This window comes from Manis pentadactyla, chromosome 3 (assembly GCF_030020395.1).
Source record: "Manis pentadactyla isolate mManPen7 chromosome 3, mManPen7.hap1, whole genome shotgun sequence".
NCBI classification, from domain to species: domain Eukaryota; kingdom Metazoa; phylum Chordata; class Mammalia; order Pholidota; family Manidae; genus Manis; species Manis pentadactyla.
In genome coordinates, this window is record NC_080021.1 from 46384331 (window position 1) to 46456419 (window position 72089).

A 72089-nucleotide genomic window follows, 5' to 3' on the forward strand; every position below is an offset into this window, starting at 1 on the left:
GGTGGCTTCAGTCGTCTAGGAGACCCAGGGGTTCTGAGGAGGGGCCCATTGGGGGATCCGGCCCCCCCGTGAAACTCTGTTGCTGGAGGATGACTCGTCCCAAGGGGGCCCTCCAACTTCCAGTGACCTCTCTGTCTGCAGACAGGGCAGGGCCGAGTCGGTGGCCTGGGGTTGGGGCAATGTTTTGCCCAGTGGCCATCCTGGCCACACTTGAAGCAGGCTCCTGGAGGCAAGTGGGTCTCAGATTGTTTCCTGAGGCAGGGACCCTGAGGCCCCTGTTGTGCTGGCTGCAGGGCAGCGACCAGGGCTTGAGTTTGAAGGGCCACCTTCTGTTTCAGCCTCTGGGCCCAAACGGCCTCGGCTTCCTCCTCTTGGGCATTATAAACCTTAAAGGCCATCTTTACCAGGTTTCAGAGGGGGGTCTGGGGGCTCTCTTCCACCTTTTTTAGTTTATGGTGGATGTCTGGGGCAGACTGGGTGATAAAGTGGGTAACTAGGACCGTGGACCCTGGCAGTGAGGAAGGATCTAAATGGGTGTGGAGGGTAAGAGCCTCTGTTAAGCGATTAAGGAAAGAGGCTGGGTTTTCATTAGTCTCTTGAGTGACTTCCCTCAGTTTGTCGTAGTTAACAATTTTTTGAGCTGCCTTATCCATACCTGAAATAAGACAGTGGACCATCTGATCCCTCCTAGTGCTACCTGTGGCATTATCCTGATAGTTTCATTGTGGGTCTTCGGTGGGCACTTCCATGGCTCTGACTGGTAGTGACTGGTCGGAGTTATGTACCTGGTCGGCGTAGTCTTGAGCTGCTGAGGTGACACAATCACGCTCCTCAGGGATTACGTGGAGGTCTTGCTATGTGAGTTCATATGCTTGAGTGAGGTACCGAAACTCTTTGGTATAGGCAGTTGGATTGGCAGAGTATGAGCCCAGGTGTTTTTCTATTTGAGACAGGTCTCCCAGGGAGAAGGGGACATGTACTCGAACCAATCCCTTAGCACCAGCTACTTCCCAAAGGGGGGGCCAATAATTGGGCCCTGGATCTAGTGACTGGAGGGCTGGCCCAGTTAGGAGGCAGTGTGGGAATATATGATGGTGGCGGGGTGGGGGTAGGAGGTGATGTAGGAGAAGGACAAGATGGTGGTGGAGCGGATGAGGGAGGTATAACTTGTGGGTGGTGGGAGTAAGGCTGGAAATAGAGGAGTTAGATGTGACGTCAGTAGGACCGTAGGTGGGTGGTTGTGGCCCCCTGGCAGGAACAGAAGCAAATGGGTAAAGGGAATTGACTGAACTTGGCAGGACTGAAGTGGAAGACAAAGGAGGAATTAAAGATGGTGGTTTGGGGTGGGGAGCCGGATAGGGGAGAGGTGAGACAGGAGATGACACAGGGGTAGGCACAGAAGAGGCCTGAATGGAAGAGGCTTGGGCACTGGAGGGTGAATAAGGAGGAGGTTGGAAAGTGGCAGACGGTTGAGGAGAAGGAGACAGAGAGACGGGGAAGGAGGGATAGGGGCTGGAAGGGGGAGGCCAAAGTCTTCTGGGGGATCTGTAAAGGAAGATTCTGGTGCAGTGAGAGGTTGGTTGCCTCTACCAGGGGACTTGGCCAGGAGGACCTGGGCCAAGGAACTCTTGACACAGAGGCCTAGGCGGGAGCGCAATGCCTAAAAGGCCTGGACATAGGGAACCTCGGACCATTTCCCAGTTCAGTGACAATAGTTGCTGAGATCGGTGTGAAGGCCGTAATCAAAAGTTTCCTCGGGGGGCCAGCGAGACTGGTTATCCAGAGGATATTGGGGCCAGGCCTGGGAACAAAGGAAGATCAGCTTCCGTTTACGGATATCCTCAGATAAGCCCAGAGTAGTGAGATGGGAAGTAAGACACCTCAGTGGGGTCTGTGCCTCAGGTTTTGAGTGCTGACTTCCCATGACTATCTCCTCCATCCCCGGGTCCCTAAATGAGTAGGTCCAGCATCCTGGATCTACTCTGGTTAGGGATGGGAAAAACAGGTTTGGCGTTCTGAAGATAGGGATGTCTCCACTATACTGGAGCCAAATAGGTACAGGCCAGAGGGGCGTCTGGATCCAGGCGCGATTTTGGACCGGGTGCCCCGCGGAGAGTAGGAGGAGGGAGCAGGGAAGACAAGGACTCACCAAGTTGGCTGAGGCCCTGGGATCAGGTCCTGTTCTTGAGAGGGGTTCCAGGTGGGCAGAGGAGGCTGGAGCCCACTGGCGCCCCACACCATCCTCCCAGGTTTCGGCACCAAATGTAAGGTAAATGAAACCAGACCAGGCAAGTGGCAACAATGGAGCCAAAAAAAAAAATTTATTAGCGCAATCCTGGGCGAGGTTCACTGTGTCCACGCACGGGCCAGGGATGTTTCGCCCAGTAGGAGGGGCGACAGGCTTATCAAGGGCGCTGGGAGAGCTCTGAGGGTATTGTGAACAGAACTAATTGGCCGATGTGGGTGTTGTAATCACCAATGATTGGTCATGCTGGGTTGCTGGGGAGAGAGTACTACCATGCGTGTTCTAGGCGGGATCTGTGGCTAGGGACCTTCCGTTGAATCATTTGAGTGACATTCGCTGTTCTCTTCCTTACTTGGCTCGAGTCGGGTTCCTCCAGTGAGAGCTGTCCCTTCCTCCGGTACCTCCGGTCTTACACAATGCAGTCAAGCACTGGATGGGAGAACACTTCACTTACATAGACAAAAGACAGAGCAGGGTCAGCTACAGTAGTGGGTGTCAGACACCATAGCCAATGGGTCTCTCCTAGCCAGACACAAGCAATTAGTGTAGACACCCACCTTTCTCATGTGGTAGTGGAGGAAACCCTGTTCCTTATCCTCAGAGGACAGATAGAGCAGTGACGTTGGCCAAGTGCCATGCTTTAAGTGCACAGGCTTTAAGGAAAGATGAAAGTGTACTCATTGAGCCTAAAATAAGGTAAGATATTGCCACACGAGGTGAGAAACCAGATACAGTCTGCATGAGCTCTTTAACTCTTGGTAAAGAAGTGTTCCAGACTCAAGGCCTGCTCTTTACATGGTTGAATGGGGGCTTGGGACATTTTCTAACACAAGGTTTTCTAGTTTTGTTTTTTTTCCTCTTATATGCTCTTTTTGGAAATTTTCTCCGAATTCTTAGGTCCTCCTCTTGTTTCTTTTTGTTTTATGCTTCTGGTACTGGATGGAACCCATGGAAAGGAAGCCTAAGTAGAATGAGACATCCTGTTTCATATGTAGTCCTGCCTGTTTACTAAAAATAGGTTCTATCCTGAGATTTGGGAGCCAAAGCTTCAGCACGGAAAAAGAGATTTAATCCAGTATCTTTTCTGCAGGCCTCCTTTGTTAACCATCAACAGAATGTTCAGGATCTCAGTCTCTTCCATCTTCCTACCATGGAGACAGGACTCCCACATACCTCAGGCAAGATGTTATCCAAGTTGGAATGCTGGGGATCCTGTTCGATTCTTATTTACCACACATCGATCATTTGTTGATTCTCTTAAATCTGACATGCAACTGAGCAAGCACCTTTGTTTAGTTAGTAGTGACTAAACAGTTCTCCACTGATTACCAAGAATTTTGTAGATGTGCCTCTGAAGACCACTGCAGGACAGATTAGAGAGGAGAATGCAGGCCATCAGAGCAGTAAGAGTTCATGTTGTATACCTTTCTTGGTGCTTTACTATGTGCTGCATATGTGTGTATGTCCATTTCATCTGTGAATATATGTGTGTGTGTGTTCATCTATGCAACAACCTTACTGTCATTTTCCTTTGATAGGTGGAAAAATAAAGGCACAGAGAAGTTCAGCAACTAAACTGATACAGTGAGCAAGTGGCAGAGTTAGGCTTGGAGCTATGATATTCTGATTTCTGAGCCAGCCTTCTTGATTTCTAAGTTATATTGGGGTTATTGTGTGTTAGGGATTGTGGTGAGTGCTTTACAAACATTATTTCATTTGTACTCATAATGGCCCTGTATGGTGGATACTGTTACCTTCATTCTACAAATGGAGAAATCTAAGGATAAGGAATTTGTAAATTTGTAAATAAATCCCACGCAAAGCTGGATTTACACTTGGATCTGCCTGATCTGAGAGCCTACAGTCTGAAGTCCTATGCTCTACAGATTCTCCTGTTTATAATGACTGCCTGCATGTATGTGCTGTCTTTTTTGCTATCATATGAGCTTCTTCAGGGACGAGGACTGGGAGTTCCTCACCTTTGTCTTTCAGGAGTCTTGGGAAGTACCTGACACACAGTCCATGCTCAATAATGCAAACTGAATTGAATGGAAGGTGTGCTTGAGGGATGAAGGTCCTTGGAGCTGAGAAGAATTGGGAACTCTTGAGACTAAGTGATGTAAGGCTGTTCATGTGGATGCTGAAGAGCAAGGAAGGCTAGCAGAAAACTGTTAGATACCAAAATCATTCAGTAGGGCAGGTGATGCTGTACTTCTGGTAAAATGCTTGGGAAGGCTGACTGATTGCCCAGCCAGAGCCACAGAATGGCTATGGCTCAGTGTGGTTACCATAGTTCAGGTTTCAGTCTTCTGTTTTGCTGTTCCAGAAACTTGGTTTCTCTCTGTTCTCTAAAATGAGCAGGTTTTCATGTTGACACACTGAAGGTTCAAGAAACTATTAAATAACCAGAATACCACATTAAACCAAACTACCTTGACTGGAATTTTCTTTTCTTGACTGTAATGGTCTTCTGATAAAGGCAGAAGGCAGACTAGGAAAGATAGGCATTCACTTTAGTGTCCTGTTTGGAGAAAATCTGCATAACTAGAAGGGGATGGTCATCCCAGAACAATGAAGGAGACCTGGCAATACTGGTGGAAGCTGTATGAGATTGATCTAAGCACACTTGTAAATATGAGCCTTATAGCCTTACAGCAAGTGCTCATTAAATGCTAGCTGCTATTTTTGTTATAGACAAGAATGTTTCAGGGTACCTTTAACTGAGAAACACTTTTTGAGATTAGGTAACTCATGCTCTATTTCGACAGTTAACAACCTGCTGATGATTTCACTTCATATAGAGAACATATGTAGGCCAGGAAAGTGCTGGTTCATTTGATCTCAGGTTCACTTTACTGATGTTTCTTCTTGCGACTAATATTGATGATATTCAATTCTGGAGCATGGGTCTGTGTGCTTGTTTAAAGGGAGTCTGCCTCAGAGGACAGAAATCTCTCCCTGTGCAATACAGAGTAGTGGCCTCTGGAAGCAAACAACCAGGGTTCAATTCCTGGCTTTTATCTTGTATTATTGCAATAACTTTGAGTAAGCTATACAATTCTCTATGCCTCAGTTTGCCTTCTCTGTAAAATAGGAAAAATAATAATTCACAATTCCAAAAGTAGTTGTGAGAACAAAATAAGATAATGCACAGGGCCTGGCGTAAAAGAAGCCCTCAATAAATGTGAGCTTTTAACGTCAGGTTCCTGAGCTTGCCAGGCCTGGACCAAAACCTGGACTGTGGGGAATAATCAAGCTAAGTGCTTTCTAGTCAATGAGCCTAGCTCCCCAAGGTGACATCCTGTATTTGTCTATGGATCAGTACACAAAAAATTGTTGATTTTTGAAACAGATCACTAATACTTATATAGTCTCAGATATTTACATTTATGAACTCATTCAACATTCCTGGCAACCCCAAAAGGTAGGTACTATTATCTCCATTTTACAAATTAGGGAATTGAAGTATAGAGAAGCTAAGTAATTTACCCAAGTGAGTAAATTGTGGCTTTCACTCCAGGAAACACCTTGTATTTATTTTTATTCACAAACTACCTCTTCTTTCTCACAATCACATCATTAAAGAATCGGTATTTCGCAGTGAGAGGGGGATTAAAAACTCATTTTTTCTTTCATCTATACCAATGTTTTAAAGATGTTGTTTCTGCGTTCTTAGTGAGCTTTGAATCCACCCATAAATGCATCATGTGGTTATAAAACGTGGCGGGTTGCTTTGTTATTTGCAAATAATAAAATAAAAGCAAACACAAGGTTGTTCACTAGCTATTACGTAGCAGCCATCACAGAATATGCCTTTAATTGTATTTTTCACTTATTATTTTTCAAGGCTGGCCTGTCACCGTGTTTTAAAAAACCAGAGGTATGAAGAACAAATGTATAAACGCACTTTATCTTCACAAAGTTATGTCTATAAAATCGAATAGGCGTGCATTTATTAACCCCTTGCGTGTTGGCATTGTATTTGGCAAACATGCAAGGCAGTAAAACTAACATTTCTGTGGCCTTTTACAGTTTGCAAAGGAGCCTTCCAGAAGATGCTTACTTACACAGTAACTGCAGTGCTGAAAAGAAAGAAATCGCCAACTTTTATCTGCTTTTGCATATCTCTTTCCTTAACTCCTGGAAATTAGGAACCTTTGTCCAGTGTACTTCGGCAGTTGTTTACCTAAGCTGCTCATTACAGCAACGGTTTGGCCCCCGACTTTGTCTAGAACGCTCTCATTAGCCCAGTGGGGCTCTCGGGTTGGCTAAAATCTGCGCGGGCTAGCGCCGCAGGCGCCTCCTTCCCTCCCCCCGAACAACGGGAAGCGGGTGAGTGTCACGGCGCGTGCGCAAATGTGGCCGGGGAGCTGGGGTGGTGGGTTACGTCTGGAGTGCGCATGAGCAGACAAACTGTACGTCCGTTTGTCCGGAGGAGAGGGGAGAGTGGGCGCCATCTTCTAGGCTCGTTGAGGGCCCTACTTGTTTTGGGAAGGTTGCAGCGACGAGGAGTGCCCCTCGACCTCTCCTTGTGTGTCCGACTCTGCAGCAGTGGTGTGTGTTTATTGCCAAGTGCGAAGCAGTTGCCCTTGGGGTGTCGTGGTTGGGGAGGGGTTGGCGACGGGGATGGAACAGGGAAAGGCGGGGCTGGCGGCCGCGCCAGAAACTAGCGTAGCTTCTGCTGTTATGGCACCTCTTTCCTTGCTGAACATCGACTCTCCCGTCATCCTCCATGTGGTGTGGGGTGTGCGCTTCCCAGTCTTCTTGAGATTGAAGATCTTGTAGGATTTCTTAGGTATTTTTTTCTTTGCTATGTCATCGTAGTCGGTGGTGGCAGAAACGCGCTAAAGGCCCAGCCCGTTAGGCTCGAGAGGGGCCAAAGTGTTTCAGTTAGATGTGGGGGCAGTCATCCCGTGGCGAGTTAGGGTGGAATGTTTGCCCTTGCGTTGGCGTAACGGAAAGGCACGGAGGTTGGGCGGTCCAGGTTAATAAGAAGACTGATTTTGGCTGAAGGTCTGGTGACAGCATCGGATTCCACGTAGCAACTTTGGCCTGACTCTAAAGAAGGAAGCTCTGTCCCCTGGGAGTATGGACAAAGGCTTTGGTCTCTAGAAGCTATACCTTCGGATGTTCCCCGTTTGAGGATGATGGATGTTATGGGAAAACCTACGCCGCGTGGATTCGTCTTCATTTACAGTTCCTGCGGGGGACTATGGCTGTGTCGTCATGCTTTTGGTTTTTATTTTAACCATCTACATTATAAAAGCATTAAGGCAGAGAGCATCAAAGAGTAATTGTGGACTGGGGTAGATTATTTTCTCTAGGGGAAATTTATGCGTTTATAATTTGAATGTGCTTCACCATACCTTTGGGTTTTAAGAAATAGTCGTTTTTCTCCCTCTCCATGTCAGGGAAGTGACTTGTTATTCGCTGTTTAAAATCAAATGGATTTAATAATACCTATTTAAATTTAGTCTCCCCTTTCCCTCTCAGGCTTGAGAGGATTACAAGGTGCACACTTCGTGTTTAGAGATAATGGTGATCAAGTGGGATAAATCGTAGGATGAAATCAGCATTGTTTAAAATGAGCTTATTTCAGGGACTTTACTTTAAATGAGCTTTTAAGAACCCACTTCCTTTCATAGGTTAGAAATTATAACAACACTGTCTTTAAAACAAAAATACTTTTGTTGCGTTCGTTACGTAGAAAAATTTTAAGTACAGAATACTTTCGGGTGTTTTATGCGTTTTTATAATTCTAAGGATAGAATTTCCGGTGAATTTGCTGAAAGAAATAACGGGAACCGCAGGAAAAGTGCTCATTTTAAGAGCTGGTCTCTTATTGGTGGCCTCCTAGGTGTGTTACTGCAGGGGGATAAACCGGCAAAAAAGTCTTAGTTACATTTGTAACTGGCAAGTTAGAACAAATGTTTTATATACAGTCAACTTGAATCGGAATTCATGAGATTGTACTTAGGGAAGTACTTAAAATATTTTTAAGTAAGGGAGAGTAAATTATAGAGGTTTATTGAATTTGACAAAATTTTTTGACACCATTCTAACTTTTCTTGTTAATATACTGATGTTCTCAGGGTAAATCCCTTTTAAATTTAGAAGTAAAGTTTAGGAGAGAGAAAATGATGTGTGTCTTAAAGCTGCTTTCTAAAATATTTTAAAAGTAAAAAGGAATCTAAGTCAGTTTGCCTAGGAAGGAGTCTTGGAACTTTAATGTGGACAGCTATTCCAGAAGCCATTTATACTTTTGTTAAAATGTTGGTGTTGGTATTGATTTGTTGAGGAAACTAGGCTTATGCTCATTTTTTATTTTTGGTATTATGTAGATTTTCTTTCTAAAAGACTTATTTACCGAAGTTTTTTAGGTTTGTACCTTTAGGTACAGAGATTTTCCGTGTAACTTCTGTTCCCCACATGTACCTTGCAAGTATTTTAATAGAAAACCTCATTAATATTTTAAATACCATTTTGGCATTGATAATTCAGCTGTAGAATGTGCAAAGTAATTTCTTGATATGTTTGTTAGTTTAGCTTATAGTTTAAAAAAGTTTTAATGTGTGGATCCTGTTCAAAGGAAAATAAACCTGGCAGACCTACAAAGAATATGTCTTCAGGCTGCACTTTTTGGAAGAGCAGTACTTAGGTATAGGTTCTTAGCTAAAGCAATGTTTATTTGCACATTGCAAACATGAATTTATAATTTAGCAGTACTTCAAAACTTACGGAAAGATTACACTAAATATTGTTTGTGTGTTTCTGAAAAATACTAGATGTAAATTTCCTTAAAGAAATACTAAGTTGAGATTTTTTTCAGTCATAAATACTGATAATGCCCAAACATTCCAAATTAATGTATTTTTATTATATTTTTGCTTTTCTACATTGTTACTTGGGTTTCGTCAGAATGCAGGACACTTGATTGAAATGGAATAAACTTAGTAGCATAATAAGATTCTGTATTTAAACATTTTCTATTTGGCTTAAGATGAATTTTAATAGTAATAGTTTTAGCCATTTAAGATAAGAGTAGTAGTAGTTGAGATTTTTGATTTTTAGGGATATTTTGGTACTTGCCTTATTTATTAGATTGGAGTGAGGAAATTTGGTTCCATGTTTGGAAGTGTTTGCTGTGTAGTAGAACTTAAAATTGTATACAAGTGGCAGCCATTGGTTTGGATTTATTGCTTAAAAAATTGATTTTTAATTTGAAACAGTGTTTTGTTTGTTTATTGCATCACTTTGAATGGTTGCTTTTTTTGATTTGGTCTTATACTTTGAAAGAGAAGAGAATTGCAAAAGAGTTGTGTATAATAAAAAGATAGATGTTTGGTCTTTTCATGGGTGGAAGTGATACAAGTTTTTGGGGGAATTTATGGTGTTCTTAAATTGTTTTACTTGTAGAACAGTTTTTTTTTTTAAGTGGATTTACAATTTATATACAGTTAAATTCACAGACTGGATAGGATTCGTTTAGCCTTGCTAAATGTATACACACATATAAACAACACTCGAGTCAAAATATGTAACATCTTCACTGTCCCTTTACTAGTACCACTCCCAGTCAAGGAGCAGTTATTTTTTAATTTTGAGAAGGTTGTTTTAAAATAATTTGCAGATATTTGTACCTTCATTTTGTTGAGGGATGATTAATTTCCTCTTGGAACAAAGATGACCATTTTGTAGTGCCCATGGTTGTTGTTCCTTAAACTGCTTTACTTTGAATAAGTAATTCTGAAGTGAATATCCTAATCTGGCGCTGTTTAAGTCAATTACAGGGTCTAAGGATTAATTATATTTCATTTTCTTTCCACAGTTAAGTTGCTTTTACAGAATTAACAGGTCTCCAAGAAATAAATAAAAGGTAAGATATCCAGAGCTTAAGGCTTTTCACAGAGGCTTGACAAAAATGTGAAGTACAATAGTACATTTAGGTACACATGGCTTCTGTACTTTATGTCTGGCCAGTGATGTACATATGGTAGGCAATTTATTATCACAAACAAATTATATGCTGACATGGATGGCTTTTCTAAATATGTAAAATTCATTGTGACTGATAAAATTCTTTTACCCACAAATTTCAGTAGAAGATATGCTTCTAAGTGAGTATGAAAATAGTTTGGTCTTGTGAAGCAGCACTTGGCAGAGTTGCAAAGCAGATCTATTATTTGTGGTGCTCGTACTGTATAGGATTGGTGATATGAAATGTTTCTTCAGAGTAGTTGGTTTATTAGTTTAGATGGGAGAAAGTTTATTCTTTGTTTTAACTAGATCAATATTTTTGTAAACTCAAATCTTGTTTTCATTTATAAACACTGAAGAAAAGGGAACCAAGTAATTATTTACTAAGTTTAGTTTGGGATAAGGTGCTTCAAAAATAAGATTTGCTATTATGTGTACCTTTTTATCTGCAGGTCATTATTGCTGTGGTTTGAGCTCAGCATGGCTGTAGTCATCCGTTTACTGGGGCTTCCTTTTATTGCGGGGCCTGTGGATATTCGTCACTTCTTCACGGGATTGACTATTCCTGATGGAGGAGTGCATATAATTGGAGGGGAAACTGGGGAGGCTTTTATTATTTTCGCAACAGATGAAGATGCCAGACGTGCCATAAGTCGTTCAGGAGGGTTTATCAAGGATTCATCTGTAGAGCTCTTTCTTAGTAGTAAGGCAGAAATGCAGAAGACTATACAGATGAAAAGAACTGATCGCATAGGGAGAGAGCGACCAGGATCTGGGGCATCAGGGGTTGGCAGCTTATCTGATTTTGTTGAGGCTGTTAAACAAGAAACAAGTAATTCTGGATATGGCTCTCCAATTAATCAAGATGCTGGGTTTCATACTAATGGTACAGGACATGGTAACTTAAGGCCAAGAAAGACACGGCCATTGAAAGCTGAGAATCCTTACTTGTTTCTACGTGGTTTACCTTATTTAGTAAATGAAGATGATGTACACGTTTTTTTCTCTGGTTTGTGTGTGGATGGAGTAATTTTTTTGAAACGTCATGATGGCCGAAATAATGGTGATGCCATAGTAAAATTTGCTTCATGTATTGATGCTTCAGGAGGTCTTAAATGTCATAGAAATTTTATGGGTTCAAGATTTATAGAAGTAATGCAAGGTTCAGAACAACAGTGGATTGAGTTTGGTGGTAGTGCAGTTAAGGAGGATGACATTCCTGTGAGAACTGAAGAACATTCTCCACCAAGAGGAATTAATGATAGACATTTTCAAAAACATTCTCATTCAAAGTCTCCCAGAAGAACACGTTCCCGTTCCCCTCTCGGATTTTATGTTCACTTAAAAAATCTGTCCCTAAGTATTAACAAAAGAGATTTAAGAAATTTCTTTAGAGATACTGATTTGACTAATGAACAGATTAGGTTTTTATATAAAGATGAAAGGAGAACAAGGTACGCCTTTGTGATGTTCAAGACTCTGAAAGACTATAATACTGCTCTGGGTTTACATAAGACTGTTTTACAATATCGTCCAGTTCATATTGACCCAGTTTCTAGAAAACAGATGCTGAAGTTCATTGAATGTTACGAAAAGAAAAGACCAGCATCAATAGAAAAAGAGAGACTTGAACATAGTTCACAAAAATACTCTCAAGAAGGCTACAGTGGCCAGAAACTGTGTATATATATAAGAAACTTTCCATTTGATATTACAAAAGTTGAAGTGCAGAAGTTCTTTGCAGATTTTTCTCTTGCTGAGGATGACATTTACTTGCTTTTTGATGATAAAGGAGTTGGTTTGGGAGAAGCACTGGTGAGATTCAAATCAGAAGAACAGGCCATGAATGCTGAACGTTTAAACCGGCGAAGATTCTTGGGAACAGAGGTATTACTAAGACTTATATCTGAGGCACAAATGAAGGAGTTTGGTGTAAATTTTTCCTTGATGTCCAGTGAGAGAATGCAAGGTCATTCACAATCATGTGATAGAGATGGCCATGCCCATTCATTTGACTCAAGTGATCCACCAGTATATTCAGTTAGCTCTTCTGAAAACTTCAGGCATCAGCAAGAGGACATGAGGCAACTGGACAGTTTCCGACAGCCTGATAGGTGCCCACCAGAAGACTTTAGGCATTCCCCAGAGGACTTCAGGCGTTCTCCGGAAGATTTCAAATGCCCTAGGGAGGAGTACTTCAGACGGCCTCCTGAAGAGGACTTAAGGCGCCCTTGGGAGGAGGACTTCAGGTATCCTGAAGAGAAGGACTTCAGGTATCCTCGCAAACAGGACTGGAGGCGGCCCCCCAAGGATGACGTGAGGCGACTCCCTGAAGAGGACTGGAGGCTGCCTCCTGAAGGAGACTTTAGGCGGCCACCTGAGGAGGACTTCAGGAGACCCCTTGATGATGATTTTGGGCGACTTCCTGAGAAGGATTTCAGGCGTTCTCCCGAGGAGGACTTCCGGCGGCTGCCCCCGGAACACTTCAGGCGGCCACCCCCAGAACACCTCAGGCGGCTGCCCCAGGAACATTTCCGGCGGCCACCTCAGGAGCACTTCCGGCGGCCACCCCAGGAGCACTTCCGGCGGCCATCTCAGGACCATTTTCGGCGGCCACCCCAGGACCATTTCCGGCGGCCACCCCAGGACCATTTCAGGCGCCCTCGAGAGGAAGATTTCAGGCACCCACCAGATGAAGATTTCAGGGGCCCTCTGGATGAAGACTTCAGGCATCCTCCTGATGAGGACTTCAGGAACTCCCAGGAGGAAGATTTTAGATGCCCTTCTGATGAGGACTTCAGGAGGCTTCCGGAGGAAGACTGCAGGGAAGCCACGGAGGAGGATCCTAGACTTCCTGACAATTTTAGACCACCTGGTGAAGATTTCAGGAGCCCACCTGATGATTTTAGAAGTCATCGCCCTTTTGTGAATTTTGGTCGCCCAGAGGGTGGCAAGTTTGATTTTGGGAAGCGTAATATGGGAAATTTTCCTGAGGGGAGATTTATGCCTGATCCAAAATTAAATTGTAGTTCAGGTAGAGTAACACCTATTAAGATAATGAATCTTCCATTTAAAGCTAATGTTAATGAAATTCTAGACTTTTTCCATGGTTATAGAATCATACCTGATTCAGTCTCAATACAGTATAACGAGCAAGGATTACCTATAGGGGAAGCCATTGTTGCTATGATAAACTATAATGAAGCTGTGGCTGCTATTAAAGATCTAAATGATAGGCCAGTTGGCCCACGCAAAGTTAAATTAATTTTGCTCTAGAGAGCATTTTTACATTGTCACCTCCCCACAGTATTAATGCAGTAAAATGCATTTGTTTTTTAAAGTGTTTATTTTTAATTATCTAATGGAAAGAAGCATTTGAATTTTGACCTGTGAATAGAAAAAATGTAAATAGTAGAATGTGAATCTGGTTTTCTTTTGCTTGTAAATTGCCCTTTTTCTAATTTAAAATCATGCTTTTTTTTGGACAGGGGAGAGAACTAATTCCCTGAGTGCATTAATTTTGTTGTTGTCATGGGTAAGCCTCAAGACTTGTAAAAGTAGAGCTGTATTTGGAGAAGATCTATTTTATATTCACTTTGTTATCATTCTGTAGTCTTCATCCTTTACTCAAACTGTATAAGGAAATGGTCAGTGACTGCTTGTTCAGGTTTAGCATTTTCATTGCTAACTGCCTGCAGAAGTAATGCCCTCTTGTCCAAGAAATTACTGTTAAGCCTCCTGTTAATTATAAATAGTTTAAAATTGACAGACTGTGAAGTTGAAGTTTACTTAATGTACAAAGCTTAGGAGATTCTTAAAATTTCCATGTTCTTCGCAAAGTTTTATAAAAATAAAAAAAAGTGCAACTGATTAGATCAACTAATTCACTTGTATTTGTGTTAAAAAATTATAACTTCCTTTTTGAGGGTTTTTAACAGCTACATTAAGTAATATTTGTGATAGGAGGGACCAAAAACATTGAAAAAGTAATAGTGCAGAGTGGTATGTATAGTTCTGTGGTTTCTCCAATATCAGCCAAACTGGTAAGATTAACTCAAAATACTTAAGAGAAAAAATAAAGTAATTGTAGGTACAAGGGGACTTTTCAGGCTTATGCTGGGATTAATCTAGTAAATGGATATAGTTGTGTTTTTAGGAAGAATTTGCTGATGGTTCATATAACTAGTGTTTTTCTATTAGGTTCTCATTTTTAAATTTCAAGACTTTGTATCCAAAAACTCAATAATTAAATACCAGGCTTGCAGACATTGTGCAAACACTGAAATTGATTTTCTATACCCATAATCATATTAATGGCTAATATTTATTGGGCATTTACTGTGTGCTAGGCAGTATACGTGCTTTACATGCATAATCTCAATCTTAATGTTCTATAAGAAGTATAGAGTATTATCGGCCTCTGTTTCACAAATAAGATAATGAAGTTTGAGGAGGTTAAATAAATTGCGTAAAGTCATAGCTAGTGTATGATGGAGCCAATTTCAACCCAGTCAGACCACTAACTCCAGTTCATGCTCTTAACACTTTTGCCTACCAACTTTGTTAATTGGTGTTAATTTTAGTAAGAACATGCTAAAAGTATTTTCAAGAGTAAACTATTTTATCTCCATTGTTGCTTTAAAAATAGCGTTTAAAAAAGAATTACTATGCTTAAACATTGTTCAGAGAGTAAATTCAAAAGTTTTTAAATATATTTGGGGTTTTTTTTGTATACATTGGCTTCTAATTTAAAATTGTTCATTTTATCAAATTATGATTTGACTTTGCTGGCCTTTTATAGTTTATATAAAACAGTTCATTTTCCTTAGTTCTACTATCCAGAGATTTCTCACATCGAATAAATGAGAATAAAACTTGAATTTATATAGTTTAGTCATCTAATGGAATACTGTAGAAGTAGAATACTTTGTTAGTACTAAACCAGTTACTGCTGTATTTTGAATTAATCTTCAGGGATTTAAAGAAATCTAAGCAAAGGTGATTGAAGTTTCTGTGTTTTTAATTATAGTAAATATTCTGCTTGCTAGTGGAATGAATACACTGGTAAATTTGGTTCAAAACACATCAGTATGGTTCTTTAGACTAGTAAGCTTATTGAAGTAGCTAGGAGAATTGTTAAATGTAGTATCCAAATCAGGCACAATGAACAAAACAGGGAGAAACATTTTTAAATGCTAAAGATTATAAAGACGGTTCATTTGGTCAACCTTTTTGAAGAATGTGGGAATACTTAAAAATGCTTTTTAAATATATATCAGCAAAAGCTAAGATTAAGCTGAGAATGAATTAACTGTGGAACTATTTAAACTAGTCTGGGCTGGGATAGTGGTGGTAGGTAAAAGGCAAACAATAGTGAACAGAAGTTTTGAATTTTGACTGTAAAATAATGAAATGATATGAATAGTTTTACTCCATGATCTTACCAGCTTAATATATTTTTTTAACTTTTAAAAATATAAAGTATATTATAGAAAGCTGGCTTCTACTGGTTGGGAGCCACTTTTGCACATCTCTTCCCAACTCTGCCTTCAGTGATACGTTGATAAATTGGCCATGGTAGAAGTAATTACACCATGGATATTGGCAAATGGAGCAGATCGGGGCATTTTTCATCTCACAGAGCCAGTTTACCACTACATTGCCAGTTTGAAGCAGAGAGAGAATAATGTACTAAATCCTCATATACCCATCACTCAGCTTCAATAATGATCTCAGCCAGTTTCGTTGCCTCCAACTTCTAAATACATTAGGGGGCATATTGGTTTCCTAGTTTAATACCCGGTGACATTTATCTTAAAGCCAAACATTTTTGTCTAGAAGCTATCCAAAATACAGATCACATTTAGAAAGTAACCTTAATCCGATAACCAGAAGATAGGTAATAATAATACTAGGAGTGCACTTTTATCACTTACTGAGAACATTGTCAAGAGCAGTGGCTCTTAGTCCATATATTACCTATTCATAAGCTCACCTCCATCTCAGTATTAAATAACTATCATTTCATTGAGCTGAATTAGATACTGTATACTTAATTATCTATAATTATATATCACTTAGTCCCAATGACCCTAATAAATGTAAACCTATTTTGGAGATAAGAAATGAAGGCCTATAGGCTCAGTAACTGATTGAGTTGGTTGCCTGTTTTTCTTTCTAACAAGGAAGCTAAAGAGGTTTTGACATTTTTAAAGGTCGTTACATTTTAAATGGTTATATGAGTACTATGTAATAGTCTTGGTTTTGTTTCTTGGCCCACAAATTGTAAAAATATTTACCATCTTTAAGAAAAAGTTTGCCAGCCTATGTTTTAGTCTTGGTTTTGTCTCTTGGCCCACAAATTGTAAAAATATTTACCATCTAGCCCTTTAAGAAAAAGTTTGCCAGCCTGTGTCTGGTGTAAAAAAAATTTTTACATCAATGAAATTATCATCATATAAGTATGCCTTTTGTCCTTAGAACATTTCTTTGGACATGTCCTTAAAATACTACATTTTATATCAGAATTACCTGCTGATTGCTTTATGTAGCAGGCACTGTTTTAAACTGTACAGACAGGGCAGCCGCTGATCAAGAGAAGTGAGTTGCTATAGTAAACAAGAAATAAACCATAACCCTGTTTTTTTTCTCCCAACTACAACCATATTTAAATACTGAGAATAAAAATGCAATGATATCCTCAGATAAGACTGTCAATTCATTTAGCGTTTTAAATATTTTAAGTCTTTTAAGTAAAAAGTACTGAGGTAATTGTATCACTTAGGGACTATTCTTAGGAAGCAGTGCTTTGTTAAGAAGAGAACCATGAATAACAAAGTCAAAGTTTTGTAGAAAGTCTTTATTTTTCTGTTATGATTAACTGCTTTAATTTATAAGTTTTAGAAATTTTTATGTGCCTGACTGGGGTCCATGAAATAACAAAAGTACAATTCCCCACCCACATAAAAAAAGTATCAGACACACTGAAGGCTGATTGTTCCATATTTTCAGAAATAAAAGTAACTATATACTCTTACTAGTATAATTAGATGGTAGTTTGGTAAAGTTACTATACAACTGTTAATGATTCATGGTTTCCCATCTTAGGCAACATTCCTCCAAATTAGAGCTTTCCAAAATTGTAGTACCATGTATAATGCTTTATTATGACAGAATTTTCATTTTAAAACCAGAATTGGGCTTAATGTTGAATGTTGCTTTTTTTTTAAAGCTAAAATTTATGTGTTATGTATAGTTGTAAAAAAGTGATATCTTAGTGTTCCATTATCTTTAATCAAGAGTGATTACCCTCTTGTTGAAAAGTAAATTTATTTGTCAAATGAAATTTAAAGTTGTACTAACAGTGGGGAAAAAAAAGGAAAGGAAAAAAACTTTGCTTTTTTGATTAAGGCTTTGTAGAACAGAATTTCTATTTAATCAGAACTATCTAGGACCCTTTCCTGATAAAACATTGTATCTTAACCATGAATGGAATTGCTATTTTTTTTCTTCTTTCTCACCTAATTATATTGTAACCTCCATTAGGCATAGTACATTAACATGAAATACTTTTGAAACATAAATTTTAAAAAAGGAACCTATACAAAAAGATTATATAATGCTAGATAGGATGTTGAAATGACTGGTTTGTAGTATTTTTTAACACCTTCATTTTTGCTCAGAATAAATTGCCTTTAATTATTTTCCATTTTCAGTGGGATTTCATTTATAGGTTTAATGTATCAAGCCAATATAATGTTTTAGAATTTAGTAATTCTGGATTCCAGATCATTTAAGCTGAAAATGGAAATGTGAAGTTTACTTAAGAAAATTAATTTTCTTCTGTAACATCTAAGTCTTCATCCTCTTCATCATCATCTTCTGCTTGATGATCCTTTCTTAGTCGACAGGTGGATACCTGTTAGAAGTTAACACATTTAAAAAAATACTAAAATATATTTTTAACTTGGTTGGTATCTTTAATATGTCCTTACACATAAGGGCACATAGGACAAGTATTTCAGAAAAATCCCTAAATAATCATTTTTAGTAATGAAAATTCCCTATGAATTGTTTTAAGGCTGAAAATAGTCACAATGTTTTTTCATTCACTTATTTTTTTGAATAAAAATGTGAAATTAATGATTTGATTGCAGTTAGATAGCAGTACTTCAGTAACAAAATACTTTCATAGAAAAGTATAGTCTTGGTATATTATAAATGTTAAAAATATTTTAGGCTAAATTCTTGGGTCACAAAAACAGGTATCTGAGAATCATAAAAGGATGGAAAAACAGATATTTCAACTAAGCAGTTGAAACAAACTTTTAAAAAAGTGTGATTTAAATGGAATGAATTGAGAATCTGAATTCACCACTTGGCTTTAAGTCTTGACTGTTGGCTGCTTGGCTCATCTTGCTTCAAACCTTTCTGAGGGTGATTACACCTACCACGGTACATTTGGCAATGTCTGGGGACATTGTTGATTGTCACACCTGGGGGTGTGTATTTGTGTTAGTGGTTACAAGGTCTTTTCAATGGACAAAATACTCCCTCCCCTACCAAATTATCTGGCCCAAAGTGAACAGTGCTGAGGTCCAGAAACTCTAGGATAATGTATTCTAAAGTGATACACGGATGTTAGCTAACTTAGCTCTAAAAAGCCAAAAACTTTGTAATATAATACTAGACTTACAGAATTTACGTATAAGGCACTTAATTCTGAAAAAATAAAAATATAATTTGGTGAGGGGAGAGATGTGTAAGTATAAAACAGCAAAAAATGCTTAGAGAAGAACCAAATGAAAATAGAAAGTATTTGGTCAAATTTGTCTAAAAGTTACATTTTGAAAATACTCAATTTTAAATTCTGAAGGCTAGCTATGAAAAAGGGCAGAGTTCTCTAGATCAGGAGTAGTAGGCAAGCTATGGTCCAGTTTGCCTCTTGCAGTAAATAGAATCTTACTACAACACATCATATTTAGTTGTTTATTGCTTATGGCTGTACTTAGTTGGGACAGAGACCCATATGGCCACAAAACCTGGTATTTGCTCCACAGAGATTATTGACCCCTCCTTGTTCTAGATAGCAGGTACTTAGGCTTTCAGGATAGGAAAGATACAAAAATTGGTTCTTTACCTAAAGATCTGTGTTTCTGGATCTACAATAATGTTCAACAAAAGACATTTTTAGGTATGACTTGCAGTAAGTCATGACAGTGGGACTTAAACCCTAAGTGGATTGTCTTCAGAATTCTGCTTTTCATTTAGCAGAGAACAAATCTAGTTTACCAGTCTCCTGTCCTTTCCCATCTCTGTTCCTAAATGTTCTGCTTTAGAGTGTATATGTGTTAATACAAGATGCTATAAGAAAAAACAGCTATGTCCTTACTAAAAACACCATAATTCTAGTAAGAGAAAGTTGTATGAGGTCATAAGACTTAAGAGAAACAGTTTTAGGACTACACAATTCCAAAGGCAGCAACTCATGTTCCTTTAAATTAGGTTTCTAATTTACCTGTCCTATTCCAGATTCACACTTGGCGGCTGACAGTGATCTCTGAAGAGGTGATTTTGAATTTGCTCTTACGATATCTAAACGAGATGAATAATCTGGTGGATACAGAGAATTTCGGAAAACCTGTTGCAACGATAAAGCAACATTATAAAGTAGATACTAAACAACGGAAATCTAGAAAGCCACATTAAGTTCCCTTAGTTAAGATTTTTTTAAAGCTACCTCTTCCCCTACCCTCATCCAGGACAAAATTTCTCTTATTTATTGTAAACTTAAAGCAGAAGTTTAAAAAAATACAAAAATGTTTTAAGTTGGAAAGACAAAAGCTAAAAATACTGTGTGAATCACAGAAGTTGATGATGGGTTCTGAAACAATCACTTGAGAGCTTTGCTGGGGAAATGTGAAAGTTCTACCTTCAATGATTAGGCAAGCCAGTCGGGAGACTGCAAGGCATACCGAAGGATTTTCTTCAATCGACTCTTTTTATCAATTGAACTTCACTGCAGTACTTTCATAGTATGTCATATCAGAGTAAATTGGAACCATTTAAATTTCTGGATTCCATTCTCCTAAATTCTAGAATGTCACTACAGTTCTTTTTCCATAAAGCAGTGATTGTAAATCTTAACCACTCTTATGCCTCCCTATCTGTATCTTTCCTCTTCCCCCATTTCTCTAACATAGACTAATAGGTAAGGTTATCAAATGTGAATTTCTTTAACTTCCATCGTTTTTTCCTCAGCTCTTCATCCCTTTATATTTTTGAAGCAAATATTCTAATTCTTTCCAAGGTGAATTTTTCCTTTATCTAAAAGTTGAAACCAAAACAACAAAAGCTTGCTTTCTCCACGGATTCCCTCCCCCAGTAAACAATCTCAAGATCAATTTTTTCTCAAAAATTAATTCAAGATAAAACTTTACTCCTTAAAAAACTTGTCAAATATCTACATCACCTCCATTCAGCAACAAACTACAATTACGCTTTCAACTTCCGCTGAAATTGCTCTTGTCAAAAATCACCACAGTGGTCTTTTTGTCTTCGTCTTCACTGACCTTGTCCTGAAGCTTCTTTCCCTGCATTGCCATCACTGAACTTCTGTGTGCTGGTTGCCCTATTTTCTTCACATCTCCTTTTCTACTAACACCTTAAGTATCTTAAAATCTCTTGGGCCGCTTTCCATTTTTGACATTGTTCTCTGATCTTATCTGTACAGTGTTTAATGGCTACCCTTCAACCAATTCTCTGTAGACTCTTCTGAAGGCCATATTTATGTTCCCAGCTACCTTCTGTTCTGCTAGACTAGCACTGCCCAATAGACCTTTCTGAGGTGATGAAGTGCTTGCTTTTCTGTGCTGTCACTTCAAAAAGGCTACTTGTAGCTACTGAGCTTCTGGAATGCGGTTCATGTGACTGAGGAATTGAATTTTTAATTTTAATTTAACCTTAAATAGCCACACATGCCTAGTGGCTACTGTTTGGAACAGTGTAGTTCTAGATTCACCTTTACAATGAAAGACAGTAGACTAAGTTAGAACCTGGACATTCTCCCTAAATTTCTCACCTGATGTACTTCTATTTTCATTTATTGATGAACACATCTTTATAGCTTATTTATAATATATATATTGAACACATCAATATAGCAAATATGATGATTTAAAAGCTTTGTGACTACCCAGAGTCCAAATGACTTAGGTGACACCCAAGGCTTAAGATCACCCAAACCTACCTATTAACTTTTGTCTACTAGTCTATACACCTATATGCAGAACATATTATACTCTGTCTTTGCAGTGCTGGTTCTTCAGCCTGGAATTCCAGCAAACTTACTTAACCTTCAAGAGGCAAGTTAATGCCACCTTTCTTCTGCATTCTCCTATTCTCTAGTCAATTCATACTGCTTATACCCTCAGCTTTGATCTCACTGTTTTGTAATTACATATCTGTTGCCACAACCAGTTTTAGGTTCCTGTAGAGCAAGGAGCCCTGTTTTATCTTTCCGACTCCTTCCAGCTTAAGATAGTAACTTGGTAAATGAATGATGTTAACATGAACTTATTCCCTGTGTTTTTGAGGAAAAAAAAGAGACCCAAACTAGATGTATTTATACATTTCTTTAAACTTGAGAAATACAGGACACAAAAGGAATCAAGAGGCAAGACTTTTAGAGTAATTCAGGCATGCTAATTAGGATAACAGGTTACTGGAGACCCAGTTACGTTTCAGTGTCAGACATGGAACACTTGCATCCTGATATAAAAACGACGATTAGTCAACTGGTGTTTGGAAGAGATAGATTTTCATTAGAACAGCATTACTTTTAAGCTTTTTAAATATTTCATCAGCAAAGATGAAGTTAAAAGTAGAAAATGGAAGATAATATACAATTCTTGGGATAAAAGTCTAAACCAGTTAAATATTAAAATCAGTCTTATTGCAAAACAACAGGTTTACAGGAATATTAATCTACTGGCAATACTACATTTCCCAGTACTGTTCAAGATCTCGTCTAGGAGTCATGATCTGAATATGCTCCGAAGTGACTACACAGAGGTAGTCTTTTGAAGGGTAAAGTGGGCCTGACATTACTTTTTATGTGAAGAACAAATAAGTTGGTTTGTGTGATATAACTAGATGCCTAAGTGCAAAAAGTTAGCTGCTGCCAGAATAGTCTCAGCAGTTTCCATAAAGCATGGACTACCTAGGAAGAATAGAAATTATTTCTCTGTCCTCTGCATATTTTCTCTACTTGTTTCCAAGAAGCCTTGTATTTAAAGAATCCTTTTTCTTCTTGGTACTTGTTCAATATAATTTTACTTCGTTGGGTCCCACAACTCTCCCTGGACTGCTCTCGTCTCCACATTTTCTGTGTGGCATAATAGTAATCACTTATGCTTATATAGTTCATTATGTCTTGGGACCTCTGTATATCTGTACTCTCTGCCTGTAAGTCGTCAGGCATCCTCCTCCTCATCCCTAAGACTTCTAATTAAGAAATCACTTTTTAAAATCTTCAGCCCATTTAGAATCCTCCATCACATACACTAGAGCACACTACCTCTTTTATTTATGGGATTGGTTGCATTATAAAACTTAGTTACACAATGTATTTTTTGTAATGTCTGAACTCCCTGGTAGCTTCTGTTTTAACAACTCACACTATTTCTAATTGATAAGGCTAAATCCTCAGCACTTAAAATAAAATGGTGCCTGGCCTATTACAGGTGCTCAATAAAGAGTTGAATGGACATTTTATGACACTATTTGTTGAAAAATGTGCAGAATTTGCTCCAAACTGACCCACTAGAAAGTGAGGAAGTTGATAATCAAAAACACATCTACCACACAGCCTGAGATACTTAATTTTTTATGAATCTCCTCCTACAAGCTACCTAGAGAAGCTGTAAAGGAAGTGGTGTGCAAAAAAAAAACAACAAAACCCTGGTATCATTGGAATTAGAGAGAAAATCTTGAGGCCCACAGAGGCTTGAAGGAATTTTAGCATCAGTTAACAAATGATTTATCAAGGGTATTAGATAAAGTGACTCCAGTCTTGTAGGGGGATCTGTTTGAAACCTGCCACTCAACACAGTGTTGTTTCTTGCAGGAAATGGTTCATGTCACTCATCAAGAACCACACTTCTGGCAGGATAGTTTGGCAAGGCATTACAGTCAGACCTCTGGGTTTGGCTCCCAGCTATGTTACTAGCTGTGGGACCCTCTGGGAAGTTTCTTAACCCTACCGTGCCTCAGTTTTCTCATACATAGAAAGGAGGACAATAAGTATTTCTTTCAAAGTTGTTGGGTGGATTAAAATAGTATAATTAAAATGCAGAGCTCAGTAGCTGGTCCAAAGTAATCACTATATAAACATTTGCTATTTTACTCTTACAAGTGACAAATAAAAGCTTGATAATCCATTGAAAAAAAAAATAGGACATGAAACAAATGAAAATTAAGAAGCCACAGCTTTAGTATTTAGAAGGAAGAACACAAAGCATCTCCTGATGAAACAAATATGAATAAAATAGTAATATGATCATGTATGTGTAACTGATATAAAACAGGTTTGATTTTGGCATTGGAAAACATACACATTAAAATAGGTTCCTTTCTTCATTTTAGTTAAGCTATATTCTGGTTTTACTGAATTAAGTTTGCTGGCATGAGTGGAGTAGTGGGAAGAGAAGGCCTAGTGGATCTCTTTATGGATAGTTAGTAAAAAAATTAATTGGAATATTCATAATTGTTGAATGGCAGACACTCCCAAATTCTATCACTTACTGATCTAGAATTATGGGTATAATTTGATAGTATATGCCCTTTTTCACTTCTACTGTAGAGATAATATGCAGGTCCTGAATATTTTGTCTAAGCAAAAATACTTTTTTGCCCTTTTATCCCTCTTGGAAAGTAAGAGGGTAGGACATTTACTCTGGATGTCCTTGTTGAAGCCAGGCTTTGAATTTCTTCACTGTTAGTTGGCCAGTTGGATTTATTTGCATTTAATCAGTACAAAGCAGACCTTATATATAAACCTACATTTACTTCATAGCTTACTGATTAAATCACACAAAACTGGTTAGAATCCTGATTCTGCTATTCAGTAGCTAAGTAGGTATGGGCAAATTCAGTTACCTAAAACCTTTTACACCTACCTATATAGTTGTAAAGTGAGTGTAACAGCATCTACCTTACAGGATTGTGTGAGGAGTGAATGAGAAAAATGTATTTTAAAGCTTTGGGTATTGTTCATGGCATACACTTAAGTTTTAGCTCAAATCAATAAATGTTATTTTTGGCACAATTAAGTAACTATCACCAGTCAAAATGACACATTATTTCATGTAATGGCTTTATTTAGATTATATTTTACTAGCTATTAACAAATTAATTCTCAGGACTTTACCATGGTTAATTTGAAAAGTTAAAAATATAAAATCAAAAAAGCTCAGCAATTTGGGACTATGCACAAAAAACTATAAACCACTGTAGTCTTCTAATTTAAGATGTTTTTACCCACATAAATTAATGCTCTTAAAACATTTCCATATTAATAGAAGAACTGAACTTAGTCCTACCTCTAAATCTTCTTCTTCATCAATCTTTTGTATATTTTGATAGGCAGCAGTGAAGACCTCTAAAGCTTTGCCATGAAATAACATTTCGATAGTGATAAATTCTGAAAATACAGTCTAAAAACATGAAGATTTGAATTTAAACAGTCATCTAAGTTGCTTTATGAATTTTGTAAATTTACTCTTACCATAATAGCCTTGGCATTTTGTAAAATACAGAGGTAACTTTTTCTACATAATATAACCAAAATAAAAATAGTTATAAAGACCTTTTACAGGAAAAACTTCAAATTATATAAAAAATTTCCTACCTCCCCATTTACTACCCTCCTATTTTCTTAATATACTTATACCTTGTAATTGACATTTGTGAAAAAAAAGATCTGGCTGAAATGTACACCATTACATACTCTATTACCATATCTATAAGGTTGTGATAAAAAGGCAGTTCAGTTCTGAAGTTGGTATTTTAGCAACTCCAGCTGATGTTAAAACAATAGAATATTTTTTAGACAGGAATTATATACCACCATATTTCTGACTGTATGTTACTTGTATTCTCTAACCACAAAGGATTTACTTGGTAATAATGATATTCCCATCACTGATAAAACATTTGCCTAGAGTTTACAAATATATGACTTGCCCAGTATTGATCACACTAGAATGTTAAGACTTGGATTTGATCCTTCAAAGGTTAGAACTTTTGTTCATTATACTGTGTTGTTCTTCCTGTAATCAGTCATTTCCTTCACAAAAAAACTGTCCATGCAAACTCAGTGAGCATAACAGTTATGGAAGGAACTTAATACTTTTGTTATCTTGTCCATTATCAAAATAAAAATATACAGTATTAACGTAGAGAGAAATGGGAAGACTAGGAGAGAGTAGAAAATACTCAAGTGTTTTACTTAAAGGGGCAAGACAGAAGAGACGGGCTAAGCTGGAAAGGCAACAGTCAAATACCCATTTCTCTTCATTCTTGCTCTCCTGTGTTAACCACTAGATAGGAGTGGTCCTACACTTTGGAAGACAGCCATACACATAACCTCAGAGTACCGTGATTTTTTTTCTCCATTCTTTCTTAAGGATTAAAAAAATTAAGGGAATACTAACAGATTGCTATACAATGGAAACATATGTAGTTGAAAGTGTCCCTTCTGGGCTGCCAAGCACATACGTCAGTCTAACTGCAAAGATTGGGTTGGGGATAAGAGACTTGCAAATATGACTAACAGTGACCCTTACTGCCACTTCATGTAGGTCACAGAGGGCTCTGGTACACTGGAGTGGCAACTGATTTTTCTAGTAAGCACTATGCCAAGATACAATTTTGGATTCACCCCAAGAATCCAGACAAGCAGGAATACTTAGAAGTGGAATAGCTTTTGAGTAGGAGTGGGACTTATTCTCTTAGTTGTCAGTCTTCCTAAGATAGCTTGCTAGCTAGAAAGGAGTCAAGTGCCCTTTCTGAGTGTGGCGACTCCTAAAGGGAAAACAAGGAGGAATCAATAACAAGTCAAACACTGAGGACCCTTTCTTGGTTTTTGGTGTACAGGTCATTTTAGTAAATAGGAACAATTAAGTATATGTTTACATCTTTTGAATCTTAAATTTAGAGACTCTACATTCAGTAAATAAAGAACTGTATAAAAATAATAATACAGTTTGACTTAATTTTTATTCAAGGCTGGAACAGAAAATTTTGTTTTTCGATTATTTAGGTTTAAAATTAAAATTTCAGAATAAGTCCATAAGCTTAAGGTAAATACAAGAGGGAGGTAGAGAATACACAGTTTCGAATGTCTGACAACTTATAGTTTTTCTTTCTTGGGTAAGATATTTAGAGACCCATCTATTTACTTATGTGGATCTATTTACTTATGTAGAGAGAGAAGGTATTTGTCTTATTCTGAAAAGTACCTGAGAAATGCAGTAGCTCCAAGTAAGGGACTAATCTTAAGTCACTCAAGTGAACCGGTATTACTCTTATTAAATATTCTATAAGTGGACATAGATTGTCACACTATAACCAGTTCTATAAGTGGACATAGATTGTCATGCTATAACCAGTGAACTCCAAACAGTTACAACCTCATTACATATAAATTTGCAGATTAGGCTTACCTCAGATCTGTTCCACTGTGGTAACTGTGGAATATGCAAAAATTTCAAAATAATTTAAAATACTTTTCAAATATTTGTATAGTTTTTAAATTCCTGATGGGCAAAAATCTCTGTATGTCACCTCATCTCTGAACTAACTTAATTTTTTAGAGCATCTTATAGAAGTTACATTCCCCTGAGCTCATAAGTAAGCCCTGAAGAATATGTAGATATGTCTGCTACTTAAGAAAGATACACCATTTTATTTATCCATATCATCTGATAAAGAATATACTGCATTCTTATTTTAACAGACAGTGATCAACTTTGAGTGTATTTTCTAATCTCAAAGTTTAGTTTTAATTAGTGATAAAAAGCACTTTAAAAAATATCTTTAATCTGTACATGGCTATTTACTACTTGGAAGGTGGGGGTAAATTACTCCCAAGTTTTGGGATACTTTGGTTTACTACTTTATGGTTTGAACTTTTATTTCTTGATAAACCTGTATTATACACCTATATAAGATGGGAATTGTCCCGTTAATTTTTCATAGTTTATTTTTCTGTTGAAAACAGTGATGGGGAATCAGTAGCACTGCTCAACTAGTATTATTCCAGACTTGGAATTTTTGACCCAAGAGCCAGGAAGCCCAAAGATTATCACAGAGGAGAGATATGCCTGAGTATAGTGCAGAGGGAAAATGCCAGTTATATTATTTTCTTTCTAGCTAGAATTTCATAAAACATCTGAAAGAGGCAGAAGGGAGTAGAATAGTAATAAGGAACAGAGAAATTAGGTGACAACTGGAAAGAACATAAAAGTAAGAAAGAACATAAAAAGCATTATGTTTTTGAAGTAATTTCAGTGAGTTACCAGAAAGGTTGTGGAACTTTCTAGGACCCATCATATTTATAAATAATTTTCCTCATACATATATAGATAATTTTCAATGATCTCATATACTCTGCTTATCTGGAATGGGCCAGTATGGTCAGGGGTGGAGGCATTAATAAGTTACTTTCTTTCCCCCTTTTCAACTTTATTTGGTGTGACTAGGCCATTTGGCATGTACTTAATTTTTATTGGTAGGGGGTGAGGGGGCTAATCTGAAATTTTCTACCCATATAGGCAAGTATTCTGTAAAGCAGGATGGCACAGTAGTTAGGAATATGGGTTCTGGATTAGGATAAACTTGGGTTCCAATCATGACTGAAATATTCCAGTTATGTAATATTAAGCAGTTTATCTGTTCTTTTTCCTCATTTACTTCATCTGTACTGAGGATAACAACAGTACTAACCTTTTAAGTTTTGCTTTAAGGATTAAGTGATAAGGATTAAGTGAGATAATCCAAGAAACAGAATAGTATGGTATCTAAGAGTAAGAGCTCAACACATATTAGCTATTCTTATTACTCAAGAAGTAAACCAGATAAATTAGAAAATGTTCCTTATCTTAATATTAAAGCCTCCATCTGGTTTAATCAACAAGCATGATATTTAACAAAAAAGTTATAAAGGGTCTTGTTAACATTTGGCAAATAAAGGGGAAATGACAGCTATCCAGATTAGAGGATATTTAATAAATACCAGAACTTTTATTCATTTGGAAATAATAAAGTTAGATACCTACTTCAAACCATATGTGAAACACAACTGCCAGATAAAATATTTAAATATTTAAAATACTAAAAAATCACAAATACAAGAAGAAAATACAGTTGAGCCTTGAACAATGCAGGAGTTAGGGGTACTAACCCCAGCACAGTCGAAAATGTATGTATAACTTCTGAATCCCCCAAATCTAACTACTAATAGCCTAGTGCTGACTAGAAGCCTTACCAATAACAGTCAATTAATACATTTTTTATGTTATATATATATTCTATATTCTTCAATAAAGCTAGAGAAAAGAAAATTCTTTTTCAAATCATCGCACATCTCAAAAAATTTTCCAATATATTTATTTGAAAAACTACACCTAAGTGGACTCCATGCAGTTCAAACCTGTGTGGGTCAAGGGTCAACTGTATAAGCAAATATTTACATAATCTTGAGGAAGAAAACCTTTGTAAGCAGGACACCAAGGCTGAAACTGAAAAGAAGACCAATAGATCTGGCAACAAAAATGAAACTTTATGGGAAAAACACTCCATAAGTAATGGGAGAATACATTTGTAACATACCTTCTCTTTAACATTAAGGGTTAATTTTTCCAATATAAAGAATTTTTACAAATTAAAAATAAAATGCCAATATTCAATAAAGATACAGGCTAAGGGCAAGTGTAATTTACTAAGAAAAATAAAGCTATTAAAATTAAGATGTTTCTTGCTCATGTCAGCTACTTCACCACACACTGAATTCCTGTCTCTTTCTGTTCCAGGAATGAACCCTGGTCAAGATCTTTTTTGTAGGTCTGAAATTGCCTTGCCAGTCACAGTATAACTGATGACTTTTCCTATTACCTGGGAAACAGTTGAGTTTGTGATTTTTCTTCCATATTCTGCATGCTAAGTTCCATACTAACTTCTCCAGAAGACAAATTCTTTACAAGGTTCCTATGAAAAATCTTTGTTTAAACATTGTGCTACCTTGCTGATTAATGCTGCTACCAAAATTCAGATAGATATGCCAATTAAACCCTACCTCAAACAGTAATACAGAATGAACAGTGCTCAGTATTGTCCAATCATTCCTGCCCTCAGAGGTTAAAGGAGCCAAGAGTTCTGCCACCATCTGAATCAGTAGCCTGATGACAGGTAAGAAAAGAATGTTTTATGTCTTCTTAAAATATGAGTGGCATCAACAATTTCGACTTTTCCAAGAATTTTTCACAAACAAATGTTTGTGAGACATGCTAAATCAGTATGGCAATATCTGAATATTGTTTTTATTAGAAATAATGGGCAGTAGTGTAACCCTCTTTGATTATTTTTGAGGCTTTTGTTATGGGATTTGTGCATCCCTCTTATCATAAAAGATCTCAAATGAGACCTAAATTGGAAAACAATTTGAGTAAGGAGGAAAGACATACAGAATGGAAATTTAGAAATCTAACACACTCCGGTATTGGTCTCTGAAACTCATATTTCTGCAAGTTTGCTAGATTGTGGGACTCTACATTAAAAGTACAGGTTGTCACAGATGATATGATCTTGGATATAGATAATCCTACGGAATCTACTAAAAAACCATCAGCACTAATAATTTTGAGTCTTGCATGGTTACGGGATATAAGATGAGTGTGCAAAAGCCAACTATATTGCTATGCATTTGCAATGAACAATCCAAAATGAAATTAAGGAAACAAATCCATTAATAATAACATAAAGATTATAAATTATAAAATACTTAGGAAAAAGTTTAAGAAAACAGGTACAAAACTTATACTCTGAAAACTAACCACAATGTTAAAAGAAATGAAGGGCGATTTAAATAATTGGAAAAATATCACATGTTCATGAATTGGAAGAATTAATCTTAAAATGGCAATACTTCATAAATTGATTTGATGCAGTCCTTTATCCGAATCCCAACTGACAAGCTGATTCTAAAAATTCATACTGAATTGCAACAGATACAGAATAGCTAGAACAATCCTTAAAAAGCATAAAGTAGAAGAACTTACATGGCCTGATTTTAAACCTTACTACAAAACAATGTTAATTAAGACTGTGGTACTGGGATAAAGATAGACAGAAATCAATGAAAGAACGACAGTCCAGAAACAAAACCATGTCAACTGATTTTCAACAAGGATGCCACACTTATTCAGTGGAGGAAAGGACAGTCTCTTTAACAAATGACATTCAGAATCTTGGATAGTCACATGCAAAATAATGAAGTTTTAACTTAGATTACACCATATACAAAAATTAACTCAAATGGAATGAAACAACAAAAATTATAAAACAAAAGAAAACCTAGGGATAAATCTTCATGATCTGATTTGGCAAGAGATTCTTAGATATGACACTAAAAACAAAGCAACAAAATAAAGAAATATGTAAAACTGGACTTCATCAAAATTAAAAACTTTGTGCTTCAAGGGTCACCATCAAGATAGTGGAAAGAACCCATAGAAAGAGAGGACATAAATGTAAATCACATGTTTGAAAAGGGACTTGTATTCAGAATACAAAAAGAACGATTATAATTCAATAAAAGACAACTCAAATAAAGGGTAAAGGATCTGAATAGATATTTCTTCAAAGAAGATACACAAATGACCCATAAGCATCAACAGAGATATGTAAATCAAAACCACAATGAGATACCACTTCACACTTAAGTAAAATGGCTATAATGAAAAAGTCTGATGAACAGAAGTACTGGTGATGATGCAGAGAAATTGGAACCTTCATGTATCACTGGTGGGAATGTACAATAGTATAGCCACTTTGGAAACAGTTTGGCAGTTTCTCAAATGATTAAAGATAGTTACCATATGACCTAGCAATTCAACTAGGTATATACCCAAATGAAATGAAAATATATGTCCACACAAAAACTTGTATAGAAATGTTTATATTAAGCATAATAACCAAAGGTAGAAACAACGCAAAAGTCCATCAACTGATAAATAGATAAACAAAGGGTGGTACATCCATACAATGGAATATTATTTGGCCATAAAAAGGAATGAAGTAGTGATACATGCTACAACAAGGGTGAGCCTTAGAAAGAATTATGCTAAGTGAAAGAAGCCAGTTACAATAGCCATGGTATTTTATGATTACATTCATACAAAATGCCCAGAATAGCCAAATCCATAGAGAAATGAGATTAGTTGTAGTTGCCTAGGGCTGAGGTAGGGGGTGGGGATGGAAGCGGGGAGCAGGGATGAGGTGGGGAAGCAAGGAGGTAAAAGCTAAAGTGTACCAGTTCTCACGCTGAGGTGATGAAAATGTTCTAAAATTGAGTGGTGATGGATGTACATTTTAAGTGGGTGAATTATATATGAATTATATCTCAATTTTTTAAAAAGTTAAGTTTCTTCTTGTCTTAGTATTTTTGTGGCTACCAGGAGACATCCTCCCTATAGGGGCATGATAACAGCAGGCAAATAGAAAAGCCTGGAAGCCCTTCTCTCTGTGCGGTTCCTCACTCCACATCCTATCACTTCAGGAAATCCCAGGTAGTTGGAATTGTAGTTGGGGATTCTACACTCACTCTCTCTGCCCCAGTTTTGTAACTGGGGATGCTCAAGGAATTAAAAACACCTGTAGAGGTAGCTAGCATGCAGATGGAACACTGACATGAGCTCATACATTAGAGACACAGATTGCCATGTGTAGAAGAAAATTTTGCAGGCATGCAGAACAGTGGTGGAGTGAGGAATCAGGCTCCCATCACTAAATAAGTCTTTTTATGGCAATGGAATAAAATCAAGCATACCTCACAAGTCTCTCTTCTCATTTTTCAGATTAGAACTAATTATTTTAATAACTTCCCTTCCTTTCTCCCTCAATTTAAGAGAGGATTTCAGCAACTGTGCAACATCACACCCTGCCCATACTCTCCCACCTGGTAAAGGAGTCTGTCTCAGGGCAGCTTCCTGTGAGTAGCAATCTACCATTATACAGCAGAGTGCAGAGTGAATTGAGAGGCTTAAAAAATATTTGTTTTTGGTCTTCAGGATCAAACTGGAGACCTTTGAGTTTGGTTAAAAAAAAAAAATCAAAGTTCCGAAATTCTTTGAAACTATGATAGGAAATTTAAAAAAATGAGAGGTGCAAATGAATGTTGTTTCATGGATTGTAGAGGAATGATTAAAATTAAGTAGCAGTTAATGCTTATTTTGTTGATAAGAACTTCTGAAAGCAGGATGTTTTCTTTGTTAATAATTGTGAAATGACAAAAATACTTTTCTTTAAAGCTTGATACAGGGAAATTTGCAGTGAGTCAAAAGGCATCCTTGGATGACTTGTTTTCAAGGACATAATATGATCATGAGTAATCCTCCAAATCTTTCCAAAATGCCTATGAAAAAGCCACTGAAGACCTTTTGAAGTCCATGATCCCAAAGGCTTCAAATCTACTGACGTGTTACAATAAAATAAGGCAATTCTTGTGACACCATATCATGATGGATCCAAGTTTATGTGGTTGGCTACTCTTACCCTATATATTTGTCTGATAATATGTAGTTAAGAGAAAGCTTTATGCTTTGATACTGTATCATAATGGAGGCAGAGATTTTAAAAATATATAATTATAGTTCAGAAATTTGTGATACTCTGGGAAAATTATGTTTCTGCTTAATTTTTTATAGAAAACATGGACATCATCTCATTCTCATGGGGTTGCTATAAAGATTAAAAGATAATTTATGCAAAGTGCCTAGAATAACACCTGATACATATAAGTACAGTAAATGTTAGTTCCCTTCTAGTAGAATTTGAGATAAGAAGTTGGCATCTGGTTAGGAATATAGCCCCTTTAGGGCTTGTTTCTTTAAGAAAAAAACATTTCATATATTTATTTATAGTATATTTTCACACTATGGGCTAAAAAAGAGTAATTCAAAATTTTCATAAAATTAAATAAAATGAAAAATAAGGTTAGGAAACATGTTTTGAAACCTTAACAGTTCATTTACCTTTATATCCTTTATTTTCTGCTTTTCAAAATTGTCAATAGTTTCCTCTAGATGACGAGTTGTTCGGGTAGCATCCATTGTAGCTCTCTGTAGTTCGGTTTCTGCCTACAAAGTATTCCCAACCAAAGATATAAAAAAATCAAGTCAGCACTCATTCAGTTGAGGCTATTTGTAAATGCTACACTGCAGTATTGGTTTTTGGTATAACAATGTAAGTTGTTCAATGATATATTTTATCACATAAAATATAATGATCTACATAATAAACATGCAGAATAAGGAACTTTACATCTATTAAGTGACATGATCTCAAGCAAAAGAAAACAGAACTTAATACAAAACCATTTCCCCCTATATCATCTTTGGATAATTTACTATAAAACAATTTTCTGTATTTCCTACTGCTTTGACTTGTTTCACTATCTGTGCCACATATCATACTATTCTTTTTTTTCCTCACTCTCTGTTCCCTTTAACCCTTGCCCCTAGAAAAGGACCTTGACTAAAGTATTTTCAGTTTTCTAGTTCTCCAAATGCATTAAATGTTTCTAATTCTGTAATATTCTAATCAAAGTAGAATATATACTACTAATATTTATTTAAACATGGGATTTCTATTCTGTATTCTTATGAGCTAAAGATATTACACTATTACTAATCAGCAAGTCGAATACTTTGCTTCATATATTCTAATGACAAGTATTCATACTATCTAGATTTGTGTTGTACAATCATTATGGTGGCCATTAGCCACATGTAGCTAATTACATTGAAATCTATTAAAATTAAATGAAAATTTAATAACTGGTTTCTTACTCTAGTTACATTTCAGGAGCTCAAGAGCCATATATAGCCAGTGGCTACATACTATACAGAATATTTCCAATCTAATCATATATTTCTCTTTAAAAAGCATCTCTTTAGAGCAGTTGCCCCAAAATATTTACAATTATTTGTTAAACAGAAAACAGTAGAGACTTAAAAAGACATAACCCAATTTTCTGATTAAATTCTAATAAAGTTTTGATTCCAAAGGTAGTATTATACTTACTCAAAAGTATCAAATATTATATTAATCTACAGAAAAGTCTGCATTTGTCATCAAAGTTTTGTGACATAATATTCTGACATTTACCCCTTTTCTTTTTCAAGAAAATATATAAATGAGTAAAAGGGTTTACTATAAGGATCCATCTCTTGACACACCACTTTATTACCCACCTGTGACTGAAATTTTTCATAAAGGAAAAAAGTACATTTCAAAGAGAAAATTTTTTCAATTAGAATACATACTCTTATAGAATTATATACTCTTGCAATTAGATTATGCATTAATTATAACTCTAAATTGATTATATACTCTTATAATTAGGTTAGTTCAAATTCTCAATTTCAAGATACTAAGCATTTAAAAATATATCCATTTGTACCTGTGTATGTGTGTGTCTCTTTGCCATATAGGTTGTAAAGTTTTTTAAAATAATAAAAACTTTTAATTTTTAATCATAACCAGTAATTAAAAAGAATTCTCTGTATTACTAGGCTTAGAATTTTTAAATATATAACTTCATCACAGGAATTTCAAAAGGAATGTAGAGCTCCTTTGAAGACTGATTAGTATGAGAAAATTTCTAACAGTTATTTGGTATGTGTTAACCTTTTGCTAATGAGAATATTCAAGCAAAGTAATTTTCTAATACAATTTATTATAAGTAATCATGCAGTTCTTTACCTGGGACTACTTCTTTTTCAGGTATGTTTCTCCCATCCCCACTTATTGATAATTTCATTTTAGAATTTGGAAGGGTAGGTAGGAAAGAGTTGAGAAGCAGAAGCCACAGCTGGGACATCTGTATCTTAATTTTCTACCATCCTCCAGTAACTATTATTCATTTCTTAAAGTCTCAAATTCTTTTACTCCAGCTTAGCAATCTGCCCAAAGTTGCACAGCTATTTTTAGCAAAGAGGATATAAACTTCTATTTCTGAGTTTTGTTGAATTCTTCAAAATCCTTTATCAATTTGAGTAGGAAATGCTTTTGATTAAAATACTATGATAGGAACCTATGAATAAAGCTATCAGTATATTTAATGAAATTAGTCATGAGTACAAAATGGCTTATGAAATGGTAAACCAGATTGGTGACTCTGTTACAAGAAGCTTGTTCAGGAGCCACCAGGGATCTCTTCGGGAGTGAGCAGGCAGAGCCCTGGGATTCTTCTTTATTCTATTGTCTTGTACCACAGCTACTCCATTTTATTTTACATACTGAACATTAATGTGTGTCTTCTGAATGTGTGTCAGATGAACTTTTAGGGTCTCTCTTGCTAAATACTCTATGATGCTATGATTCGGTATTTATATATTTATACTGAAACGTTCATATGTAGACTGTCCTTTATTTTATACTCTCAGGTTGTCAAAATCTAATGGAGTCAGATATCTTTCTCAGTGAACACAGCAATTCAATAATAGCAATAATTTATATTATTGCACTTATTGTTGCCTTTATTTCTCCCCATATGAACCCACAGACCTGCTTCATCTATAGGAATGGATTCATTTCCATGTTCAGTGTACATACTAATACTGGGTTCAATCTTGCCAACCACTCATATATGACATTTTTCTGCCCTATGTACTTTCCTCCAACAAAAAACAATTTTGGCTTCTGGCTTAATTCTTAAAAACTGTTGACATTACTTAGCTGTTGGTCATAAATTTTCAAGCATTCTCTGGTTTGTGTGACTTGCTTAAAACCCAGACTCTGTAATTGCCAGTTTGTAGATCCTAAAGCTCAACTTCTATCTAGATGTTCCCAGCCTCTAATGGGCAGTCCCAGCCCTGGGACTGCCCATTTTTGTTTATTACAAGGTTGGGCAATGTACCTTTGGTCCAAAGGAAGGAGGATCAGGCAATTGGTGCAGCCCCAAATCACTGCTCAAGGCAGTCCCCTCAGGAGTGAGGTGTTCTGGAACTGCCCCCAAAGAGCCACTCATGTGGTTTCTGGTTGATCTGGGCAATAAAACCTTAAGGAAGTAGGAAGGAGACATAAGGAATGGGAAAAAGGCAGTGGGACAAGCTAATATTTTCTACAACTGTACCTATTCCTCATTGCTGGCAATTAGCCATGTACTGTTTTCTGTTCTCTTACTTAGTGAAGAACAAGACACATTCTAATAGTCATTCTTAACAGAACCACTTTGTTACAGTAGATACTCCTATTTAGATCCCTTTGTGTCCAGCTGTGGACTTCAATTATGCTGTTGAATCTCCTGAGGGTCTTTGGCTACAAGTCATAACTCATTTCACATAGTTGTTTTATTTTGTTTTTTAAAAATAAAGGAAATTACACTGGGGGAAAAATGATTTTTCTTTTCTCAAAAGCAGGGCAGATAGGGCACTGACATATTAGGATTAATGGTAGATCTTTAAGTTAATTTTATAACCAATATTTAGTCATGTGAAAAAAACTGAAAATTTTGAATTTACTCTATAAAAATATCTGCATTTATGAGTTATTTTTTGAGTATCAATTTTGGAAAACAATGTAAGGGAATTGAATTAGGTAGTGTATTTTCTTTAAAATTAGCTAATTTCTATAGTAAGGATTTGTAAATGCATGTGTTTACTTTCAAGCTTTACATTCAAATTTTTTGTACACTTAAAAGCATAAATGTATAATTTCCATTTATTTTTACTTTTGTTCTGCATACCTTACAAAACATTTTTTAAGACCAGAATTCAAAGGATACAATAACATGTCGATCAGATGGGTTTCGCTGACGTGTTCTTTCTAACTGAGTTAATTGTTTAGCTTCTCGGTTCCTTGCTGTTAATGCTGCTTTGAGGTCATCCTGCAAGTGGCATTTTTTGTTAATAAAAATCTTTGATTTAAGAAATAAAAAATATACACTGTTTTAAGAATGAGAGAATACTCCTTGATTGATCCAGGCATCATCACCAGACGAATTATTAGTACTGCATAATTAGGGTGCATGAGTATGCACATGGGTAAGTGTTTCTTTAATACTCTCTCAAATTAATGAGAGACTACTGTTTTAAGATACTCTCTCAAGTTATACTCTCTTAAATTATAATACTCTCTCAAATTAATGACAAAGAAAATAAAATTTCAATGAAAACTAACTATACATATATAAAAATATATACATATATGTAAAACTTTGTGGTGGTAGTTACATGTCTATACACATTTGTCAAAACTGAGTGAACCTTAAAATGGGAGAATTTTATTACATTTAAATTGTATCTCAAAGTTGATTTAAAAAATACAACTTTGGGGATATAATGTACAGCATGGTGACTATAGATAATGATACTGTATTGCATATTTGAAAGTTTGCTAATAGATCTTAAAAGTCCTCATCATAAGAAAAAAAAATTTGTATAGTGACGGACATTAACTAGACATAGTGTGGTGATCATTTCACAATATATACAAATCTTGAATCATTATGTTGTATACTTGAAACTAATAGAATGATATATGTCAATTATACCTCAATAAAAAAATAGGACTTTGTTACACATTTTAAGCCTGCTTTAGAAGATATAAACTTACATTTAGTAAACTAATTTCTGTCCATATATTTTTCATGACTAAAAATATTAAATATTTTGAAGTTTCCATAATAAAAATGCTTTACCCTGCTATAGTAGTATACTTAGTAAGCTAACTAAAAATATTTCATTATTCTCAAAGTTCTAAGAAATGACACTTCAGAGTATGTAAAAAGAACAACTAAACACTACTTTGTACTTTTTATGAAAAGGAGCATGACTGCCTTGTCAGAATACCTAATGACAGGAAAAAATGAATTTACTTACACGTTTCATTTTTACAATGGCTCCATAAGCTTTCAAAGGTTCAACTACTTTGGCTTCAAGTCTTTCAACCTATTGAAAATTATTATAAAATGTAACTGAAAAGAAACATGGACATAACAAAATGTAAATTCTGAAATAAAACCTATGCTGTTTAAGCTGAATATTATTACTATACATATTAATATTTTAAAATTAAAATGTCACAATTAAACATATTTACAAATGAAGGAAAAATCACCTGAAAATGGTTAAGACTCAGAATCTAAACTCAAATACATTAAAAAGTGTTAAGTTGTACAGTAACAATAAAAGCAGAAAAGCACCTAGTGTGTAATATGAAAAGAAAGTGTCTTAGGTTTCCAAGTTCATCCTTGCCACACCATGATCCCTGTATTTCTTTTCTACCTTGAAGTAGTAGATTCTGGGTAAATTTTAACACATCTCAAATTTTAATACAGCTACCATTTTCAGTGTGTTTATCAAAGTGTTGGATACTGTATATACATTATCTATGAAAATAGCTCAACTTTCCAGGTAAGAAAATCAAAGCTGAAAGATTTAGCATATTGAAGACATTTAAAGCACCAAAATCCTCAAAAGCGAAAAAGCTTAGAGACCACTGTATTAGTCTGTATTTTTCTGGAAAGTCATTAGTAAATTAACAAAGCTTAGAGAACAAGATAATGGTCTCTGTGTTGCTGAACTATCAAACTGTTTAGCTGATCTTTCATTAAGAATTAAACAGTTTTTTAAAACATTACAATTTTTATCACATTTTGAGTAATTCTTTTACTCATAGCACTAGTGGAAGGCACTGAAGAAATGGGTATTTTTTAAAGGCAATATAAATATAGCATAAAGATAATTTTTGGGCATAACTTTTTCAGAACAGGTAATACAAGATGACATGTATTGAATTGTTTAAAATGAATATGTATTTTTGTTAGCAGGAAGTCTTTTTTGATGACATGTTTATGTAATTAGTACAATTCATTTCTTATTAGTTTTTCTTTAGTGTCTATAAATAGATTGCATATGAATGTTTTATTTGAAAAGATCTTAGGAAAAAGAAGAAAACCAAGTTTTCATTGAGCATTTAAATATTAGAAATCCTAAAATCAAAACCATGAATATTCAGGATAGTTTAGTCTATACCATTTGAAATAATCCATGACTGATTATTCAGTGTAAGGATTTTCCAAGTCTTTTTTTTTTTCTGTTCTCCTTTTTGTTGCCTACCTTTGTTATTGTTCATTAGCACCTCCACCATTTGGTAAGCAAGGGAAATAAAAAGGAGAACATATGAAAATCAATTCAGTGTGCTATTTGATAAATAGCATAAAGGTTTCCTAGAAAGAGGCACTGAAATTATTGGCTAAAATGGGAATTTTAGGATTATCTATGCGTATAAACTATTTTTGAAACAGCAAATAATCCCCAGTTAAGTATAACTGAGAATTGCTTCTTGAAAGAAGAAATGTATGACAAGAGCTCAACATTTTCCCAAATGTAATTATTACTCAAAGTGTCTGTATGAATAGCAATTATAGGTTCAAAGATCATTACCCTCATTTTGTTTTTGTGGGTTTTTTTGTTAATTAATTGAAATTTCTGCTTCAGGCTTTCAACAAGAGACCTACAGCACTGATGAGAAAAGCACGCAAGAGGCAATGCAGTTCTAACTGGGCAACTTCGGACAAGTTAACCTGTTATCTTGAAACCTAAAATAAATATAAGTGAAAGAAAGTGCTTATGAGGTATTAAAGGGGGAAAAGGCTTTTGGGCAGGAAACAATACCACCACCACCATCTTCCCTCCCTCCTAAAGCAAAAAACCCCATAAAAAACAGTCTCACTAGATGATGTAAATCACAAATGTTTCTTTTGTTTGTTTGGTCAACTTTCCAGAGCATGGATGCAGCTAATATCTCTTGTCCGTTTATTACTTAATCACATTACTGTTCTCAATCCATCTCCAGACATGCTTTAAAACATACTTACCTGCATACAAGGCACAAGTCAGCTCCTTTTCTCCCCCATGGGTACTAGTTTACTACCGCTGTAAAGAGCTACCCCTTGGCCAAAAGTTGACAAATGAAGTGGGGAAATTCAGGACTTGGAGAAAACCTAAAGTTTAGTTTGAAATTGGTAAAATCACAGGAAGCTTCCCTTTAACAGACTCACATAATGTTAACAGACGTGAAATGTACATTGATCATCAAATGTATGTTCACCACTGCGGTTAAGTAGATTATATAAGTGAAAAGTCTTCATGATTCTTTCATCCACTACTTCAGGGCTCCTAACAGTGACGATCTGACCTCCCTCCATACCTCTGCTTGTCGATAATCCTGAAGTTTGGCAAACTCGTCAGCAAAGTTTTTCAGGCCCTGCTTTAAATTTGGGGTCTCTGTAGAAGCATACATGTTGATTTCATTTACCAGGAGGTCTGCTTTGTCTCGCAGTCTGGCAGTTTTCCGCACATAAGCAGCAAAGATTTGGCACAGCTCTCCAAAATGCTTCTCCACATTTGTGACGGCATCTTGCAGTTGTCTGGTTTGGACATCCCTAGAGAAAAAGGTGACACAAAAAGCAAATCATTTTTATTAGAGATGAGATGGCTTCACCTTCAAGTAACTTTGATATGCAAACATTCCTGGGGCATTTCGCAGCTTCGAGGGTGCAAACCACCCACAATCGCACCATCTTCCGGGGCGAATTCCTCTCCTCTCGGTCCCCAACAGGGCCTGGCTTCAATATCCCGACAGTGCAGGCGCACGAAGAGGTCCGGCTCCCGCAGGCCGCGCGGCTGCTAGGGCTGCGGGGCCTGGGATCCCATCTGCCACCCAGGCGTCTGCACCACCAGCGAAAAAGCCGAGCCCCGAGCCAAGGGATGGGTGGCTATCCCCCGGCCTCCGGGGCTCGCTGCAGCCCAGGGAGGGAAGCCCTAGGCGCAGCGGAGACGCGCCAGTCCCCCGCCCAGGGCCGGTATTCGGCGCGGAGGACCCCACAGAGAGAGGCTCCACTTCCCCCACCCGAGCCCTCAAGTGTGGGGGGCCGTGGGCAGCTGGGGCCCACGGCTGTTACCGGTTTTCTAAGCTGCGCCTCCACATCTTGCCTCACGCACGGCTGGGGACCCCAGGTTGGGGCCCAACGACGTTCTCCGTGCCGGCCGAGCGAGCGTTAGGGCGCCAGCCGCTGCCGCCGCCGCCCGGAGCCCGAGCGTCCGCCCCGCGCGCCCCCGCACCGGCCAGGGCCCCGGCGTTTCTACGGCAACGCGGCGCGCGCCCCCGCGGTCAAAGCCGGAGTCGGCGGGAGCGCGGAGAAGGCGCCGGAAGGGCAAAGCTGCGAGGGCACGCGAGGGTCCCGGCAGCCTCCCCAGAGACCCGCCGCAGTGCCTGCCGCCTGCTGTATCTGGAGTAAAGCGGAAGCCGGTGCCGGCGGCTGGGCCGTTCACCCTCTCGGGAGCCGCCCCTACCCAGCGCCCGTCCCAGTCCTGGGCTGTGAGCAGAGGAGGAAAAAGGCCAACAACCGGTAACTAGGAGGGAGACGTAAAACCAAAGGCCAGTGGGGTCCAGGCTCTGCTGAAGCGACAGTTAGTCTTGGTCCATGCTCAACTTGTTCACCTCTCAGAGTTGTAAATAAAAATGGGGGCTCTTGGAAGCTGCCATTGGTAGGAGCGGAGCTTGTCGCATCGTCTTTAACATTCCTTTATTCAGCGAGTACTTACCGAGTTCCTATTTTGTGGAAAAGATTGTGTTAGACCCTGGAAATAATACCAAGGTGAGATGAAGCGGCCCCCGTCCTGAAGGACCTTAGCGTCTGATGAGGAGACAGACACTTGAACTGTAACAATACCCTGAGATAAACAGAAGACTTTCTTTTGCCTTTGAACCTCCGTGTCCTTTCTGCCTTCTTGGCCTTTGCTTGTGCTGCTCTTCTAACGAAACACCGTTAAGACTTAATTAAAGCTTTATCGCTCTTAAGAAATCTCCCTTGACAACTCCCACACCTCCGTCTTCCAGACAGCTCCCTTCCTCTGGGAGCGTGTTCTGTTGCTTTTGTACTGTTTTCTGCAGACTAGGCTTTGAGCTCTTGGAAGAAGAGGAAATGTAATTTTGATCTTGTATTCCTCAGTGCCTTGTTTTTTAGACGAATGGATGGGATGTCGACAGTGCTTTGTCACTTCTCTTAATAGTATTCCTCTTATTCTCTCCTGTTACAATATATACCTCTCTTCTTTCCTTGCATTCCTTTCGCAAATTATCTGTTGAATGCCTGGTATATTCCAGATACTATGCTGGGCTCTGAGCATAGAGTAGTAACTAAAATCAGAATAATCTTTGCTCTAACAGAGCTAGTAGTCTCCTTGGAGGGATAGACACTAATCAAACAAATGCATGTAAAATTGTAACTGAGGTATGTGCTACCATCTCAGCGTTTGCTCTGTAACAGACTGTCATAAAGCTTAGTGGTTTGCCACAATCTTTCATCAACTCAGGATTCTTTCAGTGGTCTGGGTGTTTCTTTCACTTTGGGTCCTCTCAGCTGGAACCCCTTTCTGGTCAGCTGGATGGTCTCCTGGTGGCTGGATGAGCTATGATGTCCTCACATGTCTGGGGTTGGGAAGGTTGTCAGCAAGGGCAACAGAAGTAACAGGTTAGTGGCCACATTTACAGTGTAACACAGGGGCTAAAGAAAAGTACAGAGCACCAAGAGAGCATATACTTACTACAGAAGTTTGGTTTGAGCTAGTTGGGGAAAGAACTTCATTGAGAAAGTGACATTTGAGTTAAGAGCCAAAGAGTGGGAAGGGGTTAACTAGATAAAGAAGGAGGGAAAAATAGTCCAGAGAGAGAGAGAGATGATATAGGCAAATTGCCTGCCCCGGAATCCCATTCCCATCTCTAGCCCAGCTTTCATATCTCAGAAAATGGCACCACCCTCCAGTTGATGGTTCAAATGAAAACCTAGGAGTCATTCTTTCTTTTCCCCAGGCACACTGGAAATTTCCATCTTTTGCACTTCAAAAACGTCCTGAAGCATTCCTTCATTTCTTCTATATCACTGTAATCTAAGCTACTATTACCATTCACCTTTATGGCAAACCGCCTTTACGGGTCTCTCCAAGTCCACAGTTACACACTGAAATGCACAGTCAAAAATGAAGCTCGTAACATGTCAACCTTTCAAAGCCTCTACTGAATCATCTAAATGTGTTTCCCCAAAATTGTTATGCTGAAATCCTACCACCTAAGGTGATGACATTAGGAGATGTGGCCTTTGGGAGGTGCTCAGCTCATGAAGCTGGAGCCCTCATAAATGGGATTAGTGCTCTCTATAAGAAAGATTCCATAGAGCCCCTTTCTCCTTCTGTCCTGTTACACTGAGAAGATAACTATCAGTGAGGAAGAGGCTCTCATCAGGCATTGAATCAGCTACTGCCATGTGGTCATGGACTTCCCAGCCTCCAGAACTGTGAGAAATAAATTTGTTTTTTTATAAGCTACCCAGTTTAGGGTATTTTTTCTATAGTGGATCCAGTGAACTAAGAAAGGCTCCTACTGTGCTTAAAATAAAATTTTACGTCCTTACTCCAGCTGTTAAGGTTGTATCTCATTCTTGCCTACCCATCTACCTTCTCTCATTGCCCCACTGTGCTGGAATTACAATATCTTTGTGTTCCTAGCATATAGCAAGATCATTTCAGAGGCAGTTTTGTTTACTATTTTTTCTGCCTAGAAAACTCCTTCCTCAGATCTTCAAATGGCCAGCACCTTACTTTCATATAGAATTCTGCTGATTGGCTTAAAGATGGCAGCATGAGAGGTAAGAGAAACCTCCTCCTGAAACCACATATAATAGGAAAATATAGCAAATAGAACTAATCCTGAAAGAGCAACAGGAAAGAAGGCTGCAGCAGACTGTCTACACCTGGGAAAAAGAGCAGACCTCACGGAAAAGGGTAAAGTACCAAAGCCCTTCCTCCACCCCAGCTCACCAGCAGGAGGAAGTGAAACAAAGCAGGGACAGGGTGGAGGCCAAGGACTGCTGAGCACCCAGCCCTAAAGATCAGCTTTGGGAGCACGAACCTACATGACATGGTGCTCTGGAGATTAGTGGGGATGGAAAGGTAAGATAGACAGAATACTTGGAGAGACTGACATTCCAGCTGCTTGTGGAGAGCAGGCACCCACAACTGGCCACTCCGGGACAAAAGAAAGGCAGGCACTTTGAAAGACTTTGCAACAGTGAGAGGGCTGCTAAAGGGGCAAGGATTGCACAGAGATTGCACTCAGGAGAAAGGACAGGTGGACAAAATCATCCTGGCACACTCAGTCCAGCAGGTTGGGAACTTTTGGAAGCTTCAGGTTCTCCATCCCCCTAGCTGGCAGTGCAGCTCCAAGCCCCCCCATGGTGATATGCAGCCTGCCTCTCCTTCCCCCTGGCCAGCACCGGCTTGCAAACAGGCTGCCCCCACCATCACTACAGGCCAGCCAGACGGCAGCCTGCCTTTGGCAGCTACAAGGGAGTAGCATAGAGACTTCCCCCTGTGTACTTGGCACAATAGCCCTGGCAGTAGAAACAGGCACTGCAGCCAGGAAGCAGGAAAGAGCTCTTTCCTGCCTGTAGGCACCAGTACTGCTCACCTTGAAGCTTGGTAACAATGAATCTAAAGACTGAAATGGCAATAAGTACATATCTATTGATAATCACTCTAAATATAAATGGTCTGAATGCACCGATCAAAAGACATAGAGCCACTGAATGGATAAAAACAAGACCAATCTATAGGCTGCCTACAAGAGACTCACTTAAAAGCCAGACATACACAGACTAAAAGTGAAGGGATGAAAAAAGATATTTCATGCAACTAATAGGGAGAAAAAAGGAGTTGTAGTACTTGTACCAGACAAAATAGTCCTCAAAACAAAGAGAGTCACAAGAGACAAAGAAGGACATTACATAATGATAAAGGGGGGAGTCCAACAAGAGGATATAACCATCATAAAATATCTATGTACCCAACACAGGAGCACCAACATATGGGAAACAAATACTAACAGAATTAAAGGGGGAAATAGAATGCAGTGCACTCATTTTAGGAGACTTCAACACGCCACTCACTCCAAAGGACATATCAAGCAGACAGAAAATAAGTAAGGAAACAGAGGCACTGAACAATACATTAGAACAGATGGATCTAATGGACATCTACAGAACACCCAAAACCACAGTATACCCATTCTTTTCGAGTGCACATGGAACATTTTCAAGAATAGATAATGTACTAGGCCATAGAAAGAGCCTCAGTAAATTAAACAAGATTGAAATTGTACCAACCAGCTTCTCAGACCACAAAGGTATGAAACTAGAAATAAATTATGCAAAGAAAATGAAAAATCCCCCAAACACATGGAGGCTTCACAACATGCTCCTAAATAACCAATGGATCAATGACCAAATAAAAGCAAAGATCAAGCAATATATGGAGACAAATGAAAATATAATTCAACACTGGAAAATCTGTGGGACACAGTGAAGGCCATGCTAAGAGGAAAATAAATTGCAGTACAGGCCTACCTCAGGCAAGAAGAACAATCCCATATGCACAGTCTAAACTCAAAATTAATGAAACTAGAAAAAGAAGAACAAATAAGGCCCAAAGTCAGTAGAAGGAGGGACATAATAAAGATTAGAGGATAAATAAATAAAATCGAGAAGAATAAAACAATTGAAAGAATCAATGAAAGCAAGAGCTGGTTCTTCAAGAAAATAAAATAGATACACCTCTAGCCAGAGTTATCAAGAAAGAAAGTCTACACACATAAACAGAGTCAGAAATGAGAAAGAAAAAAATCACTATGGACACCATAGAAATACAATGATTATGAGAGAATACTATGAAAAATTATTTGCTAACAAATTGGATAACCTAGACAAAATGGACAACTTTCTAGAAAAATACAACCTTCCAACGCTGACCCAGGAAGAAACAGAAAATCTGAACAGATCAATTACCAGCAACAAAATTGAACTGGTAATAAAAAAACTACATAAGAACAAAGCCCCTGGACCAGATGGCTCAACTGCTGAATTTTATCAAACATTTAGAGAAGACCTAATAGCCATCCTCCTTAAAGTTTTCCAAAAAGCAGAAAAGGAGGAAATATTTCCAAAGTCATTCTATGAGGCCAGCATCACTCTAATACCAAAATCAGGCAAAGACACCACAAAAAAAAGAAAATTAGAGACTAATATCCCTGATGAACATAGATGCAAAAATCCTCAGCAAAATATTAGCAAATCTTATTCAAAATTACATCAAAAAGATCATTCATCATAATCAAGTCAAGTAGGAATATTCCAGGGGTGCAAGGATGGGACAGTATTTGTAAATCCATCAATGTCATACACCACATCAACAAAAAGAAGGACAAAAGCCACATGATCATCTCCATAGATGCTGAAAAAGCATTTGACAAAATTCAATACCCATTCATGATAAAAACTCTCAACAAAAGGGGTTTAGAGGACCAGCACAACATAATAAGGGCCATATATGATAAATCCACAGCCAACATACTTAACAGCAAAAAGCTGAAAGTTTTTCCTTTAAGATTGGAAACAAGACAAAGATGCCCACTCTCCCTGCTTTTATTCAACACAGTACTGGAGGTCCTAGCCATGCAAACAACACAAAGAAATAAAAGGCATCTCGATTGGTAAGGAAGGAGTTAAACTGCCACTATTTGCAGATGACATGATATTGTACATAAAAAACCCTGAAGAATCCACCTCAAAACTACTAGAACTGATAACTGAATTCAGCAAAGTTGCAGGATACAAAAATCAATACATAGAAATCTGTTGCGTTCCTATATACTAGTGATGAGCTAGCAGAAAGAGAAAACAGGAACACAATTCCATTTACAATTGCATAAAAAAGAATAAAATACCTAGGAATAAACTTAACCAAGGAGGTGAAAGACCTATACCCTGAAAACTACTAGACACTCATGAGAGAAATTAAAGAAGACACCAATAAATTTAAATACATCCCGTGCTCATGGAAAAGAAGAATTAATATTGTCAAAATGGCCATCCTGCCTAAAGGAATCTACAGATTCAATGCAATCCCTATCAAAATACCAACAGCATTCTTCAATGAGCTAGAGCAAATAGTTCTAAAATTCATATGGAACCACAAAGACCCTGAATAGCCAAAGCAATCCTGAGAAGGAAGAATAAAGCTGTGGGAGTACAGTTCCCAACTTCAAGCTCTACTACAAAGCCACAATAATCAAGACAATTTGGTACTGGCAGAAGAAAAGATCCATAGACCAATGGAACAGAGTAGAGAGCTCAGATATAAAAAACCCAAGCATATATGGTCAATTAATACACTATAAAGGAACCATGGATATGCAATGGGAAATGACAGCCCCTTCAACCACTGGTGTTGGCAAAACTGGACAGCTGCATGTAAGAGAATGAAACTGGATTATTGTCTAACTCCATACACAAAAGTCAACTCAAAATGGATCGAAGACCTGAATGTAATTCATGAAGCCATAAAACTCTTAGAAGAAAACCTAGGCAAAAATCTCTTGAATATAAAAAAGAACAACTTTTTCCTGAACACGTCTCCTTGGGCAAGGGAAACAAAATAAAAAATGAACAAATGGGACTACATCAAACTAAAAAGCTTCTGTACAGCAAAGGACACCATCAGTAGAACAAAAAGGCATCCTGTAGTACGGGAGAATATATTCATAAATGACATATCCGACAAGGGGTTAACATCCAAAATATATAAAGAACACACATGCTTCAACACCCAGAAAGCAAATAACCCGATTAAAAAATGTGCAGAGGATCTGAACGAACACTTCTCCAATAAAGAAATTCAGATGGCCTACAGGCACATGAAAATATGCTCCACATTGCTGATTATCAGAGAAGTGCAAATTAAAACAGCAATGAGATATCACCTCACATCAGTTAGGATGGCCAACATCCAAAAGACAGACAACGGCAAATGCTGGTGAGGATGCACACAAAGACATCCTCCTACACTGTTGCTGGGAACCATTGTGGAAAGCAATATGGAGGTTCCTCAAAAAACTAAAAGCAGAAATACCATGTGACCCAGGAATTCCACTCCTAATTATTTACCCAAAGAAGACAAGATCACAGATTTAAAAAGACATATGCACCCCTATGTTTATCGCAGCACTATTTACAATAGCCAAGACATGGAAGCAACCTAAGTGTCCATCAGTAGATGGCTGGCTAAAGAAGAGGTGGTACATATACACAATGGAATACTATTCAGCCATATGAAGAAAACAAATTCTACCATGTGCGACAACATGGATGGAGCTAGAGGGTATTATGCTCAGTGAAATAAGCCAGGCAAAGAAAGACAAGTACCAAATGATTCCCCTCATTTGTGGAGTATAGTAGTGAAGCAAAACTGAAGGATCAGAACAGCAGCAGACTCACAGACTCCAAGAAGGGACTAGCAGTTACCAAAGGGGAGGGTTTGGGGAGGGTGGATGGGGAGGGAGGGAGAAGGGTGAAAAAGGGGCATTACCATTAGCAGACATAATATGGGGGGGGATACGGGGAAGGCTGTACAACACAGAGAAGACAAGTAGTGATTCTATAGCATCTTACTACGCTGTTGGACAATGACTGTAATGGGGTATGTGGTGGGGACTTGATAATGGGGGGAGTCTAGTAACCATAATGTTGCTCATGTAATTGTAGATTAATGATACCAAAATAAAATATGTATATATATATATACACAAATATAGTAGGCATGAAGACAAACTAATAACAATAGGATTTTTGTGTGTGTTTTAAAATTTTATTTTGGGCATTGTTTCTTTTTTTAAATTATGAAATATGTCAAACATACAGAAAATAATTAACTGATGCCTATATATTCAGAGCAGATCTTACCATATTTACTTCATTTTTTTTAAGTAAGCTAAAGCTCCAGATAAGTTAAAGCCCTACCCCTTTATATGTTCTGTCTCCTTTTTTCTCATGATAATTACTATCTTCAAGGTAGTACATATTCTTTCCATGCCTATTTGTATACTTCTACTTTGTATGTATGTATCTAATAATGATGTAGTATTGTTTGTTTTTATTTTTTTTATAGTCATTGTTTATTGAAATATTAGTTTATAAGCAATATTATATTGGTTTCAAATAAACAACTTAGTGATTCATCAGTTATGTACATTGTTAAATGCATACTGTGATAAGTTTAGTTACAATCTGTAACCTTGTAAAGATATTACAATATTATGAGCTCTATTCCCTCTGGTATACTTCCATCCCTATACCAAATTATTTTAAAATTTTAGGTTTATGCCTCTTATATCCACCTATCTCACCTCCACAACCATGGTAACCTACTGTCTGTTCTCTGTGTTTATGAGTCTATTTCTGTTTTGTGTGTTTTGTTTTTCAGATTCCATATATAAGTGAAACCATATGGTATTCATCTTTCTCTGACTTACTTGTTTTACCTAACATGATATCCTTTGGGTCTATCAACCTTGTTACAAATGGCCAGATTTCTTTCTTTTTTATGGCTGAATAATATTACGTTGTATATATGTACAGCATCTTCCTTATCCATTCATCTATTGATGGACACTTAGGTTGCTTCCATATCTTGGCCACTGTGAATAATGCTGCAGTAAACATAGGGATGCATATATCTTCTCAAATTAATAATTTTGTTTCCTTCAGGTAGATTCCCAGATGTGGAATTGCTGGAGCATATGGTATTTCTTTTTAGTTTTTGGCAAAACTTCCATACTCCTTTCCATGCACTAATTTGCAATCTCACCAGTAGTGTTCCCTTCTCTCTGCATCATCACCAACACGTGCTATTTCTTGTCTTGTTTATACTAGCCATTCTGATGGTGTGAAGTGATACCTTATTGTAGTATTTACCTGATTAGTGATGTTGAGAAACTTTTCACGTGTCTGTTGGCTATCTGTATGTCTTCTTTGGAAAAATGTCTATTCAGGACTTCTGCCCATTTTAAAAATCAGATTCTTTGTTTTTTTTGGTGTTGAGTTGTATGAGTTCTTTATGTATTTTGGATGTTAGCTCCTAATCAGATGTATCATTTCAAATATATTCTTGCATTCAGTAGGTTGCTTTTTGTTTGGTTGATGGTTTCCTTTCCTGTGCAGAAGCTTTTTAGTTTGAGGTAGTCCCACTGGTTCATTTTTTCATTTTTTTCCCCCTTGATTGAGGAGACTATTCCAGAAAAAAAAATTACTAATGCTGATGTTCAAGGGTTTACTGCCTATATTTTCCTCTAGCAGTTTTATGGTTTCAGGTCTTATATTTAGGTCTTTAGTCCATTTTCAGTTTATTTTTATGTATAGTGTAATATCACAGTCTGGTTTTGGTATTAAGATGACGCTAGCCTCATAGAGTGAATTTGGAAGCTTTCCTTCTTCAATTTTTTTTGGAATATTTTGAGTAGGGGAGGTATTAATTCTTCTTCAAATGTTTGATAGAATTCACCCGAGAAACCATCTGGTCCTGAGATTTTGTTTGTTGGGAGTTTTTAATTACCCATGCAATTTCATTACTAATAATTGATCCCTTCATATTTTCTATTTTTTCCTGGCACATAGAAGATTATATGTTTCAGGAACTTATCCATTTCTTCTAAGTTACCCAATTTGTTGGCATTTAATTTTTCATAATTCTCTTACAATCATTTGTCATTCTGTGTGTTGGTTGTAACTTCTCTTTTATTTCTGATTTTATTTGATTTGAGACCTCTCTTTTTTCATGATGAATCTAGATAAAGGTTTGCCAATTTTATTTATCTTTTCAAGAACAATCTCTTAGTTTCATTGATCCTTTGTAATGTGTTTTTAGTTTCCATTTCATTTATTTCTGCTCTGATCTTTATTATTTCCTTCCTTCTATTAAGTTTGGGCTTTCTTCTTTTTTTCTTGTTTCTTTGGGTGTAAGGTTTGATTGTTTATTTGAGATTGTTATTGTTTCTTGATGTAGGCCTGTATTGCTATAAACTTCCCTCTCAGGGTTGCTTTACCTTCATCCCAAAGAGATCAGACCATTCTATTTCTATTTCCATTATTCTCCAAGTATTTTTTTAATTTCTTCTTTGATTTCTTTGATGACCCATTGGTTGTTTAGTAGATACTGTTTAGCTGCCATGCATTTATGCTCTTTCTGTTTTTTTTTTTTCTTATAATTGATTTCAAGTTTCATACTATTGTGGCTGGAAAAAATGCTTGCTATGATTTCATTTTTCTTAAATTTATCGAGACTTGCTTTATGGCCTAACATGTGATCTATCCTGGAGAATATTCTATGTGTGCTTGAAAAGAATGTGTATTCTACTCTTTTGGGATGTAATATTCTGTATATATCTATTAATTCCATTTAGTGTAATGTGTCATTCAATCCTATTGTTTCCTTGTTGATTTTCTGTCTGGATGATCTATCCATTGATGTAAATGGAGCATTACCGACCCCCTACTATTATGCTCGCTTCAGCAACACATGCACTAAAATTGGAATGACGCAGAGAAGATTAGCATTGCCTCTGCACAAGGATGACACAGAAATTTGTCAAGCATTCTATATATAAAAAAAAATCTTCTATTATTATTATATTACTGTTAGTCTCTCCCTTTATGTCTGTTAATATTTGCTTTATATATTTAGGTGCTCCTCTATTGGGTGTGTAGATGTTTACAATTGTTATATCTTTTTTGCTGGTTTGTGCCTTTAATCATTATATTAGATCCTTCTATGTGTCTTCTTAGTCTTTGCTTTAAAGTCTATTTTTTTCTGATAGAAGTATTGCTACTCCAGCTTTTTTTTTTTCCATTCAGATTTGTGTGGAATATCTTTTTCCAACCTTAATTTTCAGTCTGTGTGTATCTTCAGGTATAAAGTGATTTTCTTGTAGGAAGCAAATAGATGGATCTTGACTTTTTTATCCATTTAGTCATCGCATGTCTTTTGATTGGAACATTTAGTCCATTCAGATTTGAAATTATGATCGACAGGTTGTAGTTACTGCCATTTTGCTAATGTTTCTGGTTATTTTTGTTGTTCTTTGCTTCTCTTGCTTTCCCCTGTGCATTATGACTGTCTTTAGTGTTATGTTTGGATTTGTTTTTTTTTCAACTCTCAAAAATGCTTCATCATTCTCACAGTCATCTAATTTAGAAGCAGTGGAACAAACCCAAGAAATAATTTTATTCTACTCTATAGCACAAGGTTTTACATACATCTTAGTGGTTTTGACAGTGCTACTTTTGAACAAACTTTAAACGAATCCACAAAAGTTAATATATTAAAACACACAATAAAACAACAGGCATGCAGATGTTCAGAGTCATGCAGAGAGGTCTTGTTGGTGTTGTCACTGGGTACCTTGCCTATTTTAAGTACTCACCAGCAAGTATCAGTTCTTCTGTTCCTCATTCCCATATAACTCACCAAAATCAGTGAGTTCTAAACAGACACCCACAAAACAAACCATTTTAAAGCCACATTAGTACAAAATTTCAATGAGTAAACCTGCATGCATTGTCAAATCAAACCCATTTCTAGAAAATGGTCAATATCAGCACCTGATCTAAAGGCAAGGTTATCTCATGTATTAAAACAACAACAGGAGATTCATCAACAAAGCAACTAATACGTTAATCTTAATATAAGACACTGTGGGAAAACCAAAAATGATATATTAAATACCACTCCACTGAGTAAGGATGTGACCCATAGACAACAGACACATGAGTTTCTGTCTCTCCAACAATGCTTTAAATATTTTTTCTATGGAAAAGAAAAAGTATAGCAGGAGATACAGAAGAAAGGTAGAAATGTGCATTTAGGAATCTAAGTCCACAACTGATAATGAATATCAAACTGGTAATACAAAGCTAAGTGACAATGACTTAATCATGGGGCACCAAACAGGCAATATTACCCATCACTGTAATTTGTAATGGTCTTTGGGGGGTTTTCAGTGGATGACCAACACAGAAATGCCATCCTGACACAGATGTGAACACTCACCCACTGTTGAAAGGGACCCTGAAGAAAACGTGGCAAAGGCATAGAGGAAATGTTGAATCTTTTGAAAAAGTGAATGATATCAAAAAACTTTTCTGTAACTGGTAAACCCAACTAAGTCAGGTATATAGCACAAAGCAGCATGGAATTCAGAGTCAGAGGTTGGCAGGAAAGTTTGGAAAGCTGCAGTTTTTTAAAAAAACTGGCAATTTCTTGATGCTTAATAAAGCTGTCCTAAGAGGTATAATGTTTTTTCATTTGTGGAATGTTGACAGTTTGCTGCAAAAATTCACATGAATGAGGAACTGCACAGATGCACTTCAATGAAATAATCTTAAACAATTTACAAAAAATCTAAGTTTCTATTTAAAAAATAACCATGTTATTAGGCCAAGATGAAACATGGTAAATGTAGTGTAAGTTCTGTCTGTGATTATTCACACAGCTAGTGGGAAAGTGATAGAAACATTTTTGTCTTGAAAAGGAAGCTTTGTCATTGTACTGACTTTTGCAACCTGACCTAGTAATTTAGAAAAATCATGTAGTAAAAGCTGTAAAATTAAAACACAAAATTCTGGTTTTGTATTTTAACAACAGTGGCCAAGTCTATCCAGAGTCCTTCATGATAGTGGAATGGAATGAAAAATTAATTCACTACCTTATTTACTTGCTGTGAGGGGGAACATTCCAGAACACAGCTTTTATACTTCTACAGTAATTATATTCCAAAGATAAAAAGAAAGTCAGTGCAGTTGTCTTCTTTTTTTTTTTTCTTCTCTGTGCAATTCTCAGCTCCTATCCCACTCCCAAGAGCCATAATTGAAATAATACTGGTTTGGAGACCCAGAACAGATTGGTCATAAATGTCGCATGACGTCTGTTGGACTTCAGTAAAGATATTTCCAAATGGCTTAGTAATGCATTGCAGCTGCCGTGGCTGAAAACATGTGCCAGATGGCATGGGCGAATGGAATGATGCCATCGCTTTTGAAGAACACGACTCCCAGGCAGTATAAATCAAGCCCCCAAAGGCAAGTTCATGAAGTCCATCGGTGTTATTCATTGATATCACCACAAAGGCTGGAGAAAACCCCATTGTGAGACAGAAAAGGAGCTCAACCACTATACTTTTCATGGTAGAGAAATACATAAATGGTTCCTCCAGCTGCCATGAGCCAGATAAACCAATGCATATGAGATGCCAGGGGTCCAAGTTCAGGGATATTTAACCATGAAGTGTAAGAAACAGCATTGAAGAAGTAGATAACCATTCTGTCACACATATGAAAACAATGTTCGACTGTCCTTAAGTGGCTCCTTTTCCATGATACAATGTTAAATACTGTGGAAACGAAGGGAGTAGGGCACAGAGACCCATTCCGTAAATCCCGGCTGTTACCTTTCCCCAGCAGTCATCAGACAGCCGATGGAGCTGGGCACTGCCCACGATGGCCTGCACGATGAGGAGGGCATGTGTGTAGCAGTTAGCAGCACGTTCGTAACAAGTCGGTTTGTAGCGGCCATTGGCCAGGGCCCTGTGGTTCATGAACCTGTGGAATTGATTCTTGAACCGCATTGATCCTCTGCTCCTCCTGGGGGGCCAGGAGCTCAGTCTCTTCTGTGCTGGTGGCTGGGCGAGCGGCCCTTATGGACTTGGGTTGCTCTGGAGGCCACCCACATGCCCAGCACTTCCCAGCACCTCCACCTCCGGGCACCCGCCTGTTTGGATTTGTTTTTATGTACATTGTAGGTTTTTGGTTTGTGGTTACCATGGGGTTTTTAAATATGACATCCTACATAAATAGCAATTATTATAAAGTTGATGGTCATTAAGTTGGAATGCATTCTAACAACACTACATTTTTTACTCCTCCTCCTTTACTTTTAATGTATGTGATGCCTTTTTTCCCCCCACCTTTTTATTTCATGATTCCCTTAACTAAATTTTAGATGTGATTAATTATACTACTTTTGTCTTTTTGAACTTCATACTAGTTTTTAAGTGAATGATCTACTACCTCTGGAGTATGTTTGCTTTAACCAGTGAAATTTTCACCTTTTCTTACTTTTGGATAGGGTCTTAAAGAAGCCCCTTTAGCATTTCTTGTAAGGCTGGTTTAGTAGTGGTGGTGAACTCTTTTAACCTATGTTTATCTGAGAAGTTCTTTATCTCCCTTTGCATTCTGATGGTAACCTTGTTGGGTAGAGTATTTTTGGTTCATGGGCCTTCTGTTTCATTGCATTAAATATATCATGCCACTCCCTTCTAACCTGTAAGGTCTGGTGAGAAGTTTAATGATAGCTTGATGGGTTTTCCTTTACATGTGATCTTTTTTATCTCTTTGTCTTGTTTTAATACTCTGTCCTTGTCCTTGATCTTTGCCATTTTAATTATTATATGTCTGGGTGTTGTCTTTTTTGGGTCCCTTGTGTTTTGGTGATCTGTGTATTTCCATGGCCTGAAAGACTATCTCCTTCCCCAGATTGGGGAAATTTTCAGCAATTATTTCTTCAAAGACACTTTCTATCACTTTTTCTCTCTCTTTTTCTTCTGCTACCCTATAATGTGAATATTGTTCCATTTGGATTGGTCACACAGTTCTTTCAATATTCTTTCATTCCTAGAGATCCTTTTTTCTCTCTGTGCCTCCGCTTCTTTCTTTCCCTGTTCTCTAATTTATATTTGATTTACCATCTCCTCTTCCTCATTTTAAATCCCTCCATTGTATGTTTCATTTCAGATACTGTGTTTTTCAAAGTTTCTATCTCTTCTTGAAGTCCTCCTTGAGATCTTCAATATTTTTCTGTAGCTCTCTGAGCATGTGTATGATATTTATTTTGAAATATTTATCAAGGAGATTTTGTTATTTCAGTTTCAGTTATCCCTCTTTCTGGTGTTTGAGGGATTTTCGTTTGTACGAGATTCTTTTGCTGTTTATATTTCTAATGATTACTGTGGAATAGTAACTTTGTGTAGGCAGCACCCTCTAGTGCCGAGAAACTCTACTCTCTGGGCCTGCCCAGCACTTGGAGCAATAGTGGGGATCACAGGTGAGAGGCGCCGGTGCTTGTAGGGAGGAAAGAGCCCTTTCCTGCTTTCTGGCTGCAGTTCCTGCCTCCACTGCCATTGCCAGTGGGCCAAGCACATAGGGAGCAGCTTCTGCCTTATGCCCTTGTAGCTGCTGTAGGCCGGACTTCCCACTGTATGGCCTGGCACAATGGTGTGGGCAGCAGGTTTGTGTACCTGTGCTGATGAGGAGGAAGGAGTAGCAGGCTACTGTTGCAGTGGGGGTCCTTGGCGCTGTGTTTTCAACCAGGTGTATGGAGTGTCTGAAGGTCCTGAAAGTTCCCAACCTGCTGTGCTGAGTGTGCTGGGATGATTTTGTCCACCTGTCCTTTCTCCTGTGCAGCAAGCTCTGTGTAATCCTTGTCCCTTTAGCAACCCTCTTGCTATTAGGAAGTCTTCCAAAGTGCCCACCTTTCTTTTGTCCCAGAGCAGCCAGTTGTGGGAACCTGTTCTCTATAAGCAGCTGGAATCTCAGTCTCTCTGAGTATTTTGCCTGTCTTTGCTCTCCAACTCCACTAATTTCCAGAGCACCATGTAATGTGGGTTCATGCTCCTGAAGCTGATCTCCAGGGGTGAGTGTTTATCAGTCCTAGGCCTTTACTCCCTCCCCACTCCATTTCTCTTCCTCCCACCTGTGAGGAAGTATGGGGGGACTGCTTGGGTCCCACCGGATCACAGATTTGCTACTTTACCCTTTTCTGTGAGGTCTTCTCTTTTCCCCAGATGTAGGCCGTCAGTTGTAGTCTTTTCGTTTGCTCTTTCAGGATTAGTTGTGTTTGCTGTATTTTCAAGCTATATGTGGTTTAGGCGGAGGTTTTTGCCTCACTTCTCATGCTGCCATCTTTTTCCTCCTTTCTCAATGTGCATTTCTTATAAGTTAAGTACTGGGTCCAAAGATGAATAAGTAAGTTCTTTGCTAGGAGATCACAGTCTAGGAAGGAAGCAGAAATGCAATCAGAATAAGGACAATAACTTGTTGAGTGCTGTAATAGAGGAATGAACAGTGGAGTAACTTAATTTACTTTCAGGAGTAACATCTGCCCAGGGATGTTGGGGAATCTTCACAGACATGTTACTTGAGAACAGGGACTATGCTTATGGATGTTTTTTCCTGTATAGCATCTTTACTTATACTCACTAACTACTGAATAAATGAATGAAGAAAAACCATTTGTTTATGTATCTCAAAATAAATCTTTCAGAATATAGTAATCAAATATATTTGATTTTATCTCTTTTTTTTAGCTCACCATTGATTATAGAATTGAATGTTTTAGAAACTAAGGAAATATATTTACATGCTGAGAAAAAAATGCTTATAATAAATTATACAAAAATGTGGTTTGTAAATTTATGATATGAGCTTTTCTAATATAGTTTTATATCCAATTAGAGACCTTGATTTCAAAATTGAAATATGTGCAGAATCATAGGTCTTGATGCAGACAGAGATTCCAAAAGTGTGTCCATTCCAATCTCTTCTGTTTAGGTGAGGCCATTTTTGCAGATGAAACCATGGGGCTCAGAGAAGTTTAATGCCAATCATGTTCCTGGCAATAATTGGTGTTTAATCCATATTTTCAAAATGAATGATGTTCTTTCTTCCTAGTGCATTTTGTTTTCCACTATTCACACTGAACTTTTAAGAATTCCAATCATCACAATTTTTATTTGTAGTCTTCAGGAGTCACAGCTAATCCTTCTAGTCATAGCCTGAAGTTATATAAGTTTTGTTGATATGAACTAAGACCACTGTCTAATAGAAATATAACCAACAAGAGCTGTATTTATAATTGTAAATTTTGTAGCTGCTACATTAAAAAGTAAAGAGAAAGAGTGAAGTTAATCTTCATAATATACTTTATTTAATTAAATATCTCCAAAGTTTTAGCATTTTAATATGTAAACAATATAAAAATTTTTATGATATTTTATATTCCTTTTTTCATAATTCCTCAGAAATCCAGTGTGTATTTTGTAGCCCATCTCATTTTGGACTATCTACATCTCAAGTGCTCAATAGCCACATGTGGCTAGTGGCCATGGTATGGTCCAGTACTCACAATGTGTTGTATGCGTGCTGGATGGTACAGATAGAGAATGACCCTTGCTAATCTATCTATATGGTTTGCACTGATCAGTGCCAGCTGCCAAAGGATAAAGTCTCAAAGGGGGGTTCCTTCTCCCAACAGACCTGACTTTGACATAATCTTAGTGTTGTGAGTGTAGGTCTTTATGCAGTTCTTTCATAGAATTGCAGAATTTTGGAGAAGGATAGACTATATAGTAGTATTTTAATAGGAACATGCACACACAACTACTTGCTTCTTAGTCTTATGATATCAACAGCTAGTTGTGATGTTTTCAGAATTGATCATGGATAATGTGTTTATCTGAATTAATCTCCATGTTCCTTTTATAGATTGATACATGACAGCATCAAGATAAAACTGCCTACTCCTTGATTTGAGGGGAGGAAGAGAAGGTACCCTCGATGAAATTGACATTCAGCTTTAAATTCTTTATTTCACATGTTGATAGAGAACATTTTTCTTGGCTGCTATTAAAGGCAGAATTCCTTAATAAGATAACATTTCAAAGAGAGGGTAAAGACTATGTAGTTAATAAATGATCTTAGGACAACTGAACATACATTTGTAGAACTGTAAAATAATAAAATTGAATCCCACCTCTACTTCTATACCAATATAATGCCATGTGGAACTAAGACATTTTGTCCCCTGTGTTGCTGGAGTACAAAACTGGAGGGCAATTTGGCAATATCAATTTAAATTATGTTTCCACTTCTAGGAATTTATCCAACACATATATTCATACATGTGCACATAGACTATGTAAATGTAATTCACTGTAGCAATTATTTATAATAGCAAAAATGTAGAAAATGAACAATATGTCTATCAATAGTCTACATAAATGATGATACATCCATGTAGTAGCTTATATATTCCTTTAAAAATGAGATCTCTCTAATGTCCTGATATAAAATTCATGACATATTGTAAAGAGAGAAAAAAAAGCCCCAGAATAGTGTACAGTACAGATCAGGGGTTAGCAAACCAATTTGCTGCCTGTTTTTGTAAATCAAATCTTTTTGGAACACAGGCTCTCCCATTTGTTTAATCTATGGCCACTTTTGTGCTGCAGTGGCAAAGTTGAGTAGTTGCTACAGAAACCATTGGGCTGAAAAGCAGAAAATATTTATTATCCACTTTTTAGAAAATCTTGCTGAGCTCCATATGTTGCTATCTGTGTTATATAACTTTTACTAAATAAAAAAGAACATAAAGTATTTGGAAATGCTCTCATCTCCATATACCATTTCAACTGTAAACCTGAAAATATTCTCCCTGGCATGTTTGTTGAAATTACCTGCCTTTAAGGAAGTTGCCATAAAAATAATCAAGGATATATTTCTAAGTGATTTTTAATATGGTCAATCCATGGAATGAAGTTCCATTTCCCTATGACAGGATCTATACTGTGCTAAGAAGGGCAATCGAAAAGGTAGAAAAATTCAATGAACCAATTCATCATTTTGGGTACAGAGTAACTGGTTTGAAGGCTTTTTGTTTTTCTTCCCAAACTCACTAGAACAACTGCCTTGCCTTGAGGCAAGTTGGCAGAGTAGTATGAGTTACCTGCTGGATGTGTAACTAATATCACAAGGTTTTAGAGTAGGAAGACTGGACGTGATTATTGAAGGCAGACTACGTTCTCTCATTCAGTAGGCTCTGACCTTGTACACCATATCAGCAAATTGACCTGCTGATGCATTGCCTGGCCTTTGAAAGTGGTGGCACACCTGGGCAGGGTAGTCTGGACAGCATTTGGTGGCTGATTTTCCCTCTGGACACTAAGATGGTGGCTGTAATGCTTTGTTGGGGTCACACAATTCAGGTTCCCCTGAGAGACTGTTTAACTTGTGATTTCAGAAACATCAGAATAATTAGTTGAGAAGAATTGCATCCAAACTGTGGAATGCATTATGCTTAGATAACTAGGGAACTTAAAAATTAAAAAGATATAAAAATTTATAATAATATCTAGGCATAACAATGGGGTGTCTCTAGATTAGCGTTAAATCCCCCTCATTTGGGTTGTTTTTGAGAGGTTGCTCAACTAGGTTCTCTTGTGGCCCAAGGATGAGTATTTTCCTTCTTTGCCATCCAGTTCTGGCCAGCTGCCCTCTATAGCTGGTGTCAGTTGTTCCAACACATTGATCCATAAAGCTTTTTAAAAAATTTAACAAAGCACTTTTTATAATACTTTGGACCCCCCCACAGAATACAGCCATAGTTATCTCCTTGAAATCTTCCCCTTGATTCTCTCTTTCATTTCTTTGTATTTCCTGGTTTCTTGCTTGCTCTGATCTTGGATTATTAATTGGAAGAACCTGGCCTCTGCTAACTTGATTCCCCCCGCCTAACTGGTACCATCCCTCTCAGCTTGTAGCCTTCCTGGTTCAAACCAAACCAAACCAAACCAAACCAACCCAACCCAACCCTCCATTAATATGCATAATCACAAACATAGCCCTTGCACACCTGAGGGCATCTCAGCCAATAATTGTAGCAATAAATTTCCTTACCCCACCATAAATACCCCATGCTCCTCTATGTCACCCAGACACTGCTCTTTCATGGTTCTGTTTCAAGATGTTCCTGTGCTGGAAGATACCCTGTGCTCTCTGTCCAGAGAGCACCTCTCATCTCAGCTCAGTTGCTCTGACTCTTCTGGAGAGAGATACATTCTCATTCCAATCCTCAACATTTTATTCTCAGCTCTATTACTGTATTGAAATTATTTGGAGGCGGAGCCAACATGGCGGCGTGAGTAGGACAGTGGAAATCTCCTCCCAAAAACATATAGACTTTTGAAAATACAACAAACACAACTAGCCCTAAAAGAGAGACCAGAAGACGCAGGACAGTGGCCAGACTGCAGCTACACCAGCGAGAACCCAGCGACTGGTGAAAGGGGTAAGATACAAGCCCCGGCCCGGCGGGACCCGAGCGCCCCTCCCCCCAGCTCCCGGCGGGAGAAGAGCAGGCAGAGCGGGAGGGAGACGGAGCCCAGGACTGCTGAACACCCAGCCCCAGCCATCCGGGCCAGAGCGCAGACACAGTACGTGCACAGGGGGCCCTGGATACTGGGGGAACAGGGAGTAAGACCTCTGAGCGGGTGCCGAAGCTGATGCCCCTGTGACAAAGAAAAGCGGGGGCTTTTTGAAAGTCTTAAAGGGACAGGGACTTAACAGCTTGATGGAAACAACCCAGGTCACAGTACAGCAGCTGGAAATTACAGGGAAAACCGGGTGCACTAACCCCCTGGGCAACAGCTCTGAGACCCCTCACGGAGGCAAACAGTCAAGCAGCCCCCCCATCCATTACCCCACCGGGTGCTGCGAAAGCAGAGAAGCAGCCTGAGACAAATTCCGCCCACAGGGAAATTTCTCCCTTCCGGCCAGGCAAGACACAAAGACCCACTCTACACGCAATTACCCAACACAAGCCACTAGGGGTCGCAGTTGTCCCAGTAAAGAAAGGCCAGTAGCAAGTGAAAATTTTGGCCCTCCCAGCTGACAGTCAATAGCACCTGTCAACATGAAAAGGCAAAAAAATATGATCCAGACAAGACTAACCCAGACAGCTTCGGCATCTGCTACATCTTCCCCTGAGAAGGAATCTGGGGAGATAGATTTAACCAGTCTTCCTGAAAAAGAATTCAAAACAAAAGTCATAACCATGCTGATGGACTTGCAGAGAAATATGCAAGAACTAAGGAAGGAGAATTCAGAAATAAAACAAGCTCTGGAAGGACTTCAAAACAGAATGGATGAGATGCAAGAGACCATTAATGGACTAGAAAACAGAGAACAGGAACGCAGAGAAGCTGATGCAGAGAGAGATAAAAGGATATCCAGGAATGAAAGAATTTTAAGAGAGCTGAGCGACCAATCAAAAAGGAACAATATAAGAATTATAGGTATTCCAGAAGAAGTAGAGAGAGAAAAGGGGGTAGAAAATGTCTTTGAAGAAATAATTGCTGAAAACTTCCCCAAACTAGGGGAAGAAATGGCCTCTCAGACCACAGAGGTACACAGAACTCCCATGACAAGGGATCCAAGGAGGGCAACACCAAGACACATAATAATTAAAATGGCAAAGATCAAAGACAAGGACAAAGTATTACAGGCAGCCAGAGAGAAAAAAAAGGTTACCTACAAAGGAAAACCCATCAGGCTATCATCAGACTTCTCAACAGAAACCCTACAGGCCAGAAGAGAATGGCATGATATACTTAATGCAATGAAACAGAAGGGCCTCGAACCAAGACTACTGTATCCAGCACGAATATCATTTAAATATGAAGGAGGGATTAAACAATTCCCAGACAAGCAAAAGTTGAGGGAATTTGCCTCCCACAAACCACCTCTACAGGGCATCCTACAGGGACTGCTCTAGATGGGAGCACTCCTAAAAAGAGCACACAACAAAACACCCAACATATGAAGAAGGGAGGAGGAGGAACAAGAAGGGAGAGAAATAAAGAATCATCAGACTGTGTTTATAATAGCTCAACAAGCGAGTTAAGTTAGACAGTAAGATAGTAAAGAAGCTAACCCTAAACCTTTGGTAACCACAAACTTAAAGCCTGCAATGGCAATAAATTCATACCTTTCAATAATCACCCTAAATGTAAATGGACTGAATGCACCAATCAAAAGACACAGAGTAATAGAATGGATAAAAAAGCAAGATCCATCCATATGCTGCTCACAAGAGACTCACCTCAAACCCAAAGACGCGCACAGACTTAAAGTCAAGGGATGGAAAAAGATATTTCAAGCAAACAACAGAGAGAAGAAAGCAGGTGTTGCAATTCTGGTATCAGACAAAACAGACTTCAAAATAAAGAAAGTAACAAAAGACAAAGAAGGACATTACATAATGATAAAGGGCTCAGTCCATCAAGAGGATATAACCATTATAAATATATATGCACCCAACACAGGAGCACCAACATACCTGAAACAAATATTAATAGAACTAAAGGAGGAAATAGAATGCAATGCATTCATTCTAGGAGACTTCAACACACCACTCACTCCAAAGGACAGATCCACCAGACAGAAAATAAGTAAGGACACAGAGGCACTGAACAACACACTAGAACAGATGGACCTAATAGACATCTACAGAACTCTACATCCAAAAGCAACAGGATACACATTCTTCTCAAGTGCACATGGAACATTCTCCAGAATAGACCACATACTAGGACACAAAAAGAGCCTCAGTAAATTCCAAAAGATTGAAACCCTACCAACCAACTTTTCAGACCACAAAGGCATTAAACTAGAAATAAACTGTTCAAAGAAAGCAAAAAGGCTCACAAACACATGGAGGCTAAACAACACGCTCCTAAATAATCAATGGATCAATGACCAAATAAAAATGGAGATCCAGCAGTACATGGAAACAAATGACAACAACAACACTAAGCCCCAACTTCTGTGGGACACAGCAAAAGCAGTCTTAAGAGGAAAGTATATAGCAATCCAAGCATATTTAAAAAAGGAAGAGCAATCCCAAATGAACGGTCTAATGTCACAACTATCGAAATTGGAAAAAGAAGAACAAATGAGGCCTAAGGTCAGCAGAAGGAGGGACATAATAAAGATCAGAGAAGAAATAAATAAAATTGAGAAGAATAAAACAATAGCAAAAATCAATGAAACCAAGAGCTGGTTCTTCGAGAAAATAAACAAAATAGATAAGCCTCTAGCCAGACTTATTAAGAGGAAAAGAGAGTCAACACAAATCAACAGTATCAGAAACGAGAAAGGAAAAATCACGACGGACCCCGCAGAAATACAAAGAATTATTAGAGAATACTATGAAAACCTATATGCTAACAAGCTGGGAAACCTAGGAGAAATGGACAACTTCCTAGAAAAATACAACCTTCCAAGACTGACCCAAAAAGAAACAGAAAATCTAAACAGACCTATTACCAGCAACGAAATTGAAGCGGTAATCAAAAAACTACCAAAGAACAAAACCCCCGGGCCAGATGGATTTACCTCGGAATTTTATCAGACATACAGGGAAGACATAATACCCATTCTCCTTAAAGTTTTCCAAGAAATAGAAGAGGAGAGGATACTCCCAAACTCATTCTATGAAGCTAACATCACCCTAATACCAAAACGAGGCAAAGACCCCACCAAAAAAGAAAACTACAGACCAATATCCCTGATGAACGTAGACGCAAAAATACTCAACAAAATTTTAGCAAACCGAATTCAAAAATACATCAAAAGGATCGTACACCATGACCAAGTGGGATTCATCCCAGGGATGCAAGGATGGCACAACATTCGAAAGTCCATCAATATCACCCACCACATCAACAAAAAGAAAGACAAAAACCACATGATCATCTCCATAGATGCTGAAAAGCATTTGACAAAGTTCAACATCCATTCATGATAAAAACTCTCAGCAAAATGGGAATAGAGGGCAAGTACCTCAACATAATAAAGGCCATCTATGAAAAACCCACAGCCAGCATTATATTGAACAGCGAGAAGCTGAAAGCATTTCCTCTGAGATCGGGGACTAGACAGGGATGCCCACTCTCCCCACTGTTATTTAACATAGTACTGGAGGTCCTAGCCACGGCAATCAGACAAAACAAAAAAATACAAGGAATCCAGATTGGCAAAGAAGAAGTTAAACTGTCACTATTTGCAGATGACATGATACTGTACATAAAAAACCCTAAAGACTCCACCCCAGAACTACTAGAACTGATATCGGAATACAGCAAAGTTGCAGGATACAAAATCAACACACAGAAATCTGTGGCTTTCCTATATACCAACAATGAACCAACAGAAAGAGAAATCAGGAAAACAACTCCATTCACAATTGCATCAAAAAAAATAAAATACCTAGGAGTAAACCTAACCAAAGAAGTGAAAGACTTATATTCTGAAAACTACAAGTCACTCTTAAAAGAAATTAAAGGGGACACTAACAGATGGAAACGCATCCCATGCTCATGGCTAGGAAGAATTAATATTGTCAAAATGGCCATCCTGCCCAAAGCAATATACAGATTTGATGCAATCCCTATGAAACTACCAGCAACATTCTTCAATGAAATGGAACAAATAATTCAAAAATTCATATGGAACCAGCAAAGACCCTGAATAGCCAAAGCAATCCTGAGAAAGAAGAATAAAGTAGGGGGGATCTCACTCCCCAACTTCAAGCTCTATTATAAAGCCATAGTAATCAAGACTATTTGGTACTGGCACAAGAACAGAGCCACAGACCAATGGAACAGACTAGACAATCCAGACATTAACCCAGACATATATGGTCAATTAATATTTGATAAAGGAGCCATGGACATACAATGGTGAAATGACAGTCTCTTCAACAGATGGTGCTGGCAAAACTGGACAGCTACATGTAGGAGAATGAATCTGGACCATTGTCTAACCCCATATACAAAAGTAAACTCAAAATGGATCAAAGACCTGAATGTAAGTCACGAAACCATTAAACTCTTGGAAGAAAACATAGGCAAAAACCTCTTAGACATAAACATGAGTGACCTCTTCTTGAACATATCTCCCCAGGCAAGGAAAACAACAGCAAAAATGAACAAGTGGGACTATATTAAGCTGAAAAGCTTCTGTACAGCAAAAGACACCATCAATAGAACAAAAAGGAACCCTACAGTATGGGAGAATATATTTGAAAATGACACATCCGATAAAGGCTTGACGTCCAGAATATATAAAGAGCTCACACGCCTCAACAAACAAAAAACAAATAACCCAATTAAAAAATGGGCACAGGAACTGAACAGACGGTTCTCCAAAAAAGAAATACAGATGGCCAACAGACACATGAAAAGATGCTCCACATCGCTAATTATCAGAGAAATGCAAATTAAAACTACAATGAGGTATCACCTCACACCAGTAAGGATGGCTGCCATCCAAAAGACAAACAACAACAAATGTTGGCAAGGCTGTGGAGAAAGGGGAACCCTCCTACACTGCTCGTGGGAATGTAAACTTGTTCAACCATTGTGGAAAGCAATATGGAGGTACATCAAAATGCTCAAAACAGACATACCATTTGACCCAGGAATTGCATTCCTAGGAATTTACCCTAAGAATGCAGCAATCAAGTATGAGAAAGACCAATGTACCCCTATGTTTATCGCAGCACTATTTACAATAGCCAAGAATTGGAAGCAACCTAAATGTCCATCGATAGATGAATGGATAAAGAAGATGTGGTACATATACACAATGGAATACTACTCAGCCATAAGAAAGGGAAAATCCAACCATTTGCAGCAACATGGATGGAGCTGGAGGGTATTATGCTCAGCGAAACAAGCCAAGCAGAGAAAGAGAAATACCAAACGATTTCACTCATCTGTGGAATATAAGAACAAAGGAAAAACTGAAGGAACAAAACAGCAACAGAATCACAGAACTCAAGAATGGACTAACAGGTACCAAAGGGAAAGGGACTGGGGAGGATGGGTGGGTAGGGAGGGATAAGGGGGGGCAGAAAAAGAGGGGTATTAAGATTAGCATCCATAGCGGGATGGGAGAAAGGGGAGGGCTGTACAACACAGAGAAGACAAGTAGTGATTCTACAACAGTTTACTACGCTGATGGATAGTGACTGTAAAGGAGTATATAGGGGGGACCTGGTATAGGGGAGAGCCTAGTAAACAAAGTATTCATCATGTAAGTGTAGATTAATGATTAAAAAAAAAAAAAAAGCAGTTCCTATGTGGTGACCTCTAATGAGTTCTACACAATGATATAAAGGGCATATAAAAGTGTAGGCAAAGGGTCTGTTTGTGTTTATACAGAGGATCAAAGCCTAATTTGGCTACCCTGAAAATGAACTAAGAGATGATATGAAAAAGAACTTCCAACATCAGCACTCTTGGGAAGACTCATGACAGAAGATGATCAGCAAAAAAAAAAAAAACTCCAACAAAGATCCACACACTGCCACAGGTGTAGATGCACTCATCCCACCAGTTCCTGGACTTGCCATGGGAATGATGAAGGAGATATCTAAGCTGGCCTGTGCATACAGTAAAACAAAAAATTGGACTGGATCTATACTGTTGGAACTCAACCAAGAATTAGGAGAAGTGCAAATTGTAGCACTCCAAAATCTTACAACCACAGACTATTTATTGTTAAAAGAACATATGGGATATGAACAGTCCCCAGGAATGGGTTGTTCTAGTTTATCTGAATTCTCTCAGACTGTTTAAGTTCAGTCGGACAATATCCACCATATCATAGATAAGCTTTCACAAATGCCTAAGGTGCCTAACTGGTTTTCTTGGTTTCACTGGAGATGGCAGGTAATTACAGGTATGCTTAGGTTAGGTAACTATATTCCTATTATGTTAATGTGTGTGCACAATTTAATTAGTAGTTTAAAACCTATCCATGCTGAAGTTACTCTACAAGAAGATATGTCAAAGAAATAATCAATCTTCCCAGGTTTTCTTCTGCCTGCTACTTCTATAGCTTTTCTTCTTCCTACCTAATCACAACCTTTAAATAGAACTCGTGCCACATGTCGAATTTACCGTGTATCATAATTCTTCCAAGTGGTAAAGACACCTCAAGACAAATGCTGGGCATAGAAGCCACAGGACATAAATATGCAAAGAAGTAAAAAGCTAACCTTTTCAAACAATAAGGCTTCTCTCTCACTTACCAACTTAACATTTCCCTGTATGGCCCCGGAAGATGACTGGTTAGCCAGAGACGGGTAAGATTCCTCAAGGGAGGAACAACCTAAGACAGGCACAGTCGCAGGGGGCCATCTGGTGAGAAAATGGGGAGCAGCAGAGGTGAGGCTTAGAACCTCCCCCCTCATGTTCTGAGAGAAATCTTCTGCATACATGGATGTTTATTGCCCTCGTCTAGCTCGGATTAACACATAGTCTACAGGCACACACCTGATCATCTACATTTGCTCTCTTACAACACTAAACTCTGTTTTCTACCTTTATCTCGTATCTACCTACCACTTCAGCATTTTATTAAAAATAATAATAATAGAGAAATGTGGTATCCACATAGAAATCAAGTATAAAAATCAAATGAATATTCATATTTGAACTGACTGTTTATAGTTCATAATGCATGAACAAAACCGAAAGCTTCTGTGATGACTGCCCTTGCACTGTTCACCATGTAACTTATTCACTATGTAAGAATTTGTACTCCATGTAAGAACTTGTTCGTTATGCACCAGAAGATTGGAGACTGACGAAAATTAGGCTTGGGGTGGATTAATGATTGTGCATTGAGTATTGACCCCCCTATACAGAAATTTATTGTGGTTAACAACTATTTGATCAATAAATATGAGAGATGCCCTCACAAAATATATATATATATATATATATATATATATATATATAAACACACTTCCAATTGTAAAATAAATAAGTAACCAGGATGTAATGTATAACATAAGGAATATAGTCAAAATATTGTAACAACTTGGTATGGTGATAGCTGGTACCTAGAATTATCATGTATATAAATGCTGAATCACTGTGTTGTACACCTGAAACTAATGTAATGTAATACTGTTGTCAACTACCCTTCAATAAAAAAATAAAAAAAAAAAAAATAAAAAAAAAAAAGAAATTATTTGTTTCTGTGCTTGCTTGCACCTTGATTGAAAACTGTGGTAGTCATTTTGTATTCTATGTTCCTTGAACAACATCAGTCTCAGAGTAAGTCTACAACAAAAGGTTGATGGATGAATGTGCTGTTCCTGAAAACGCCTTGCAACCATAAGAGACTAAGGTTCTATGAGTATTGATGAAATTATGGCAGCAAATTCATTCAATAGCAAATATTTATGAAGTACCTGCTATGTCCCAGACTATGACATGATGCTCGCCATGCAAAAGAGAACGAAACAAAGACCCTGTTCCCTTAGAGTTTACTTAATAGTGAGATGCACGCAAAGAACAATAGGCATTATAAGTAATCCAATTCTATAGTATGTTAGAAGGCATTAAGTGCTACAACAAAAGGAAAACATAGAGCAGGATCAGAGATTAGCAGTGCTGGTGTCACAGTGGACAATTTCCAGTTCCTCATTGTTGCTTTCAGGTATAGCATCTACTGATATCAAACATTTGAGCCAGATGGTTGAAGCATTTTATGAGCTCGCTTAATTCTCATACTAGCCATAGGAGGTAGGCATTATTATTATCTTCATTAATATGGATTAGGAAACGAAGGAGAGAGATTTAGTAAATTGACTGAGGTCACACAGCTAGTACATGGCAGAAGCTGGAATTTGAACTCAGGCAATCTGATCCAAAATTCAGGTTCCTAATCAGTATTAATTAGTACTCTGATATCTATGGGAGGTGATATATTTCCTAAATTCTCCACGTTTTCAATGTATAATAATTTCTTCTTTTAAAGACAGTAGATTTACTGAAAGATAAGGAATCTCTTTACAGCCAGGGGGCAGCAAATGATTATTTTTAAACTATGTATAGGGCAAATGAAAGAATGCAGATAGCTTTTAAACTGTTTAATTGTAGTTAATAAGCCCCCAAATAAGAAAATGGAATTCTTCCCTGGGCTTTTATTTATTCGTTTAGAGTAAAATTAATTACTGCCATGTTAAAAGTAACATTTAAAAATAATACTTCAAAATAATAAATTTACAGAAAGTCATCTTGATTGAATCTTCATCTAAATATCAGCATCCCTAATATTTTCCTACTTAATATTTTAAGATGTCAGAGTATATGGATTCTTCATGAATATTTTAATTGCTGTTTTCACAACTAGAGAAGGGAATAAAATGGGTATTTATCCTCATATATTCTTAATTAAAAATGGAATTTAAAAATTCAGATATCTAAAATATTTTTTCAAGATTCAAAAGGGAAGAAAGTGGTGTGGAAAAATGGCCACCAACTTAAATAATATAGGTTTTCTGAATTGTAAAAAGATATATTTGCTAGACGCTGTAAATGAAGATTTGGGGTGTACTTTTAGAACTTTTTAAAGGGCTAATACATAAAATACAATGGGACATTTTGTCTTTAAGGAATGTTAATAAACAGCAACTCAATAACTCTTCGATAACCTAATGGAAACGCTCAGACTTAGATCTTCTTTCCCCAAATCAAATGGAAAGAGTCTGAAGCTCAAGATTCCTAACATTCTGAGGGACATGTTAAAACTGAGGGAATTCGTAATTCTTTACTAACCATTAGGCTGATAAGAATCCAAAGCGAGGAATGCAAGCTTTCCCCTTGGAGAAAGGCAGGGATGGCGGTGGAAAGCAAAGAAACGAGGCGGAGCGGTAGGTGAATTTCCAGCCTGGACTGCAGGGTCGCGGGGAAGGCCCACCCGCTGTGGTGGCTGTTCCTCCGGCTGGGTTGCCCGCCGCCTATCAGGGGGGTACTCCTATCAGGGGTGTCTCCTATCAGGGGGCCACATCCAACGTTGGTTCCTTTTATTTTAGAACAACCACTTTAAAAATAGCAGTGTGTTGGAAGGAAAACACATTATACGATCTGTCGATAATAAGCCTTGAGGATAACTGATTTCCTTGGCTAATTCTCTGCAGAATAGGAGACAGGATTTAGCCTACTCGCCGTGCCCATCCCCCGGGAGTGCGTTCGTCAGCCCCGCGCCCGGCCTTCCCTGGCTGCTCCGCGGGCTCCCGCGGTCTGCGGGCGGCGGTGCCGGAGCTCTGGTCGCACTGCCCTAGTTGCCCGTTTACTTGTCTCCCCGAAACTGAGGCCAAGGACCGTGTCTTGTTCATGTTTGATTCCCTCCGGACCCCGGCACCTGCGAGAAGGGAGTCCGGGGGTGGGTGGAGGGGGTCAGGAGCTGTGCGCTGAGAGGGGCCGGCCTGGGGTCCGGGGGGAGGAGGCGGACCCGGAGAGTACGCGGCCGAGAAGCAAAGGTTGCCTTTTCAGGATGTTGCTCAACAGGTGTCTTCTGCCAAGGCGAGAGAAAATAATTAACTGGACTCCTCTAGGTTCTAAAGTAACAGCTGAAGCCCATTTTCTACCCCTCCTCTCAACTCCATTCAAACAACTTTCCGCTTCTTTTTCTCAAATAACAATTACAAGACAAGGCCTTTTCCATATACACATTTGAGGCACTGAGGAACGCTCTAGGCCCAGTGAAATATATATTTAGTATATATCCAAATATATTTTATTAACCATTAGGTTAATAAATATTTATAAATTTATATAATATTTGCACATATTGATGTATCTGCACAGTAGTTAATATTTGTCTTGCCCCTGGTTTTGTTGGCTCCAAGGGGGCTGCTTCCTGGCCCCCATGCTTTGTACAGATTTCTCAGATTTAAGCTCCTCTGTGGAGCCCACGGCAACCCCAACCCCACTTACTCTACCTGTGAGCTTT

General features: G+C 37.8%; 2 protein-coding genes, 1 non-coding gene and 1 pseudogene across 27 annotated transcripts; 2 read left to right on the top strand and 2 right to left on the bottom strand.

Annotated features, from left to right (window-relative positions):
- Window positions 1-6635: 6635 nt before the first annotated feature.
- On the top strand, window positions 6636-40708 carry RBM12B (RNA binding motif protein 12B). Of its 18 annotated transcripts, none has more exons than XR_008996249.1 (4): window positions 6636-6799; window positions 29314-29405; window positions 29636-29689; window positions 32407-36803. XR_008996249.1 is itself a non-coding variant. In XM_036932883.2 (3 exons), the coding sequence occupies exon 3, from the start codon at window positions 10703-10705 to the stop codon at window positions 13496-13498; it is 2796 nt and encodes a 931-aa protein (XP_036788778.2). In that variant the 5' UTR covers window positions 6645-6799; window positions 10074-10121; window positions 10675-10702; the 3' UTR covers window positions 13499-13988. The 18 variants fall into 18 exon arrangements, 5 of the variants coding, with proteins under 5 accessions (XP_036788778.2, XP_057353879.1, XP_036788807.2 ...); XR_008996246.1 differs by lacking the exons at window positions 6636-6799; window positions 32407-36803 and adding exons at window positions 6806-10121; window positions 40003-40103; XR_008996250.1 differs by lacking the exons at window positions 29636-29689; window positions 32407-36803 and adding an exon at window positions 40003-40128.
- On the bottom strand, window positions 17064-41795 carry CIBAR1 (CBY1 interacting BAR domain containing 1). Of its 8 annotated transcripts, XM_057497900.1 has the most exons (9): window positions 41469-41652; window positions 40715-40949; window positions 38383-38451; window positions 37287-37388; window positions 35264-35269; window positions 33532-33636; window positions 24823-24936; window positions 19740-19862; window positions 17064-18140 (listed from the first exon to the last, which is right to left on the bottom strand). In XM_057497900.1, exons 1-9 carry the CDS (start codon window positions 41492-41494, stop codon window positions 18054-18056), a joined length of 867 nt encoding a protein of 288 aa, XP_057353883.1. In that variant the 5' UTR covers window positions 41495-41652; the 3' UTR covers window positions 17064-18053. The 8 variants fall into 8 exon arrangements, with proteins under 8 accessions (XP_057353883.1, XP_057353885.1, XP_036788895.1 ...); XM_057497902.1 differs by lacking the exon at window positions 24823-24936 and having other exon boundaries at window positions 41469-41794; XM_036933000.2 differs by lacking the exons at window positions 35264-35269; window positions 37287-37388 and adding an exon at window positions 36420-36560 and having other exon boundaries at window positions 40823-40949; window positions 41469-41791.
- Window positions 41796-51947: 10152 nt separating this feature from the next.
- On the top strand, window positions 51948-52054 carry LOC118907436 (U6 spliceosomal RNA). The gene has a single exon (XR_005022805.2). It is a non-coding gene; the product is annotated as a U6 spliceosomal RNA (small nuclear RNA).
- Window positions 52055-54380: 2326 nt separating this feature from the next.
- Window positions 54381-55223, bottom strand: LOC118935834 (monocyte to macrophage differentiation factor-like; annotated as a pseudogene).
- Window positions 55224-72089: the final 16866 nt, after the last annotated feature.

Coding starts and splice junctions, on each gene's coding strand:
- RBM12B (XM_036932883.2), top strand. CDS start 10,703: ATGGCTGTAGTCATCCGTTTACTGGGGCTTCCTTTTATTGCGGGGCCT.
- CIBAR1 (XM_036932980.2), bottom strand. CDS start 41,494: ATGTGGAGGCGCAGCTTAGAAAACCG. Junction 33,637..36,419: donor CTCCTTCCTTTGGACCAAAG/GTACATTGCCCA, acceptor AATACTTTGTAG/GCAGAAACCGAACTACAGAG. Junction 24,937..33,531: donor AGAAAATAAAGGATATAAAG/GTAAATGAACTG, acceptor TCATGTTTTTAG/ACTGTATTTTCAGAATTTAT.